Raw genomic sequence first — 72089 nt, forward strand, 5'->3', positions numbered from 1 at the left:
AAGGCGGCTCGTACAGGCTGAGCTACTGAGACCTGGAACAGATCTTAGGAACTTCTGTTCCCACCCGGAGAGGACTTCAGGTCGCAGAGCAGAGCCTGGCCCAACCACCAGCCGGAAAGGCGGCTCCAGCCAGAAAGGCGGCTCGTACAGGCTGAGCTACTGAGACCTGGAACAGATCTTAGGAACTTCTGTTCCCACCCGGAGAGGACTTCAGGTCGCAGAGCAGAGCCTGGCCCAACCACCAGCCGGAAAGGCGGCTCCAGCCAGAAAGGCGGCTCGTACAGGCTGAGCAACTGGTGAGTGGGAGACCTAGGCTGCGGGGGAGCAGAGGGATCTCTGCAGAGTGCACACGGAAAGGGCACCCCCTGCCCTGACCTGCCCTGTCCTCCCCCGATCCAGTAACCGTGAACAGATCTTAGGAACTTCTGTTCCCACCCGGAGACGACTTCAGGTCGCAGAGCAGAGCCTGGCCCAACCACCAGCCGGAAAGGCGGCTCGTACAGGCTGAGCTACTGTGACCAGGAACAAATCTTAGGAACATCTGTTCCCACCCGGAGGTGACTTCAGTACGCAGAGCAGAGCCTGGCCCAGCTGCCACCCGGAACCTGGGCTGCTGGGGAGTAGAGAGATCTCTGAGGAGTGCAACGGAAAGTGTACCAGGGACACAGACCAGATACAAGGGAAAGGCAAGAACATATCACTGACAACAAAATGGCAAGAGGAAAGAGAAAGAGTATATCCCAAGGAAACCAAGACAATCTAGCAACACCAGAACCCAGCTCTCCGATAGTAGCAAACATAGGAATTCCAAACACTCCAGAGAAAGAAGACACAGACCTGAAAACATGCCTCAACAGAAGCAAGCATTTCCAACAGATTACAAGAGATCGAGGAGAGAATCTCGGGGGCAGAAGACAACATTGCAAACATAGACAAAACAGCCAGAGAAGATGCAAAAAACAAAAAGCTCCTAACCCAAAATGTCCAGGAAATACAAGACACAATGAGAAGACCGAACCTAAGGATAATAGGAATAGAAGAGGGAGAAGAGTATCAACTAAGAGGCATAGTAAATATCTTCAACAAAATCATAGAAGAAAACTTCCCTACCCTCAAGAATGAGATGACCTCGAGCATAAAAGAAGCCTTCAGAACTCCAAATAGGTTGGACCAGAAAAGAAATACCTCCCGACACATAATAGTAAAAACATCAAGTGCCCAAAGTAAAGAAAGAATACTAAAAGCAGTAAGGGAAAAAGGTCAGGTAACTTATAAAGGCAGACCAATCAGACTCACACCCGATTTCTCAGCAGAGACTATGAAAGCTAGAAGAGCCTGGACAGACATCATGCACTCCTTAAGAGAGCAAAAGTGCCAGCCCAAGCTGCTATACCCAGCAAAACTATCAATCACCATCGATGGAGAGACAAAGATATTTCAAGACAAATCAAAATTCACACAATATATGACCACAAACCCAGCACTACAACGAATTACAGGTGGAAAACCCAATACAAGGAGGGAAAATACTGCCTAGTAAAAACAAGAAAACTCCTAAACAAGAAAACTAAAAAAAGAAAAAAAAAACACGGACACAACTAAACCCAAAAAAGCAAAAATGGCAGGATACAGAAACAATTATTCCTTGATATCTATTAACATAAATGGGCTCAACTCCCCAATAAAGAGACACAGACTCTCAGACTGGATACATAAACAAAATCCAGCCTTTTGCTGCATACAGGAAACTCATCTCAGAGACAGAGACAGACACTATCTCACAGTAAAAGGGTGGGAAAAAAACTTCCAAGCAAACAGCTCCAAGAAGAAAGCTGGAGTGGCTATTCTAATATCGAATAAAGTAAATTTCCAACCAAAAGTTATCAAAAAAGATAAAGAAGGACACTTTTTACTCATTACCGGGGAAATCTGTCAGGAGGAACTCTCAATCCTTAACATATATGCTCCAAATAAAAAATCACCCACATTCATAAAAGAAACTCTACTAAAGCTCAAAAAATACATTTCACCCCACACAATAATAGTGGGAGACTTTAACACCCCACTCTCACCAATGGACAGATCAGGGAAACAAAAACTGAACAAGGACACTGCAAAACTAGCAGAGACTTTGAACCAACTAGAATTAATAGATATATACAGAACATACTATCCTAAAGTAAAAGAATACACCTTCTTCTCACCACCCCATGGCACCTTCTCGAAAATTGACCACATAATTGGACACAGAACGAGCCTTCATCGATATAAGAAGATTGAAATACTCCCATGCATCCTCTCAGATCACCATGGTCTACGGCTGGTCTTTAACAACAACAAAGACAACAAAATGCCCACATACACATGGAAACTAAACAACACTCTGCTAAAGGATAGCAGGGTCAAAGAAGAAATAAAGAAAGAAATTAAGGATTTTCTAGAATTCAACGAAAACGAAAACACAACATACCCAAACCTATGGGATGCAATGAAAGCAGTATTGAGAGGAAAACGAATTGCTCTAAGTGCTTCCAAGAAGAAACTGGAGAGAGCTCACATTAGCAACCTGACAGCACAGCTAAAAGCAATAGAACAAAAGGAAGCAGATATACCCAAAAAGAGTAGACGGCAAGAAATAATCAAAATTAGGGCAGAAATAGACCAAATAGAAACAAAAAAAAACCATTGAAAAAATCAACAAAACAAAGAGTTGGTTCTTTGAGAAAATCAACAAGACTGATAAACCCCTAGCCAGACTAACTAAAGGGCAAAGAGAGAGTATCCAAATTAACAAAATCAGAAAGGAAAGTGGTGACATAACAACTGAAACTAAGAAAATTCAAGAAATCATCAGATCCTACTACAAAAACTTATACTCCACAAAATTGGAAAATCTGGAGGAAATGGACGAATTCCTAGACAGATACAAGGTACCAAAGTTGAACCAGGACCAAGTAAACCATCTAAATAACCCTATAACACCTAAAGAAATAGAAGAAGTCATCAAAAGCCTCCCAACCAAAAAAAGCCCAGGTCCAGACGGGTTCAGTGCAGAATTTTATCAGACATTTATTGGGGATATAACACCAATATTCACCAAGCTACTCCAAAAGATAGAATCAGATGAAATATTACCCAACTCATTTTTTGAGGCTACAATAACCCTCGTACCTAAGCCACACAAAGACCCTACAAGGAAAGAGAACTTCAGACCAATCTCACTTATGAACATTGATGCAAAAATACTCAACAAAATCCTTGCAAACCGAATCCAAGAACACATCAAAACCATCATTCATCATGACCAAGTAGGCTTCATCCCTGGGATGCAGGGATGGTTTAACATAAGGAAATCCATCAATGTAATCCACCATATAAACAAACTTAAAGACCAAAATCACATGGTCATCTCACTAGACGCTGAGAAAGCATTCGACAAAATCCAACACCCCTTCATGTTAAAAGTCCTGGAAAGAACAGGAATCCAAGGCCCATATTTAAACATAATAAAAGCAATATACAGCAAACCAACAGCCAACATCAAACTTAATGGCGAGAAACTTGAAGCAATCCCACTAAAATCAGGGACTCGACAAGGCTGCCCACTCTCTCCCTACCTATTCAACATAGTACTGGAAGTCCTGGCTGGAGCAATTAGACAGCAAAAGGAGATAAAGGGGATACAAATCGGAAAGGAAGAGATAAAAACATCACTCTTTGCCGATGACATGATAGTGTACTTGAGTGACCCCAAAAATTCCACCAGAGAACTCCTACAGCTGATAAACAAGTTCAGCAAAGTGGCCGGATACAAAATTAACTCAAACAAATCAGTAGCATTCCTATACTCAAAAAACAAACATGTGGAGAAAGAAATTGGGGAAAAGGTACCCTTCACAATAGTTACAAAAACTATGAAATACCTTGGTGTGACTCTAACTAAGGAAGTAAAGGACCTGTATGACAAGAACTTCAAACCTCTGAAGAAAGAAATTGAGGAGGATCTCAGAAAATGGAAAGATCTCCCATGCTCATGGATTGGAAAGATCAACATCTTAAAAATGGCCATCCTACCAAAAGCAATCTACAGATTCAATGCAATCCCCATCAAAATTCCAACCCCGTTCTTCATGGAATTGGAAAGATCAATGTGCAATTTCATCTGGAATAACAAAAGACCTAGAATAGCGAAAACCATCCTCAACAACAAAAAAACATCAGCGGGAATCACTATCCCTGACCTCAAGCTATATTACAAGGCAATTGTGCTGAAAACTGCATGGTACTGGTACAGAAATAGGCAAGTGGATCAATGGAATAGAATAGAAGATTCAGAAATGAGCCCTCATGTATATGGTCACCTGATTTTTGCAAAGGAGCAGTAAACATTCAATGGAAAAAGGACAGCCTATTCAACAAATGGTGCTGGTCCAACTGGCACTCAACATGCAAAAGAATGAAAATAGACCCGTTCTTATCTCCTTGTACAAAGCTCAAGTGTAAGTGGATTAAAGATCTCCACATTAAACCTGATACACTGGAATTATTAGATGAGAAAGTAGGGAAAACCTTAGAACACATAGGCACAGGAGAAAATTTCCTAAACAAAACACCAATGGCTCAAGCTCTAAGGTCAAAGATTAACAAATGGGACTTAATGAGAATGCAAAGTTTCTGTAAGGCTAAGGACATCGTCAAGAAAACAAAACGGCAACCAACAGAATGGGAAAAGATCTTTACCAACACCACATCAGATAGAGGCCTAATATCTAAGGTGTACAAGGAACTCAAAAAGCTCGACACCAGAGAAACAAATAACCCTATTAAAAAATGGGGTACAGAGCTAAACAAATCTTTTTCAGTTGAGGAACTCTGAATGGCCGAAAAACATCTGAGGAAGTGCTCGACATCCTTAGCCATCAGGGAAATGCAAATCAAAACAACCCTAAGATTCCACCTCACTCCAGTCAGATTGGCCAAGATCCAAAACTCAGATGACAGCAGATGCTGGCGAGGCTGCGGAGAAATAGGAACACTTCTCCACTGTTGGTGGAGTTGCAAGCTAATACAACCACTCTGGAAATCGGTCTGGCGATACCTCAGAAAATTGGATATAGTACTACCTGAAGACCCAGCTATTCCACTTCTGGGCATATACCCCAGAGACACTTTAATATACAACAAAGATATATGCACCACAATGTTCATAGCGGCTCTATTTATAATAGCCAGAAGCTGGAAGGAACCCAGATGTCCTTCAGAAGACAAATGGATACAAAAATTGTGGTACATATACACAATGGAATACTACTCAGCCACCAGAAACAATGACTTAACCAAATTCTTAAGAAAATGGCTGCATCTAGAGAAGATCATCCTGAGTGAGATAACCCAGTCACAAAAGAACAGACATAATATGCAGTCACTGATAGTGGGATGCTAACCCCAGAGGCTTGCACTCCCCCAGAAACAACTCACAGACTGTATGAAGTCCAAGAAATAAAGAAAACAAAAACTATACATATATTCACAAAACAAGAAGACTTTGACTATTTCCATGTTGCGTTTTGTTTTGCATGTACTTTACGCTTATTGCAACTAGTACGTTTTCAATGCATACTGTCAAGCCCTTGAAAAAAATCAAGTACCGACTAAAAAACATATTCACATGGTTTTATGTAAAATTTATTTTAATGTCTGAAAAAACAGTACTGACAAAAATGTATAATTTTAAGCAAAAAATGTTTAAAATCTTTACATCTATCTTTGTTTTGAAAAATAAAATCGTTTAAAAAAAAAAAAAAAGAAAGATTCTAAACCAAAACATCCAAGAAATCCAGAACACAAGGAGAAGACCAAAGCTAAGGATAATAGGTATAAAAGAGAGCAAAGACAGACAAAAACAAACTTACACAATATCTGTTCACAAATCCAGCACTACAAAAAAAAAAAAAACGTATAGGTAGATAGATAGATAGATGGAAAACTCCAACACAAAGAGGGAAATTTTACCCCAGGAATATCAAGAAACTAATCTTCTTGCAACAAATAACAAAAAAGAAATAAACACAAACATAATTCTACCTCTAACAACAAAAATAGCAGAAAACACCAATCACTATTACTTAATATCTCATAACATCAGTAGACCCGATTCCCAAATAAAAAGACATAGACTATCAGACTGGATATATAAACAGGATCCAGCATTTTGTTGCATACAGGGAACACATTTCAGCAACAAAGACAGGCACTACCTCAGATAAAAGGTTGGGACAAAACTTTCCAAGCAAATGGTTTAAAGAAACAAGCTGGAGTAGATATCCTAATATTGAATAAAATAGATTTTCAACCAAAAGCCATAAAAAAATACAAGGAGGGATACTTTTTACTCAACAAAGGAAAAATCTGTCAAGATGAAGTCTCAATCCTGAATATCTATGATCCAAATACAAGAGCACCCATATTCATAAAAGCAATTGTCCTAAAGCTCAAACCATATATAGCACCACACATAATAATAGTTGAAGACTTCAACACCTTTATCTCATCAATAGACAGATCATGGAAACAGAAAATGAACAGAGACACAGTGAAACTAACAGAAGTTATGAATCAAATGTATTTAAACAAAATCTATAGAATATTTCATCCTAAAATAAAAGAATATACATTATTCTAAGAACCTCGCTGTACCTTCCCCAAAATTGAACATATAGTCGGTCACAAAACAGGCTCAACAAATACAAGAAAATCAAAACAATCACATGCATCCTACCAGGTCACCATGGTCTTCATAAGGCTGGTCTTCAATAACAACAAAACAACAAAAACCATACATACACATGGAAGCTGATCAATGCTCTACTCAATAACAGCTTGGTCAAGAAAAAATAAAGAAAGAAATCAAAGACTATCTATAATTTAGCAAAAATGAAGGCACTACATATCAATGAAAGCAGTGCTAAGAAAAAAATTCATAGCTCTTAGCGCTGCCAAAAAGAAACTGGAGAAAGCGTACACTAACAGCTTGACAGCAAACCTGAAAGCTCAAAAACAAAAAGAAGCAGATACACCCAAGAGGAGTAGATTACAAAAAATAATCAAACACAGAGCTGAAATAAACCAAATGAAAACAAAAATATACAAAAAATCCACAAAACAAAGAGCTGGTTCTTAAAAAAAATCAACAAAATAGATAAACCTTTAGCCAGGTTTACTAGAGGGCAAAGAGAGAGTATCCAAATTAAGAAAATCAGAAATGAAAGGGGAGACATAACAACAGAAACTGAGGAAATTAAAAAAAAAAATCAGATCCTACTACAAAAGCCTATACTCAACAAAACTGGAAAATCTAGAGGAAATTGAAATTTTTCTAGACAGATACTAGGTACCAAAGTTAAATTAGGATCAGATAAATAATATAAACATCCTATAACCCCTAAAAAAGCAATCATCAAAAGCCTTCCAACCAAAATAAGCTCAGGACCAGATGGATTTACTGCAGAATTCTATCAGACCTTCATAGAAAACCTAATACCAATACTCTCAAAACTATTCCACAAAATAAAAATAGAAGAAACACTACCCAACTCATTTTTAGAAGCCACTATTACACTTATTCCTAAACCACAAAAAGATCCTACAAAGAAAGGGAACTTTAGACCAATTTCCCTCATGAATATTGATGCAGAAATACTCAATAAAAATTTTTGCAAACCAAGTTTAAGAACACATCAAAATGAATATTAACCCTGATCAAGTAGGCTTCATCCCAGGAATGCAAGGATGGTTCAATATACAGAAATACATCAATGCCCTTTATAATCAAACTCAAAGGAAAAAAAAAAAAAAAACACATAACTCTCTAGATTCTGAGAAAGCATTTTACAAAATTCAATACCCTTTCACTTTAAAAGTTTGGGAAAGGTCAGGAATTAAGGCTCATATTTAAACAGAGTAAAAGCAATATACAGCAATCCAGTAGCCAACATCCAACTAAATTGTGAGAAATTTGAAGTAATCCCACTAAAATCAGGGACTAGATGAGGCTGCCTACTTGCTCCTTGACTATTTAATATAGTACTGAAAGTACTAGCCAGAGCAATCAGACAGCAAAAAGAGGTCAAAGAGATACAAATGGAAAAGGAAGAAGTCAAAATATCACTATTTGAAAATGATATAATAGTATCCTTAAGTGACCCCAAACATTCCACCAGAGAACTTTTACAGCTGATAAACAAGTTCAGCAAAGTGTCTGAATATAAAACTAACACAAACAAATCAATAGCCTTCCTCTACTCGAAGGACAACCAGGCTGAGAAAGAAATTAGAGAATCGACACCTTTCACAATAGTCACAAAGAATATAAAATACCTTGGTGTGACCCTAACCAAGCAAGTGTAGGGTTTGTATAACAAGAACTTCAAGTCTCTGAAGAAGGAAATTTAAGAAGACCTCAGAAGATGCAGAGATCTCATAATTTCGTGTATTGGAAGGATTAACATAGTAAAAATGGCCATCTTGCCAAAGGCAATCTACAGATTCAATGCTATCCCCATCACAATTCCAACTCAATTCTTTATAGAGTTAGAAACGACAATTTTCAAATTCATTTGGAATAATGAAAAATCCAGGATAGCAAAATCCATTCTCAACAATAAAAAACTTCCAGGGGAATCACCATCTCTGACCTCAAGCTGTAATACAAATCAATTGTGATAAAAACAAAACCACATGGTATTGGTACAGAGACAGGCAGGTAGATGAATGGAATAGAATTGAAGTGCCAGAAATGAATCCCCCACCTATGGTCATTTGTTCTTTCACTAACGAGCTAAAATATTCAATGGAAAAAGGAAAGCCTCTTCAAGAAGTGGAGCAGGTTCAAATAGCAGTCAGCATTCAGAAGAATGCAAATTGATTCTCTCTTATCTCTTTCTACAGGGCTCAAGTCCAAGTGGATCAAAGACTTCCACATAAAACCAGGTACACTGAAACTAATAGAAGAGAAAATGGGGAATAACCTAGAACACATGGGCACAAGAGAAATTTTCCTGAACAGAACATCAATGGCTTATGCTCTAACATCAAGAATTAACAAAGGCGAACTCATGAAATTGCAAAACTTCTGTAAGCCAAAGGACACTGTCAAAAGTACAAAATGGCAACAAACAGATTGGGAAAAGATATTTACCTATCCTACATCTAATACAGGGCTAGTATCCAATATATACAAAGAACTCAATGAGTTAGATTACAGAGAACCAAATAATCTTATTAAAATGGAGTACAGAGCTAATCAAAGGATTCTCAACTGAGGAAAATCAAATGGCTGAGAAGCACCTAAAGAAATGCTCAACATCCCTAGTTATCAGAGAAATGCAAGTCAAAACAACCCTAAGATTTCACCTCACACCAGTCATAATAGCTATGACCAAAAACTCAGGTGACAGCTGATTCTGTCGATGACTTGGAGAAAGAGAAACACTCCTCTATTGTTGATGGGGTTGTAAACTGGTACAACAACTCTGGAAATCAGTCTGGCGTTTCCTCAGAACATTGGACATAATGCTACCTGAGGACCCAGTTATACCACCCTTGGCCATATATACAAAAGAAGCTCCAATGTGCATCAAAGAAACATGCACAACCATGTTCATAGCAGCTTTATTTATAATAGCCAGAAGCTGGAAAGAACCCAGATGTCCTTCAACAGAGGGATGGATATAGAAATTGTGCTACATGTACACAATGGAGTACTACTCAGCTATCAGAAACAATGGCTTCATGAAATTCCTAGGCAAGTAGATGGAACTTGAAACAGTCATCTTGAGTGAGGTAATGCAGCAACAAAAGAACACTCATGGTATGTACTCACTGATATTTGGATACTAGCCCATAAGCTCGGAATATACCCAAGAAACCATCCATAGAACTCATGAAGCTCAAAGAGAAGAAAGGCCATAAAGTGGATGCTTCAGTCTTTCTTAGAAGGAAGAGCAAAATGTTCATGGGAGGAAATAACGGTAGAAATGGAGGAGCAGGGATTGGAGAAAATTTCATCCAGAAACTGCCTCACCTGGGGATCCACCCCATATGTGGGCAATAAACCCAAGCACTATTGCTGATGCCAAGTTGTGCTGCATGGCAAGAACCTGATATGGATGCCTCCTCAGAGGCTCTGCCAGAGCCATGCTGATACAGAAGAGGATGCTTGCAGCTAACCATGAAATTGAACATGAGGACCCCATTGAAGAAGCTAGAGAAAGGACTGAGGATCTGAAAGGTTCTGTAACCCCATGGGAAGAACAAAATTATCAACAATCTATACCCACTACAGTTTCCAGGGACTAGAACATCAACCAATATGTTCTTGTGGAAAGATCTATGGCCCTAGGCACATATGCAGCAGAGTACAGCATTTTCTGACATTGATGGGAGCAGAAGCCTCTGGTACAGCCTAGGCTCATTTTCCCAGTGTAGGGGAACGTCAAGTTGCTGAGGTGAGAGAGGGTGGTTCGGAGAGGGAGCACCTTCATAGAGGCAATGGGAGGGGTTGAGGGAAGGGATTGTGGGAAAGAGATAACATCTGAAATGTAAATGCAGAGAAATTCCAATTAAAAATTCTTAAAAAAATAAACATTGTTTTCCTTCTCTTTTATTTTACAGATACCATTTTTCAAATGTAATTTTTCATGTGCTTCAGTAGTCTTTGCTAATCCGTATATGTACACAAAGCACTTAGATAATATCTGCTTTGTCCTTTTCAAAGGAAAAATAAGTTTTAATCAGGATTGTGGCCCATAGTAAGTTGCCCCTATTTTAATAGATTGCCCTATACCCATGCATACGGGCTGTGCAAATAAGACCTAATGTCAGAAGGAGAAAAAGGAAGGAAGGGAGAAGAAGATGTCAGTATGAATTATGAGGGGGTGTTGTGCTGTTGTGGAATTTGTAATTCCTTAGCATCTATTTGTAGCAGTAAATACTAGAAAAAAGTCATAGGGTTCCTGACACAATACCATTGCTACCTCCTGCTACTTTCTGTCCCTAGTGGTCTCTCCACCTCCATGGCTAGTCCCACATTGGCACCTGCTACTCTCTGGCCCCAGCAGTTCCCCCCGCTTCGCCCCCACAACTTTTTGCTGTGGACTCTGCTTACATTCCTAGCAACCCAGTAAAAAAATCTCACTCCACAAAATGTCTACAGAATAAACTCAGAGACAGCTGATATTTATACAAACTGCCCACCTAAATAAGACAAATTGCCCTGTACTAATCTGTCCCTTATAAGATATTCATAGCTATCTGTGGCTATTTAAAGCCACACAGGGGTGGGTCATACTTTTCCTCCTCCATCTTCTCTTCTTCTCTCTTCTCCTATTTCTCTGGCCTCTCAAGAACTCTGTGCCCACCTTAATTTTTATTGTCCAATTACAGCCCTTGCCTTATCTTGTGCCTGCCTTCACCTGCATCTAAATATCAATGACATCTTTTATGTGAACTATCAAGGGCTGAAGAGACTGTAAGCTGTGCAGAATCTATACGTGAAACAAATCATTTTATACAGACAATTATACATTCATATCACATTCAATTAAATACCTTGTAAGGGAATTCTGCATATTCAGAACCCAATATGTAAACTTATGAAATTTCATGGTTATTTATACTTTCATTGTTATGAACCACTTAAAAATTTAGTAGCTTGATCATCAGAGAACCTTTTTCCTGTAGCAAATGGGAACAGATACAGAGACCCACAGATAAACATTATACAGAGAAAGGATGTGTAAGAGGAAGAAAGAGAGAGAGAGAGAGAAATAGAAAGAGAGAGAGAGGGGTGGGGGTTGGGGAGAGAGCAAGCTTTTGGAACACTTAGGTCTAAATTGGATGTCATCATCAAATTCCTCTCATAGCTCAGGGAACCCTACAGAAAGTGCGGAAAAAGTGTAAAAACCCAAGGGGATGGATGACACTGGGAGAACAAAACAGTCTAGATCACCTGAACAAAGCTCATATGTACCTACAGAGTCTGAAGCAGCATCACTGGGTCTGTGTAAGTCTACACTAGGTCTTCTGTGTATATGTTAGGGCTTTCAGTTTACAATTTTTATACTCCAGAGTCTGTGAAGAAGTGGGTCTCTGATTCCTGTTCCTGCTCTTGATCTCTCTCCCTTTTGTTTGTTTTCCTTGTCCAACATCTGTGTGATAGTCTTTGTTTCATCCTATAATGTATTTTGTTATATTTTATTGTCTCTTAGATACCTGTTCTTTTCTAATGAGAGACAGGAAAAGAGTGTATATGGTTGAAAAGGGAAGTGGGGAGGAACTTGGAGGTGGAGCGAAAGAGAAATCTGTAATCATGATATATTGTATAAAAAAAAGAACCCATTGGACAATTTAGTGGCTTAAAATAGAAAATATTCCTTTCTAGCACACATCATGAATTTGGACAAGAGGAAGCAGACATGGTATTTTCCTGTTATAAGATTCCCATGGCCTCAGCAATCACTGGAGACTTAAAATGAATGGCATTTCTTTCTGTCTTTTTGTTGTCAGCATTTCTCTGCATGGGGAATGTTGGACAAGTCTGTCATCACAACCTCAAGATTCTTAATTATTATGTGGTCAAGGGGATACAAGCAACCCAGAGAAACTCTAAATGACTTGTGGGTGTGCCTTAAAAGTATGGCTGCATTATTTTCACTGCACTTCATTATTAGCCAAGTCACTAAGGACTGTACATATTCAATGTCGAGGTATCATAATCCACTTATTGGAAGATTGCCAAGGAGGGGGAGTGACAAAATGTAATCTCCCTCAAATTGCAAAGTCCTTATTTCTGGAGGTTTGTAGCCTATAATTCAGGTCTCAGTTCTTATTCATTACTCAGTATCTCTAACCACACTACCTAAGTTGGGCTAAATTCTGATGATGTGAATTGACTTCCTTGAAAATTCTAAGTGATACTTATTTCTTAGATGCCAATGAACCAATGAGAAGTGGGAACATCTCTTTTATTTCCTACTAGACAAGTGGGTGGAATAACTTCCTATAAGTTGTTGTTCCCAAAGACTCTCTAAATAATGCAACACATGAGTAATGTAATATCAGGAAATGACACATTTAAATACTATTGTATAAGTGTATCAATCAACTTAATTTTAATAGTTAAATGTACAAAAGTAAATTCTTACAAATATGATGTCAATGTTATGTAACTCTCAGTTTCTGGAAAATCCAAATAGTTTGCCTTGCAAACAAAGTCAACAGGCATTATGCTCTTTTTCTTGATGTATTAAAATCATATAGTTCGTCTCCAAATCATCTGTTCTCAGAAGAAAGACAGAAAAGATTCTATTCATTCAACTATCTTGCATAGGCATCCCAGGGACTCCTCTGGTTCTCCCCTTCTTAAGGTCCAGACAGCATCTCAATGATGACAAACAATGGTTTGTCCCAAATCATTTTCTGCAACATAGTCAGTTCACATTTTCCTTCTGCTGTATTTTGAACTCTTTTCACTGCTCCTGCATGACCTTGGAAGTTAACGTTTTTGTGCCATGGTTTCCTCATAAAAACAATGATAATTTTGGAGTACATGTCTTTAAAATATGCTTTCTAAAATGACTGGTGCATTATTGTAAACAAAGAGACTTACAAAATGTTGCATCGCCCATATGGTCACAGCAGAAATTCAGAAACACACCTATGCACTTTTGACAATTATTTTTTCATGCCCCTTGTGCCATTTTAAAATTCAGTGTTTATTTCTCATGTTCTTTACTCGAGGTGTGACAATTCCTTTCCTTAGGAACAAAAATAAATAACTTTTTCTTACAACTGTCACAGAGAAATGAACACATTGGGAAGAAACTGTACCTGGGGTAACTTGCCTTCAAATAAATGAATACTAATGTTCAGTGTTTAACAACAAATTTGAGGAAGCAGAAGAGGAAAATTAGCCAGTGTTACATAAATAATTATGCATATGAAAGAATAAAACAAGTGAAAGAAATAGAAGGCAAAGTATTAAGACCTAGGCACTGGAGGTTATTTTTCTTGCTTTGAAATCTCAAAGCAAGAGCACTTTACAGCACTTAGGATATCAAAGTTACTCTGACAGGTTAGGCAAATGTGCTCTGCAACCAGGTTACAGCCATAACTTTTAAAGTGATTATGTCTAATGATAAATAAAAATGGCCAGAAAATAATTTCCTAAAAGACAAAGATTAATTTTCCTTGGCATATGAGCCCAGTTGAGAAAACATTCTCACTAGATTACTCTGTGGAAAAGGCTATGGCACATTCATTGGATTGATAATTGGTGTGAGAGAGCCCATCTCAATGTGGATACTGTCATTCCTGGACTTGTGGTTGTCCGTACTACAAAAGATCAGACTGAGCAAATCATGAGAGCAAACCAGTAAGCAGTACCCCTCTGTGGCTTCTGTACTAGTTTCTGCCAAGACACTCCTGCCTTGAGCTCCTGTCCAGACTTCCTCCAGTGACAGACATTGATGTGAAAGTAGAGGCTTAAGTCATAATGGTTTCTTCAACATTTCTAAGAGGTTCAACTTCTCATGACAAAAGACATTATTCATTGGCTATGGAAACTGGTGCTTTCCCTCCTGAATCAGAGGGAAATCATGTTTCAACTGATCCCAGTGTTTATTTTTATAGCTATCAACACAGGATCAAACTAAAGTGCAGAGGTAAGCATTAAGAACAGATTATGATACAGAGTCCACACTGTAAAGACTTCAAGATACACTCACAATTTTTGAGCCTGACCAAGAGAAACAGGGTATATTGATCACCTTTTGACTATACCAGCTGCCATCTTTCTTGTGGAACATTACCAGACACTAAACTGTTTTCCAAAGCACTAATAGAAAGTGATTACCTTGAACCAAATTTCTTCCCCCCACCCCTGCCTTTATTTATTTATTTGCTTTCCCTTCTGATCACCAACCCCAAACTCACTTTATGTAAACACTAGAGCTTAATACCTCTTTGGAAAATATTTTAGTTGAACAACCCTCTGTCACTGTTGTTGGAGGATATACCACTGTATTGTGCAAAATCTCTAGTAATTTCAATAGTCTGATGCCTTGAGATAGAATGTTTCCTTCTCTGGATTCTCAGTTCATGTCATCTCAGGATTATTTGGCACATTCTTCCTAGGTATTTCCTGGCCTCTGATTTTGGGACAACACTAAGAACAATCACTGATTAGTATTCACTATTATTCTCGTTCTCTCTCTCTCTCTCTCTCTCTCTCTCTCTCTCTCTCTCTCTCTCTCTCTCTCTCTGTGTGTGTGTGTATGTGTGTGTGTGTGTATGTGTGTGTGTGTGTTTGTTTGTGTCTGTCTGTGTGTGTGTGTATGTGTGTGTGTGTGGAGTGGTGCTTACGTACAAGGCCATGTACACTAGTGTGTACATATTGAAGGCCACATGTTAGCAGTAGTTTTCTGTTCCTCCTTTTCAAAGCACTATCTAGTTTATGAAATAAAAGTACTCATAAACCCTTAGTTTATGTTCTAATTTTGAAAAAATATGTTTAAAAATACTCTGAGAAGAATTTTAAAATCAGGCTACTTATAATTTTTTAGCTGTAGTTTACATTACAAACACATGATGGTAACTGTTTAGCTGCATAGTAGCAATGTTAAATTGTTTCAATGTTGAATAGATACTCTATAAAATTGGGTACATAGCTGAAAATTATTATAGAAAATAGAATTTTATGGCATTACTAGAGCTAAAAATGGTCCATAGTGTAAATAATCTTGATACAGAATTTTGATGTAAAAAGGTATTAGGATGCCAACATCATTCTATTTATTACAGGCTGAATTGTGTCCTTCCAGCTCATAAGTTTCATAAGTTGAAACATGAATGTCCAGGATCTCAGAATGTAATTCTATCTGAAAATGTATGGTGTCTGTTTGTCCCCCTCCTCTCTCTTTCTCTCCCTCTCTCCCTCTCTCCCTCCCTCCCTCCCTCCCTCCCTCCCTCCCTCCCTCCCTCCCTCCCTCCTCTCTCTCTCTCTCTCTCTCTCTCTCTCTCTCTCTCTCTCTCTCTCTCTCTCTCTCAGCTTGTCTCTGTGTGTGAATCTCTGTATCTGTTTGCCAGTTCCTTGCTCTGTGTCTGTCTTTCTCTCTCCATCTTTACCTATCCCTGTGTGTGTGTGTTTCTATGTATGTGTGTGGGGTGTGTGTGTGTTTGCTGTTATATTTATTGTTATGTTGCATGGGTTTTGAATGACCTAGAAAGCTCATATCTGGGTGTGTTTATGTGGATGTTTACAAAACAATTTAAATGAGGCATGGGAAGGGAAGACCAACCCTGAATCCCCTGGAACAGGGTCCCAGAATAAAAAGCATAAAAATAAGAAGACAGTTGAGTATCAGGATTCATCCTTTTATATCATGGCTTTTGGCAAAATGTGTTCAAATATATTTTGCTTTTTAAAAAATAACTTATTTATTTTATGTCCATTAGTAATTTCCCTGCATTATGTCTGTGTGAGGGTGTCAAATCATGTGTAGCTGTATTAAAGACCATTGTGATATGCCATGTGGGTGCTGAGATGTCAGCTTTGCTCTTCTAGAAGAACAGCCAGTGCTCTAAACCATTGAGTTGTCTCTTAAAGCCACAGTATTAAAAGTAACTAATACAAAAATTTGGTACCAAAAGATAGATTACTGTTGTCATAAACCTGACAACAGGGCTCTTAAGCTTTTAGAACTGGTTTTCAGGAGAAAAGTTGTGGGCCAAAACCAAAAGAAGGTCTGGTATCAGATCCTAACAGGCCTTTCTAGTGAGGGTGTGGAAAGTTAGATTTTTGACAGAAAGACAAGAAAGATTGTGTTCACAAAGTTTCAGAATAGTATAAGGACTCTTTGATGCTGAATCTAATCTACTTTGGATAGCTGAAGAAATTTCAAGACAGCATAATGTCCAACTGTAGCATGGTGCCCTAGTTAGGATTTTTATTGCTATGATAAAGGGCAATGAGTAGAAGCAAGATGGGGGAGGAACAGGTTTATTTGTTTACATTTCCACAGTGTAGTTCTTCATTATGGGAAGTCATAACAGGAAATTCCATAGAGCAGGAACCTGGAGGCAGGAGCTGATGCAGCAGTAAGAGAGGAGTGCTGCATACTGGTTCGCTCAGCCTGCTTTCTTATAGAACTGAAAACTACTATTTCTGGTGTGGCATTACCCACAATGGTCTGATCTTTCCTCATTAGTCATTAAGAAAATTCCCTACTGGATGTCTACAGCAAGATCTTATACGGGCATTTTCTCCACTTAGGGTCCCTTTTCAGACATCACAAACTAACTTGTGTCAAGTAGACACAAAGTTGTTAGAACAAATGGTATTACTGTGCTTAGTATGATTATGAGAAACTAAAAATGTATGAAAAAATGTAACGTGGTGAGTAAAGTGGCCTAAGCCAGTTCATGTGGAGAAAGCAACTGTGCTTCTTGAGATATGAGTAACATCCAGGGGAAGAAATGGCAACCTGAGGGCAAGACTCTGCTCACCAAAATCTCCAAATTTGAAATTAATTTTTTTTCAAAGATGCAGTGATTTGAGTATGCTTGGCCCAAAGGGAGTGGCACCGTTGGGAGGTGTGTTGCTATGGGGGTGTACTTTGAGACCCTCCTCCTAACTGCTTTTGAGACAGACTTCTTGTGCTTGCTTTTGGGACAAGATGTAGAACTCTCAGCTTCTTCAGCACCATGTCTGCCTGGATGCTGCCATGCTTTCTCCTGAATGGAAAAGGAAGGAACCTCTGAAACCGTAAGCTAGGCACAACTAAATTTTGGCTTTGTAAAAGTTGCCTTAGTCATGATGCCTTTTCACAGCAATGGAAACCCTGTGAGAGGCATGCAAATACATGTCAGGGACAAGCAGACAAGGGACAAGCAGAATCTAGAGATGGGCAGTTATAAGTTAGTATTTTGAAGGACATTTTTAAGGAACTATAGAAGGTAAAGATATTACAGCCACATCAGTTTTTATAGCATGCTCAGGAGACATGTCCTGGCTTTCTAGAAGATGGGATAGTAAATTAGGTTATTTGAGAGAAAGTGGTAGAAAAGCTAAGGGATACTCAGTTGAAGGACAGAGGTATTTATTCTGTGATTATCAGATAAAGCTTGAGTTATTATCCATTATCCTCACACACAGATTAAAACCTACTGAAAAGTATTAACTAAGTGTAACTCTGCCAATCAAAGAGGCTAAGGATGCTCTCAGCTTCCATGGCCTATAGCTGAGATGTCTAAGTTATGTTATAGGAATGTTTTACTAATGTAGCTGAAAAAGGTTTCTACCTATTATTTGTTTGTTTGTTTGTTCTGTCACTACAAAACGTTCATCGAAAGAGAATTGTGGGTTAATCTAAATGTGGTTCCGGAATAAAAATCTCTTTTCTAGACTCTTAAAAGAAGTCACCAGCTAGTGAGGATCCCAGAATGGAGGGAATTTGAGCTGTTTCCCTGTCTGGCAGAACACAGAGGACTTCAAACTTTATGGACTCCGCCTCGGGAGCCCTGGGCTGCATTCTGGGATTAGGCTAAGGGCGTCTCTCCTCTCCAGCGAGCGCAGGACGTGATGAGATTCGCCTAAACCGAGGCCTTCTCAAGGCACTCACTAGCCAACATTAGTATCCCATGGTCCCCGCGGCTCTCCCACCTATAACAATTCGACCCACCGCGTAGACGCGCTGACGTCATAAGCGGCGCGACCGGTAGGCGGCGCGTTTGATTTGCGTCAGCCCTGGTTCTAGCTGTGGGCTCAGGCCTGAGCACGGTCTGAATTATGGAGTCTCGCTGGCCGGCCAGGCCCTGAGCCGCCGAGGCATGTGGGCACTCGCGGGGCGGGCTCTCCCGCCGAGGGCCGCCGGGGCCGTGCGCTTGCTGCCTCCTTGCTCTTGGCACGCGGCTTCCTCGGCGCTCCGGGCCGCCTGCAGGCTCTTCAGCGCGGCCGAGCTCAAGGTGACAGGCTCGTCCCTGGAAGGTGCAGGGCTTCCGTTCGTACATGGTGGGCGAGCCCCTCGACTGCTCACCGGCGTGGGGTGGGCTGTGCTCTACGTGCATCAGCTTCATGCCCGCTAGCTCTTAGGCTTAGTGTTGTGGGTCATGAGAGGGTCGTGTTACTTCTGAAAATCTCCTTTGTAGCATAGATTTTCCTGAAGTTTTAGTTATGTCCCTTGGGCAACTCGCTTGACTTGCATCCGATTTTGCAGCTTCATTGTTGCGTTGAGATAGGTTATGCAGCTTTTACAGTTTTGTTTAACTAATTCCTCCATACCTTTATCTGCTTTACACCGAGTAACAAATAGAAAGCTAAAACAAATGTTACAGTCATTACAGTTTCATCAACTGAAATATCAATGTGGGGAGGAGGATACGTAGGGACCACACACACAACCCTGACTTAAACTTGGACACCAGTTTCCAGCAGCACGTGGTGTAACAGATTTTCCTTGATAAGGCATCCTCAGACTCTTGAGTCATGTATGACTTTCATTCTCCACTCATGAAAGTAAATTTGCAGTTATCTCAATATGTGAGGAAGTATTAAAGGAATTTTTATTTATATTTAGCTTTGTTTATGGAATTGGTGTTTTTGTTAAGTCTTTGTTGTTAGGCATAGTCAGACGTCTTTGTTAGAGAGCTGGGAGCATTAAAAAAAAAAAAAACTGCCGGAAGTGAAGTCCATAGATGAAAAGAATTTTCTTTGAATTTGTAATTTGTTTTATGGAAATTTTATACCCTTAACTGTGATATTCCCTTCTTAGGAGAAACCTGACATGTCTAGATTTCCTGTTGAAGATATTAGAAATTTCAGTATCATTGCACATGTGGATCATGGCAAAAGTACTTTAGCTGACAGGCTCCTGGAGCTAACAGGTATGTTTTTACTGTATATCATCCGCTTGTGATTACCTAAAGTTACTGGGAGTTTAGCTTTACCACGATATCATTTTTAATGTTTTCTGCTAATAGCATGTTCAATGGTTTTTGTTTTAAAGCCCAGGGAAATTAGTAAGTGCTTCTATTTCTAGGAACAATTGATAAGACCAAGAAAAATAAGCAAGTTCTTGATAAATTACAAGTGGAACGAGAAAGAGGGATCACTGTGAAGGCGCAGACAGCATCTCTGTTTTACAGCTTTGGAGGAAAGCAGTATCTCTTAAATCTCATTGATACACCAGTAAGTTTCATATTGGCTCTGCAAAGATTGCTAGTTAATCTTGTAACTATTGCAACAAAATTCTTACATTTGGGGGCTGAATTTTGCAGAAGTGTCTGATTTTCTTCTTGCTGTTTTCTGTATGTTCTAGTATAACTTGTTTCCAATGTTTTCACAAAAAACACATTATATTTTTTTGTCAGTAAACTAGCTATAATATTTGTTCCTTTATATATTCCTTAATACTTAAAGGTACTCATATTTGCTTTTTAGGGCCACGTTGATTTTAGTTATGAAGTGTCTAGGTCACTTTCTGCATGCCAAGGTGTTTTACTGGTAGTTGATGCAAATGAGGTAAGAGCCTGCATTATTTGTGAGCTGAGATGCCCATTTGGTTGTTTCATAAAGTTCTTAAAATGCATGTTGGAAACACAGCCTTTTCATTTGAATAAGAGATTTACTGTACTACTTACTCTAAATCAAAAACTTTAATAATGTTATATTGAGGTGCTGACTCTCTATTTAGTTTGACTATATCTTTACCAGCGGCAATGTTTTGAACTCTAAAACTTAAATGGTACAGAAAAGCAGGAAGTGGTAGGATCCAGATTTCTATAACTATATAGAAATCTCTGATATACCTGCAAAGGGAAATTTATTTTGGCTCACAGTTTCGAAGGTTTAGTCCGTGAATCATTGGCCTCATTGTCTTTGCATTCATTATACCACAGCAGCACAGTGTAGTGGTAATGCTTGCAGATGGGGCTGAGGGCAAAAGTACTGCTTGGGAAGCACAGTAAATAAGGCCTATGTCTAACCGTCCCTGCAAGGCATAACTCTAGGTAGATATATATGGAATATATTGAATTAGTAATGTTGTGGTACATTTAGTGTCAAAATAGTCACCTTGGTCTCTCTTGTCTTGGTGTTTCCAGGGCATTCAAGCTCAAACTGTAGCAAACTTCTTTCTTGCATTCGAAGCACAGTTGTCAGTAATTCCAGTTATAAACAAGGTAATCAAAATGACACACCAATGCCATTACTTATTTTACCTCCTAAAGACAACCAAAGTGTTTCATTGTAAAGTATAGTGCTTTATTTATTTATTTTTTAATATGAGGGACATGTAGTTACTATTCTTTCAGATTATCGGTGGGATTTCATGTGATAGAACTGCAGGTCAAATATTCCTTGCATAGAGTTGAAGAGGTTTGTCTGAACTGCATGGGCCATTTCTGTAGGAAAAGGGTGCAAGGCAGAAAGAGGTGCCAGTCACACTGTTCTGGAGAAGAGGGGCTTAGAGTTAACAGTCAGCAACAGGCCATGAAACAGGTCGAAACTGACGTTTAACACATGTAAGTCCATCTAGTGGTGTAAACTTAAGATCTTCATTTAAAATTTCAAACTGCATCAAGTTGCATTTCTTAATATCACTGACAAGTATAAAGTGACTTGATATCTGACCTTATTTTAAAAATCTGATCTCATGGTCTTAATTGATATATACTCTGTCCTGCTTACATTTTATTGCTTATTTTGTTGCTTGAATTTTTTTCTTTTTTAGTAGTCATGCTTGTTAAAATCATGTTGATGAAATATGGGTTTTTAAAAAAATTTTTTTGGAAAGGTCATGGACAGGTCAGTTAGAGTTAAATTACAGAAGATTATTAATAGTATTACTATGGACTAGTTTTATTTTTGCTATGTTCACTAAATAATATTGTTTACAGATAGATCTGAAGAATGCTGATCCAGACAGGGTCGGAAAGCAGATCGAAAAGGTGTTTGATATCCCTAGTGATGAATGTATTAAGGTAAATAATTGTTCTTAAAGGTGATCGCCTTAGTTGTTCTGTTGCTGTGACGAAACACTACGATCAGAGCAAGGGTTTATTCGGCTTATACTTCCATTAAGCCATCGCTGAAGGAAGTCAGGGCAGGAACCTAGAGGCCGGAGCAGGAGCAGAGGCTGTGGAGAGGTGCTGCATACTGGGTTGCCCCTAATGGCTTCCTCAGCCTGCTTTCTTACATAACCTGTGACCACCAGTCCAGGCTTGGCGTCACCTACAATGGGCAGGGTCCTCTCCCATCAAACACTATTTAAGAAAATGCTGTACGTTCATGTCTACAGCCTGATCTTTTGGAGGCATTTTCTCAGCTAGGGTTACCGTTTCTCCGATGAGTACTCTGTCAAGTTGACCTAAAACCAGAACAATTATTGATTGTTCTGTGGAAAACCTCAGGCGGCTGACCTAACTGAAATTCCGTGGCCTTTTTTCCCTTGCACTCTTAACACTTTTTTGAGTTTTGAGTGCTTATTATTTTATTAGATTCAGGTGAGAAAGCTCCTCTTATGTTGTGAGAATTTACAGATTGTTGCTGTATTTTAAATGAACTAAGGCTTAAATATTTAGTCACATGCCTAAGATCACAGCGTTAGCCTGTGTCAGGACTAAAAGCCTTTGGAACTCATTTTAGCATTCGTTTTTTAAGGCTCTATTTACTTAAATTTACCTATGTATACATGTGTGTGCCAGCACCAAAACTGTGCACCGTATACGGTCCTCAAAGAAGGGCAGATGTGGGAATTGGATTCTATCTCACTGGAGGTTCAGGAGATATGAGATTTCCTGCTGTGGGTGCTGGACTGGAGCCCTGGTGTGCTCTCAACCTCTGGTCTACTTCTGCGCTCAGCGTCACTTCTCACACGCTACTTTGTCTGTGTAGAAACTTTGTCTTTAAAGAACAGGTATTTTGTACTTACTAGTTATTTGGCTAGAGATGTGCATTCTATTAAAATATATTTTACTCACAAAAATGTTTTAATTCTTATTCCATTGGTTTTTGAATACATTACATTAAGAATGCTCTGGAGTGATATTGCCATGAACACCTAATGATAGGAAGAAATCCTTAATCTTTTTCTGTGTTTGTACAAAAGAGTAAGAGAACTCTTCCTGTGATCATAAAGGAGGAGCCCCCAGGAAGGATGAGTGCAGCCTTAAATCTCAGTGCTTTGATTTCTACACACTTTCAGATTTCCGCGAAACTTGGGACGAACGTTGACAGTGTGCTTCGGGCGGTCATTGAACGGATACCTCCGTAAGCAGTTTGCTATTCCACTATTCACTCAGGTTTAATAGTTTAAAGTAGGTTTAGAGTTAATAATTTATGGATAGTTATAATGTACTAGTTTAGATTAATAGGCCATCAACTGATCAGTCAGTTTAAACTAGTGAATAAGGCAAGTAATCCCGCAGTAGGTTGGGATGGTTTCATGTTTAATAATGTAAAAAAGTTAGTCATTGTAATAAGATGGGAAACGGCAAGGTTGGTGGCGCTGCCCAGTAGCCGCGGTGTAGGGCTAAAGTTTGTTGGCATTTGTTTGCGTCATACTCAGTACACATCCATAAATTTCGCGATGTAAAACAGATGGCTGAATTAATATATTTTATAGAAAATTTGGCTTTGGCATTTGAGTAATTTCTTTTACAAAATTAAGTTAAAAATACTTCTTAGGTTGAAATAGGCATTTTCTTATATATACCTAATTTTATCTTTTATAATAGTCCAAAAGTACATCGTGAAAATCCACTGAAAGCTTTGGTCTTTGATTCCACATTTGACCAGTACAGAGGTGTGATAGCCAACATAGCACTGTTCGATGGAGTGGTGTCCAAGGGAGATAAAGTTATATCTGCACACACTAAAAAAACATACGAAGTCAATGAAGTAGGCATTTTGAATCCTAATGAACAGCCAACTCATAAATTGTAAGTAATTTGTTATAGTCTATGTAATAAATATATGTGTGTTTCTCTCAGTGTGTTCATAATATAGAATTAAGAAAACCAATGATCTATGCAAATATATATCCAGATACTTAAAAGGATCTTGTGTTTGATTAGTAGGTAGTTTTATAAATATGAAAATGATCATGTTTTATTAATCAGTAGAAATAACTTAGTGATCTAGTACAGACTTGCTCCTGTTAAATGTATTTGATAGAACAATTAAGTATTAGTTAGGGCTCCTCAACTATTATCCAGTGGATTTTTTTTCCTTTTACATTTATTCTCACCATGACTAAATTTTAACCATTCTTTTCTTCACTGTGGAATTTAGGGTTAAACCTAAACCTAGATTAATTAAAATGTATTTTAATTAATATTTAACTTAAATATCTAAGCCGTATTTGAGCTAGCTGGGAGACAGCTGCTGAGTGGCTACTGCTGACTGAGCAGACATGACATCAGGCACTCGGCTGTGCTGCTCTGGTCATCGCTGAGAGTGCAGGTGTGGCCTGGCTCATACCAGTTTCATGCTGTGTCTGTGAAGCCTCATGTGAACCACATGTTTTCAGTCAGTTCATTTGAGTGTTAGTGGAGTCTTTCTAAATTAAACCCATATGCATGCATATGCATGTATGCTATACACACAAATATATAGCAATACAGGTTTTGAACATTAATTACTGCATCTTCATTGAAGGCTTTCCTTGCAACCTACATGCAAATGAGTTTGTTACTATGACTCTGGCCTATTCATGTGAAAGTCAGATGTGTAATAGACTTGTTACAAATTTACGTTTTTCTGCTTGGTTAAACTTTTCCCCTTCTTAATGAGCCTCCATCACATAATAATAGACGTGACAGTCTCCTGAACTTCTTTCCCGTGGTGCCATCTTTACAGTGTGTAGTTTGCAGAAGGCGTGCACTATCACAGACAGACTTAGGTCTGTGGACGTTGTGGGCAAAGGATAAGATGAGCTGCTGTGTTCTTGCTGAGCTTTAGAGGTTGAAGATTGGTATGTGGCCCTTTCTTGTTTGGGCACTGTGTGAGTTTCCTAGGGAGACAGAACTGTGAGTATGAACATACAACAGAAAAGCAGTAAACATTTGCATATACTAATTTTATTTAGATATGCAGGACAGGTGGGCTTTCTGATTGCTGGGATGAAAGATGTCACTGAAGCACAAATAGGAGACACATTATATTTACATAACCATCCAGTGGAGCCCTTGCCTGGGTTTAAATCAGCGAAACCAATGGTATTTGCAGGTGAGGAGCTCACATATTGAAGACAAGGGGCCAAAATATTTTTTAATTAAAAGTCTATTTTTGTGGTGAAAACAAATGTAGTAGAAGATAACATTTATTTTTACAAACCTGTTTGTAATACATATGTATGTATGTATATATGTATATATTTTATTTGCTCATATATATGTATGTGGTATTTCTGTATATTATGGTGACATTTTATCTAAGAGATCATTTAGGATTCCTTAAGAGTTAAGTAACTAGGAGATCTTAGTAACATAAATTTTCTTTTTTTTGAGAAGTTAGTTGGTTATATTTGAAATTTTTTTCTCTCGTTAGGAAGGACAGTTCTCAGTAGAATTAATGAATTCCTTCCTCGCAGTTGTTTTCCTTAGTTACTGTTCTCCTGTGGATAAAGTAGACCGCCATGTAGCCTCCACTATGTGTAACAGCAGATCATGTATTCCTTTGAGCACTGAACATATTTATATAGTGAGGACTGATTGACGTTCCTCTGCTTACTCTAACCCACTCAGGGTATCTGCCCCACTTTCTCCTCACAGTGTCCTCTCAGCAGAGGTCAGGAACTTTATGACTGTGCTTAGACAGACTCAGTCATCTGGATTTCGGGAGGTTTGTAAATGTAAACTTTATAAGCAGGTGATAAAGACAGTCGGTGTGATCAGGAGTGGCTCCCATGGTTCTAAGGGGCAGATTCACATTTACTTTAGTAATGAATTGGTCTAGAAGCTAAGTCTAATGTCATGTTCATTTCTGGTGCTATTTCCCACCTGCTAACATTTTTACTTACAGTGGTGGAATATTTTGTACTTCTGTTTTTTTAAAATAGCCATACTTTGCTTAATTATTAGTAAATTAATTCCCTTGGTCATTTACAGTTTTTTCTTCTTTTGATATTTCTCTGAAAGCATAACATCACTGTTTGTAGTGTGATCTCAATTGTATATCACTGATGCTAATGGATTCTCAGATAGCCTTGTAGCCAATTATAGAAAAAATAATATGAATGCAAAATAGTTAATTTTGAAAGTGACAATCCTTACTATTACCTTTGTATCCCCAGGAGTGTACCCTATAGACCAGTCTGAGTACAATAACCTCAAGAGTGCTATAGAGAAGCTGACCTTAAATGACTCCAGTGTGACAGTGCATCGGGATAGCAGTCTGGCCCTGGGTGCTGGCTGGAGGTAAGGGACATCACAGCATAGAGTCACACTGGATAGGAAAAGACCTTCTAATTGGTTGCTCATGAACATTTCTGAAGATCAGACTAAAGTTTTTGTTTAATATTTTTGATGGTGGGGTAAAGGGTTAGACAAAAGGTCTTGCTATATTGCCCTAGCTGTCTTGGAATTGGCTGTGTAGACCAGGCTGGCCTTAAACTCACAGAGATCCACCTGTTTCTACAGATATGTTTTTTTGAGTATATGTACACAAGTATGTGTGGGTGTGCACACCATGTGTGCATGCTCACAGACCCAAGATCAACCTTTGTCGCCACTTTATTTTTGAGACAGCATCTATCACTGACTCTTGGAGATTACCCTGGCCCCTTGCTGTCTCCTCGCACACAGGGATCACAGTTGTATCCTGCAGCTCCTGTTTTTTCCTGTAGGTCTTACAGATCCAGATTAGGGGTTTATGCTTATACAGTGAGCACAATATCCACTCAGTTTTCACAGGCTCTACTGTGAAATGGAGTATTTCACATACTCCATTTCTGTGAGTAAACCAAATCAATCTCTTGGTGTCTGTTTATGTCTCAAGTGCATTTACGTTTTTTCGGTAATTTAAAATAGATTGACAGAATATTTTGGTGTTATTTCAAAAAACTATACAAGAAATACAAATTGCTGGAATGATTCTTGATTTCACCCTTTACTACATAGTAGTAATGTGTTCCAACAGCAAACAGCCCAATAAAACAGACATTTAGAGGAGTTTTGGTGTTTTTTTTCCCCCCTTGTCTCCAGGTTAGGATTTCTTGGACTTTTACATATGGAGGTTTTCAACCAGCGACTTGAGCAAGAATATAACGCTTCAGTTATTTTGACAACTCCTACTGTTCCATACAAAGCTGTTCTTTCCTCTGCAAAATTAATAAAGGTACCTCACTATTTACTTTGATTTTGTATCAGCTTGAAAGAGAAAATTCAATAAAGATATGTACATGTATATACTAAATACAAGAGAAGTGTTTTATTTATTTGAAAGTAAGTCACTATTAAGAGTAAAAGTAATAAAAAATTTATTACTTTTCTGAAATTAATTCATGTTTCATGTTTCTTAGCTCAATCTTTTCATTATCAAACTTAGTCTGGTAATGACAGTAAAAAGAACTATTAATGAGAGGACCATTATAATTCAGTTCAGAATTTGAAAGATAATGTTGATCATAATTAATGTCATAAAAAGTAAAACATTTATTCTTACAAGAAATTTTTAAGTTAGTGATAGCAGTACTGTATTCCGCATTAGTGACAATTTATAATTTATTCATTTAAACCACTGCTACCTTAAGCATACATCAACTGATTTTATACACTAATTATATTACCCTAAAAGGTCAAGTTAAAATGTAGTATTTGTCATACTTTTTAAGATGGTTCATGGTATGTTTTATAAATTTAGTAACAAAACTGCTGTATTACATTTAGTATTATCATTACTAACAAAATTAAAAGGTAGTAATTGGAAGACTTTTTTAGTTGTTGTTTCTTAAACAAAACATTGTATTTTTGATCCTGTAATCTTTAGGTGTTTTTGTTGTTACTGTTGCTACTTTGTAGTAAATTCAGTACATTTTAGAGTTATACCTATGTGAAAAGCAAACCATTAAGAAACATAATGGTGTTAGTATTTGTTCTTAAATACTGTTCCCTTTCCTCACTTTTAGGAATATAAAGAAAAGGAAATCACAATCATCAACCCTGCACAATTCCCTGACAAGTCCAAAGTAACAGAATATTTGGAGCCTGTTGTTTTGGGCACTGTTATTACGCCGACTGAATACAGTGGAAAAATAATGGCACTTTGTCAGGTAGGAACACAAGGTTGGATTCTGGACCAGTGCTGACCAGCTTCTGTTTCTTAGGAGTCCTTCTGCTGAGAAAATTCCTTTCACGCACTGGCTTTAAGTTTGATTATCACTGTTAGCTGAACAGTTTAGTCAAAGGAATGAAAAAATTACATACTTATCCCAAAGGGACTTTTATTAGGATTTAGTGTATTTATGTACTCAAAAATGAACAAAATGTGATTTTAAAAATAGAGATTCATTAGTTTAAAATGAATATAAGTGGCATACTAAGTAATGTTGTTTCTTCCCGTGTTAAAACCCTTGCTTCTAAATTTGTGGTAGACTATTAAATAATACTCTTCCATTGTTTACCTTTATTTATGGGAGTTATGCTTTGGAAATTAACATCTTTAATTTATTCATACCAATATTTGTGTGGATTACCATCATACTTGTCTTTCTTTAGGCACGAAGAGCAATTCAGAAAAATATGACTTTTATTGATGAAAACAGAGTTATGCTTAAATATCTCTTCCCTTTGAATGAAATTGTGGTAGATTTTTATGACTCTTTGAAGTCTCTGTCTTCTGGATATGCAAGGTGAGGGGATCGTGGTGATGACAGACATCTCTGAGGTTTGAAAATGCTAATTGTGAGAACTTCTGCTCTTCTACTGACTTCACCCTAAGACAGTCGGGAATCATAAGGTTAGGGAGCTTGCAGCCTTATAGGTATTGTACAAAACCTGACATTTCCTTCTAGGAAGAAAAGCGCTTATGATTTTCAGATTGATACTCTCTAAAGGGGAAGTATGCTCGTCAGTAAGAGGCTATTTATAGCCCTGTGGCTTAAGAGTTGGACATAATTTCAAATATATCTGTGACTGAATAACCCTTAAATATATATGTATGTAGATTGATCCACAGAGCATGTACTTATAATTGAAAATGAATATAAGTATTGAGTATGAGGGATGCTAAATACATACTGCACTTAACCTTGTTATAGTCAGGAACAGGTCCTCAAAGGAATATGTGGTCCATCAAATAAAAATCTGCGTATCTTAAAGGAATACAGAAAACCTAGCCAAATAAAAATACAAGAGCTGAGTGTTAAATAGCCAGAACCCTTTTATCCTGCCTTTTGGCTCCAGTGGTGTTATGAGTTAAACATTTGACTAGCACTGGTAGCTTGCACCACCCTGGAAACAGCAACTAACATGAGTGTTTGTCTGTGCCTGGTTAAACTTTGCTGTAACTATTCAGTGTTACATGTCTTTTGGTCCTGACAAAAACTTATGTTCAAACTGTAGATCTGGGTAGGAAACTGTAGTGTGCCCTTTCTTAATGCCATGATCAGTACATTACCTAATATGTTATCAATAGAAACCTCATAGCCACCCACTAAGATAGTGTTAGCTGAAGACCACCAACTGCTGGCAACATTAGAAAGGAGCTGACATTTGGTTTTGGTGGTTGATTTTCCTAGTTTATCTCAACAAATTTCTTTTCCTTCTCTATGGATTCATAGTTTCTGTACTTAACCCTAATTTTATAAATGAAGGTTGGTGCATTTTGTTCTTTACTATGGACATAAACATCCATTAAATGAAACCTTATGTGTGGTAATACTTTTATCAAGTTTCTTCAGGGGAGAGCAGGTAATGGAGGTTGTAGGGGAAAAGGAGTTTATTGAGTGTAATCTGACAGTATCACGCTTGCCAATGTTCTTTTGTCCTTGTTAGTTTTGACTATGAAGATGCTGGTTACCAAGCTGCAGAACTAATAAAAATGGATATTCTGCTGAATGGAAATATCGTGGAAGAGCTAGTAACTGTGGTCCATAGGTGAGAAGAGTAAGAGATCGCCAGCTGGGTGGTTTGCTGTAGTTGATGGTCCCTCACTTAGTGCAGCAGAGACACTTTGTAAAATGTTAAGATAATTAAAATGAATTTTAGTCTGCTCCTTTTTCCTTCTGTTTTTACGTCAGAAAAATATGACTTATTGATGAAAATAAAGTTATGCTTAAATATCTCTTCTCTTTTAATGAAATTATGGTAGATTTTTATGACTCTTCGAAGTCTCTGATTCTGGATATGCAGGGTGAGGTAATTATGGTGACCAAAAGCATCTCTGTTACTAAATATAAAATATAGAATTACCAGAGCCAAAGGAGTAGTATCATGAAAATAATTTTTCCTTTACTGTGTTAAAGTACAAGACTTTTTAAAATTTTATAATAATCTAGGTTTACTATGACAAAAATATTTTCATAGTCATGAAAATCACTTATGATAATGAAAAATTCAAGTATATGTGTTCATGAACTGGCAGACTGATATTATGCTGTACTCATGTAATTGTAGATTATAAAATAGACTAATACATAGTTACAAAAAATGCCTGTTAGGTACAAAGTGTTGAGTTTGATTTGAACCTCTTAAAATTCACAGATTAATTACTGCAATGGACTATGAAGATAATTTCAATCTTTCTATTTAAGATAGCCGTGTTTTTTCTTTCTCAGAGAGAAAGCATACACTGTTGGCAAAAGCATATGTGAACGTCTGAAGGACTCTCTTCCCAGGCAGCTGTTTGAGATAGCAATTCAAGCTGCAGTGGGAAGCAAAGTAATTGCACGAGAAACGTGAGTTGAAATTCATTGTTCTTTGAGGCCAGCTTTAGAAATAATATGCTCAGAAAACAAAACTAAACTTTTAATTAATGGTGGTATATGCCTTTATTCATGTAGATCTTGAAATGATACTCTTATTACTTTGGATTGTTTATTAAGTGATGATACTTAAAATTGTATAATTTATGAAATTAGTGAATTTCTAGGTTAAGGGATTTCTGTAGGGTTTCATTCAATGAATTATAATATCTGAATTATTATAATAATTTAGTTAGATTGTGATAGAACAGAACCTAAAAGTTGTCATCGGGGGCCAGCCCCAGTGTGGGGTTCTCTCTTGTCCATTCTTGAGGCAGCGGAGGGGAAAGAGCGTCTGCAGAGGGTAAGACTTGGTCTTACAAGATACATGGATAAGACTCATATTACGAGATATTTAGGGTTGGTTTCTATATAATAAGAGTTTACTAAGTCTGAGTGACTATGGTACTGTAGCTGACCTGTCTTCTCTGTTCTTCTGAGGCCAGAAACTGCAGTCTCTGGCACTTAGCACCTCTTCCTAAAATAGCAAAGGATTAAGTAAATAACCTTTTTGCTATATCAGCTGAAACTGCTGGGCTCTAACTTTTTTATTCTACTAGTTGAAAGTCACAGAAATTAAAAGGACACATAGAAAAGTGATTGTAATGTTTATAACTAAGTAGTTTAAAAGTGTCCTATGAAAGCTATTTAAAGGGAAGGAAGAAAGATACTAAGTGGGAAAAGGGAAAAAGATTCCTAAAGGAAAAAAGTTCCTAAGGGGAAAAAGTTCTCTCTCCCTCTCAGTTTTTAAAGATCTTTCAGAATTCATGATCACATGTTACAAAGTTCAACACAATTTCACACAAAAAAATCAATTTATAAATTGAAATAGAAGTTTACAACAGAATGTTTACATGCATATCCATTAGGAGTAATTACCTGGCTAAACATCCACCACCTGTCTCAGCTCCACAGGTTCACTGAAGGTTTAAAACCATAACTAAGTTATTAGTGAAATTTTGTATAGAAAAACCCAGTCAATATTTTATCTTGTCCTAGCACCTATAGTAAATCATTAGTTCTTTTTTTATGACCTTTGGTTAATTATTTAACATCCTCTTGGAATGTGCTCGGAGTAGGAGAAAGTCTGGTTACCATCTAAGAGCAATTAACTGATGACACTTGGGAGACTGGCAGAGTTCTCACTGCAGTTTTGACTATAAGAAATGACCTAATAGCAGTCCCACTGTACGAGAGCTTAATAATCATTGATATAAATTTAGGAATTCTTATAGGATCATCATTAAGACTTAAGTCATTTATATGTCTATATAACATCACTACAAAGATCTACAACTTTATAGATCTACAGATATCTGCTCTTACTTAATGATTGTTATATATGTTTAATAATAACAGGAAAAGTATTTTAGTAGCAGGAAATTTTCCTAACATGAATGTCTTATAGCCTTGCTTAATAAGGGTGAACCGGTCTCAGATTATATAATAATCCAAGGTTGGCCATTTCAGAATGATCACCTGTTAGTTATTAATTTGTCCTGTTATGGCTCCTGACAAAAAGTAATCAAATGTTTTCTCTGAAGCAGCAAATCAGAAAAGATCATAAATATCATGTTAGGTTTTGTTTCCTAGGTGAGGTCCCTCGTGTGGTTTATAGTGGATATGGAAAGTAAGGTAATTTTTGAAGAAAGCTAGCATAAAATCAGGCACCTGTAGCAGCAAGTATAGTCTCTGGTGGCACGTCCCCTGCCCAGCTGTTAGGAATGTCATGACCCTGGATATTTTGACTCCTTAGTTATGACAAATTGGGGATTGTTATTTAGTTATAACTTAACCTCAGCCTAATACTAGTTAAATACCATATGTGTGTTTGTACTTGTGTGTGTGTGCGTGTGCACGCGTGACTACTGCCATTATAAGAATAATTTCATTTTGAACACTATTCTGTTTCAGTTACCTAGTGTCCAAAAACATCCAGAAATTAGGCAGAATTCCAGGGAACATCCTAGAAAGTAGAGCAGTGAACATTAGCACATGGTCATTTTTACATAAATTACATTGGAAGTACATTAAGAAAAGCAAAGTAGACATAAAAACAATTATGAAAAGAATCCCTTAAAAAGGAGATAACCTTTCAAAGTTAGTGATCTGAAAAATGCCATAGTAATATAGTAGTGTAATTGATAGTTGGATATATTAACAGTAGTTTGTCTTGAGAATGGTAGGTTTTATAAAATCCTAAATTTAATAGTAAATCCTTTAGTAGTCACTATGTTTAGTTATGTCAGAATATGATGATTTCATTTTATTAAATACTGCTGTTCAGAGTATTTCTAGTTTGAGCTTGGAATAATATATTTTTTATTAAAGTCATGAATACTCATATTCCTACTTAAGCATTCCACCAGCAATGACCTTTCTTACTAAAGTGACATTAAAATGAATGTTTTTGTGTGTCTTACATTAAGTATATGGGAATAAATGCACAAACATTTAAACTAGTTGTATAAGGCAATTTGGTCTAAACACTATCACTAAATATTTTATCTGTGTATTTTATCTGTAACTATTTATCTGTAAATATTTTATCTGTGTAAAGCTGTGTATACAAATAATGCTTCTAAACTGTATTTCTTCTTTTACAGTGTGAAAGCCTATAGGAAAAATGTGTTGGCAAAATGTGTATGTATTTTTCTCCTTTACGATATTTAATGACTTTAAGATCAAAGGTGTTATAAATTGGTTTCTATTTTAGTTTCATGTACCATGCATTTCATCTCCAAGTTTTATTTTAAATGGGTAAATTTCTACTGAACCATATTAGAGTCTTCATTTTAATACATTTAAAATGTTTCTTTTCTTATGTAATACCATCTAAAAGAGAATTTTATGTTAAACTTACATAATTTTATACCTAAGGAAAGATGTATAGTGACAGTTTCTTACAGTTGGTAGAGAGTGGGAATTGAAATCTTCCTTATGACATTGACTTTTGAATAGCCTATTTGTGTGTATGTGGAAACAAAATGCTTTTTCTAAGTGCCTGGTACAGTTTCTGGCACAGGTCTCTAAGAGTGTGTATTAAGCTATAGCTATACAATGCTTATTCTCAATGAAAACTGATTGTTGAGACTGGATAGGGAGGGCCTGGGGGTCATAATGATAAGTTTATGGTTTTGGTGTTTTCTTGGTGTAATTATGTAATCATTTCCTTTGAACGAATTTGGATTTCTTATTTTTCAGTATGGTGGTGATATTACCCGAAAAATGAAACTTTTGAAGAGACAAGCAGAAGGGAAAAAAAAACTGAGGAAGATTGGCAACATTGAGATTCCAAAAGATGCTTTTATAAAAGTCCTGAAAACCCAGCCTAATAAATGAGTCCGGGAAAGCAGGGGTTCTCTGTGTCTTCTCATTTACATTGGCAACAGAATGAAACTCAAAAATGCTTAACACTTTCAGGGTCTTCAGCTTTGACCTGTTCCGTGCTTCTCAGACCCCCAGGGCTGCCACTCTGTAGCTCAGGTCCTCACGCTGTGCTGGCACAGCCATGACTTTACTGCTTTGCTGCCATTCATAACTGTTATTTTGCTACTTTTATGGATCATAATTAATTATTTGAAATGAGGATGGCTGGTATGTGGCCTTGGGGAGAGTGTTGTTTGGCCTCAGGTTGAGAAGTGCTGACCTGACGAGAGAGAAGACGTTAAATGTATGCCACATTGCTTATTCTCTCTTTTATGTTCTACTCCTCACTAGGAATCCCCACAAAATTTCTTAAACTTCTTTAAAACTGAGATTATGTTACTACATTACCCCACAGGCTGCTTTGGAGGATTTGGAAGTTTGGTAGCCTTAGTTGATCCTATTACATAAACTATCTCACTTCTCCCAGCCTGACATGCTAGGTACAAAATAACAAATTCCCACTGCAGTATTTTTTTTTTTTTTTAATGACAATATAAAAACTAAGACAATGCAGTTGTTAAAATGTTTGGTTCTTATATCATTGCTAAGGGAAGGTCAAAAACTGGTACATGTATCCTAATATACAATATCTGCAACGTAACACTTGGGGCCTTTTTAGATTTGGGCTATTCCTCATTAACCAATGACTCCTTAGACATTATTGTACTAACATTAGAAAACTTATTAAACATGGTATGGGTTGGCCAGTGTGAGTTTTATATACTTTTTCAGTCTCTAATAGCAGAGGTAAGATGTTGCAACTTAGATCCCGGAAACAGACAGAATCCAATAAGTGGGGTTTTGCTTCAAAGACAAAGATTACTGCTTCATATGACCTCTGTGTCAAGTACCTTTATTGCTGAGCCAGCTCTCCAGCCTCCATTCTTTCCCTTATGTACCGTCTTCAATTTCCTAACTACGTGATGGCAACAAATTAGGAGCAAATGTAGTATCATGGGTACCATTAACAATCTTTCACATGAATGTAATTTCACTTTTAGAAAGAAAATTAGACAATTGTTTTATTGTAAACTTTATTTGAGTTAAAGATAGAAAACAATATTTTACCTGCAACTTAATTATGCAAGTTATTGCAATTTAAACATTTACAGTAATTATTTTAGTACATACTTAATATCTCCTTTAGACATATATAAGGATGATTTACAAAATTTAACAATAATCAGAAAATGTTTTTCAAAAGGATTTCCTTAAGTTTGTAACTAAGTATAAAGCTCATAATTGCCAATATATGTATTAAGAGCATTAATCCAGGTCATTAAATAAAAATAAGCACATCTGTAGAAAAGGACTACATAAGAAGGTGCACAGAAGCATGCACTTACACACTTTCTGAAAGAGTATGAACTACTTTAGGGCTCTGTCATCTCTTCAGATTTCCTTAATTAATGGTCAGGACTCGTGATGTCCAGATGCTACTGCAGAAAAATGACTAAGGCAACTACAGGCAGAAAGCATGTGTGTGGTGCACAAACATCCATTCCAGAGGCGGAGGTCTGGATGGTACTGGAAAGGCTTGGAGTGTCTTCAAATAAGTCAGAGATTAAGTCACTGACAGGACCTGCAAGTGCAGAATCTCTTACAATGCAAATGTTTCACTGCTAGACTCTATAGGCAGCTATGTAGCTTCTATACTTTATAACAGCCAAATAACTTTGGGATCCAGCTGCTTCTAGGACCTAGTATAAGACAGACACATTCTAAATACGGAGTATTTAGCACACGCTGGTCTTTTCTTTGTAAATGACTCTCCCTGTTTCCCCACTTTTGTCATATTGCATAAGCTGGGATGGTATCAATATGGAAAGGTGCTTTGTGTCCACACAGAGCTCAGTCTCCTTCAGTTTCCTTCTTTCATACTGTATAGTGGCTCCACAAGTTTATTGTGCACATGCATTAAACCTTAGGGAAAAAAAAATGCATAATTCTAGTTGTAATTTTGTTGATTTATAAGGCAGCATATTTCATTCTTATAGGACTATAAGGTCTACTGAAACTAAACTACAATTTATGCATTGTCAGTGTGGACGGGGAACAAGCAGATGTTCTGGGAGCCCCGATGCAGCCTCAGTGTTTGTCTTGAGGAGCACTGGAGGGGCTGGCTGGCAAAGCTGAATATGACTGGTCAATACATTTTTCTAGAAATGTAGATTCTGATTTTTTTTGCCAGTTCTAGTTGGTAACAAGGGACCCACACTGTCATGATAAGATAGATGTCTTCCAATATACTACCTATGCATCTTTTGGGGGAATGTATATAGTATTATGTTTGTGCATACATGTGTAAGTCCCAAAAGTCAATGTCAAGTGTCTCCCTTTACCACTGCACCTCACTGTTAGAGGTTTCTCACTGATTACAGAGACATGAACTAGGAGTAAATGGCTGGTCAGCATATTCCAGAGATCGTTGTGTCTGACTCCCAGCCCTAGGTTAGAAGGTATATACCACCATGTTCTGCCTGTTAATGTAGAATCTGTACTTGGACCCTCATGATTGGAAAGCAGGCTCTTTTTCCACTGATCCATGTCGTTAGCCTCTTTACTGATTTTGGAATGCATAGCTACAAACCAGGTTGATTAGAAGCTTACCCATAGCATACTGAGAATATTTGCCAAAGCAATGCAGACATTTGTTTTAAATAATTTGGTATGGAAACATATTTTAAATTTGAGTAGCATAACCATTTTATAATATGTATACTTTAGAGTGGAAGTTTTATGATGAGGATGTATGCTTGTGAATCATATTAAATCATTAAAGCCTCTTTTCCAGATACACGTCTGAAGTAGTATGTGTCTTTTAAAAAGAAAAAAAAAAAAGATCTTACAAGATTGTCTTTGACAGAATCAATGAACTAAGTAAAATTTTATAGTTTGGAAAGCAAAGTAATCAGTTAAATTTTCCAGGCCATTAAAAACTAATAAAAGGCTGTCGGTATTTAGTTTCTTCAGAAAATTGGGTATTGGACTTGGGAGAAAGGTGACAGAAATGCATGTTCCCTTTAAGAAGGCTTCAGAAGGCACTGTAAAATCCACACACTTAAGAAGACCATGTTCGAGACTAGCAAAGAGGTATGGGAAGTGCTCCCACAGGAGAAAAACCCCAGGGAAGGAAGAAGAGTTCCACTGTGTGGAGCAACTGGAACATGAGAACTGTGCTCTCCCACAGCAGCTTCAAGTCAGCACTTCAACCATCACAGGGCCCGACAGACTGGGCATCCAAGGTAAAAGTACTTTCAGAACATGGATTTCCACTTTTTGAGGAAGCTCATCTAGATCAGTGGTTCTAGAACTCTTTAATATAGTTCTCCATGCTGTGGGGTCCCTCAACCATAAGATTATTCTCACTGCTACTTCATAAATACTGTAGGCAAAAGGAAAATCGACACACAGTCGTCTAAGCAACCAAACTCATCTACTTATTTTATCCTGTGTCAAGTCTGCCCACTGCAGTATCTACTGAACTGGATTCGTCTGACATCAGGAAGCTTAGATGGAATAATGGGTGAAAGTTGGAAGGATGAGCCAGACAGAACTTCCAAATGTTACCAAAAGAAAAAGAAGACAAAACCAAACCCCAAAGACCTAGAAAGAATAATACTGAGTTATTTAATCTTGTATATGCAATAGAAAACTAAAATACTTCATAAGATTTCAAAGAAATTTGTCATGAAAACCCTGAAAAGTACATCTGAGAAACTGTAGTTCTTGAAAATCCTGGTTATTTTGTTAGCATGACAGTTTTTAGCAAACTCCACTAAAAGAATAAAGTCCACAGTTATTAAGTTTTATCCACTAGAAGTATCTTATTTAAAATTCAGTGATTACCTTTAAAGTATTTCACAGTTTTAACTCTTAATTCTAAAGTAGCATCTTCATCACATACAAAAATAGTTCGGGGATGCTGCTGGAAAGCTGAAACAGTCCACATGTGATTGACTCCTTCCTCGATGGCTTTGTACAGTGCAAAGGCCTTGTGTGCACCTGTTATGAGGATCATCACCTGCAGAATCATGGGTATCACTTGTTAATAGTGAGTAGGAAGCTCTATACCATGTAAGTGATGACCAGAGTTAATACTTTGCCACTGACGTATAAAATACCTGCCTGGGAAAGTAAAAAGAAGAGCTTCCTCTAGGGGGGAAAAAAGAGCTTATGTGTCTTCAATGAATAATACATAATATGGGCTAACATCCCAAATCTCTCTAGTCCAGCTAAGCAATATGTCCTACATTAGACAATCAAGTGCTGTAAAACAACAGAGATACAGAGATTTGAATAACAGCTAGAGGAGCCTTAACTTCATTTCACCCAATGGGCACAATTATCTTAATGTTGTTCCAAACACACACTGCACTTAAGAATTTCAAATCTCCTGAACACAGGACTGCCTCCGAAACACAGGGGTGAGGAGACTCTTGGAAATAACAGAAACTGAAAATTTTGTGGTTTTAAATGCCTAAACACCAGTAAAATAATTCAAGAAACATGCAAATGTGTGTCAGAAGGGACCTTACAATTTTCAGCTACAGTTCCTTCAAGGACTGAAAAAAAAACACACCTATGTTTACATATTTTAATCAGTGTTAACCATAAGCCATAATGGGTTTTCATTATGGCATTTTCACAAATACACATACTTAAATAATTTCCTGTTTTTTCTTTTTTCTTTTCTTTTAGAGATAAGGTTTCTTTGTGTAGTCGTGGCTGTCCTAGAACTAGCTTCAACAGACCTGGCTCACCTCTAACTCAAAGAGATGAGCCTGCCTCTGCTTCCCAAGTACCAGGATTGAAGACATGCACCACCACCACCTGGATCATTTCTACTCTTTTTTTCTTTAATTTAAGTTATTCACTTTATATCCTGCTCACTGCTCCCCCGACCCCAGCCAACCCTCCCATAGGTCTTCCTCCCTTTGAGTCACTGCTTGGCTAGGCACTTCCTCTCCCACTGAGGCCAGATAAGGCAATGCCTTCCTCTTCCCTAACTGACTCCCTTCCTCTATCCAAATAGTTTCCTTCTTTAAATTCTGATCATATGAGAACATGAATAGCTTATCTTGCTGAGTTTAGATTAGTTTACTTATTTTTTCTCATTACAATTATTAAAGAAATTAAAATGCTTATGGCTCTAAAATATTTCAAATAAATATGTTATATTCAAATAAAAATTTATATTTATGTATATGTTATGATTTAGTATTAATAGTATAGGAAATGAAACATGAATGGATCAAAGTATCTTTATAAAATCATAATTCAAATTAATATGCACTGGGAAAATGAACCTTAATTAACATTCAATGAATCACCTTAAAACCATTTGCCTTCTTAAAGCAAAAATTAACTTGATATAAGGCAAGCAAAAAATTAATGATTTCTAAATTAATTCTCCTTGTTGAATGTTATTACCCACAGTGGTATCATAAGAATAAAATATTTGCTACAAAAACGGAAATGGAATGTGTAAGTCTGTACCACATGCACAAAGCTATACATCACTAGCAGAGTCAGGTCTTCTCTAATGATTCATGTTTGGAGCTTTGGCACAGGAATGAGTCCCTTAGGTCATTAGCATGCCAAAATCTCATAGGAAGTCCTCAGCAGGCAGCTGAATCTAATGCTTCTTTTAAAAATATTAAATGGCCTTTTATGCGCATGTGTGACGTGTGTGTGTGTGTGTGTGTGTGTGTGTGTGTGTGTGTGTGTATGCATGTATATATGTAGCCATCAGCTTTCTCCTTCCAGCATGTGGGTCTCAGGGATTAAACTATGGGAATCAGTATAGTTATCCTCCTAATTGGAGTCAAAAAGCACATGTGCTCCAAAACTATGTAGGACATCTCTGTGTCCCTTTCCCACCTGTCCTTTAACAAGACGATTCAAATGACAACAGAACCACACTGTTACTGTAGTGGTTTGTATATGCTTGGCCCAGGGAATGGACTATCAGGAGGTGTGACCTTGTTGGAGAAAGTGTGTCAGTGTGGTGGTGGGCTTTGAGACCCTTCTCCTAGCCATATGGGAGCCAGTCTGCTCCTGTTTGCCTTTGGAACAAGATGCAGAACTCTCAGGTCCTCCAGCACCATGTCTGCCTTGATGCTGCCATGCTTCCCGCCATGATGGTAAAAGACTGAACCTCTGAACCTATAAGGCAGCCCTAATTAACGTTGTCCTTTATGAGTTGCCTTGGTCATGGTTTCCGTTCACAGCAGTAAAACCCTACGTAAGAAAGTAAACCTGTAGTAGCTCAAACTGTGAAGTATGAATAGGCAGATGAAGCTGTAGCTGAACTGAAGGCTCCTGGAGCCTGGTTTACAAATGAAGATTTATGTCTACTTGATTCTTAACAAAGAGAATGGCGAACGTTAGTGACAGGAAATTAAGTATTTTTATTGAAAACTAGATGAATCTAAAATATTAAGCACCATAATTACTCAACATCAAAGAAAAATAATCCAAAAAAAAAAACATTTCTTACCTCCCTAGCATCCATCACTGTCCCCACACCAACAGTCAAAGCCATGGTTGGCACTTTTGATAAATCTCCATCAAAATATTTAGCATTTGCCAAAATGGTGTCCATTGCTAGTGTCTTTAATCTTGTTCTTGATACTAAACTGGATCCTGGCTCATTGAAAGCAATATGACCATCTGGACCTATTCCTTTCAAAAACAGATATACACACTCATATCATCATGAAATAAACAAGGATTCAAACATATAGTATATCATATTTTCTCAAATTTCCAGTTATAAAGGCAAAGAAATAACCATCAATACACTTACCTTATTTTAAAACTGAATTTGTAATACTGGATTAAGATATTTATGTCTGTGTTTCATTTGGTATTTTCATATATGCTGAGTACACAGCATGGAATGACATGTATGTAATCCTAGCAAGAGCAGGGAAGAAGCACATTCATAGAGAACTACAGGCTTAGAAAGCATTTTCACAACAGATAGTATTTGGTAATTTTGTGGCTACTTCCCTCATGGCCACCTTTTCGGGAACACAAAAAGAACCTGATGTGAAAGACCAGAGCCCTTGCTGATGTTCAGGAGCGCAGTATAGTAAACACCGAGATACACTCAAACTGCAGGCTTCTGACTCCGGGGTTTTTATATCCTCACTGTGCTTTGCTTTAGTCCAGTTTAGGTGAGGCAATTAACTACAGTTCCCTTTTAGTTTTGTTTCCCCTTAAAATACTGACTTGCATCAGACAATACCTAAGATACCAGTTTTATATTTCAAACGTTCTGATTTTTCACTACAAACACACACACACACACACACACACACACACACATCTAAAATAAAATCAAACAAACAAAATGCATAAAATTACACTTGGCTTTACTGGGATCTCTGCAAGGTCTTTTCTGTTACACTTCATTTGCTTAGCCGTGCAAGAAGGGAATACATGACATATAGGTATCAACCACAGTGACCTATACACACCTACTATATCCTATGATGGCTTCTAAAATATAAAAAAGAATATAATATTTTTTATTAAAGGACTCTTAAAGGTAATTCCCTTTATAAAATCAAAACCTCTAAAAGTCAAAATTTACACAATTTTATCCTGGTTGTCACACTTAGAGCAACTTCCATAAAAAACTAAAACCGCCAATTCTCTAAATAATTAAAATATTTTACATTTATACTCCACATGTTTACTTTGAGGAGACAACAAGTATATTTCACTGATTCTTGCTGTATAAGTTTCTCAAGTCATAATAAAATATGGCAAGCTATAATCTAGTCTTGAAGGATTAGGAAAAATACAGTATAAAGCACAGCAATATAGCAGTGATTAATGTGGGAATGCACATTTTTAAGAAGGACTCACAAATGTTTAATATTCAAGGATTGTTTCCATTCCCAAGTATAGACCTGTTTCTAGTATGTTTTAATTACACTAAATGCATTTTCCTATGTATTTGTTTACTCTTGGATATACAAATATACTATTTATATTGTCTTTAGATGCACATGAAAGAAAGGTTAGAGCTAGAAATATAAAAACTTCAGAAAATAAATCAAAGGTCCCCTAAATACCTTATTAGTGTTTTTAGTGGTGACCTGGGACACAGAAAGCACATGGCTGGCCTGAGGTCAAGTGTCTTGTTAGAGGAACGCCACCAACCACATACACTTTCTGCCACTAATGGCACAGAGACTGATTCCTGATAATGATTTATGTTCTGCTAACACTATTGCCTTTACATCTACTTAGGGTCTCAACATCATCTCAAGAACTCACTGGTGGGACTATGATATTGATACATATTATATATCCTTTGTTCAGTTCTTGTGGGCAGTTTGTAAACTTCCTTTGAGTAAGTCTACACTACTCAGAAGTAAACATTACACACAAGAGACATTCAGTAAGTCAGAGCTGAATGAACTAATGCATATTACTTCTCTTTGGTTGCCTCCGCAGTTTCTTTTGCTATATCCCTTCTGCTCCATTCCTCACTACAGGTTGCAGGGGTCAGGGGGTGAGGATGTCACAGCTAATTAATTCCTGTGTCCCTGTCATTCTGAATGAGAGTGGCAAGAGAAAAGGACTCCAAGCTGAAGCAATGGCAAACTCTTTAGAGCTGATCTTTATCTGATGAACAGAGACACAGGAAACACAAACACGGAACTAAATGACAGTAGCTGGTTAATGAGCCACTGCTTCTGGGAGCCGAGGCTCTGGTTCTTTTCTGATTGATCCCTTCTCTAGGTTTTGTGAACTATACCAGAATCATTTCAATGAAGACGCTACTAGTCCTCCTCTACTAGTCACCCCATTATTGCCAAAAAAAGGCTTCAAAATTTAAAACTATGAAAGTTTTCCTGAGTCTTTTTAAAATTTTATATAAATGAAATACCAAAGTTTAAGTTATTACACTTAAGTTTCTTTATGCATACCTTACTGCTGGGTCATCCTTAGATACTTAGGATATACCTTACCTTTCTTAACATGTCTGTCATCAAAGAAAGAATGAAAGCTCTAGGAGTATTTGTTTCCTCTTTTCTACCAAAAGAAAGGGACTCACGTTCTAATTCCCTGGATGAACAGCAGCAAATTTATTTTCTTAGACTCTTCTAGTCCTAGGCCAATTCTCAGTGGAGGGGAAAACCAATACTGGCTTCAAGCCCAACCTACAGTCTCTATTCCAACTTTACCTTTAATAAAGCTGATATTTTGATCCCATTTGGCACAGTTCTTAGTGTTTTTATTAACCAAACCCTGGAACAAAAGAAGGGTAAGTGGTAAGACCCAGATACCAAGCCTCATCTTAAAAATTCCAAAGACAATAAATAACCTACATCAAGAAATGCAAAGAGTCAAATGAGATTCTTTCATGAACAATCACGTACAACAACCAGTACCGCAAAGTGGAAGACAGGTCATCAGCTAACTCATCTCTCCACACACAGAAGTCACATTTTCTACATGGTACACATAAAATGTCAGGCCATGGATCATCAGCCTCCAATAAAAGACATAAAGAATTTTCTTAAACATGTTTTCTGGTTTGGGGGTAGTAATAAAATAACTATAGAAAGCTTAAGATAAAGGTGGCTACAAAAGCATCAGTAAGAGTCAGTGAGATATGTAATTATAACTAGGAGGTATGATTTACTTAGAAGGTAGACATGGTGTTTCAGGAATCAGACCAAAAACATACGTGAAAGCAAAAGAGGAGAGAGAGACATAACATAAGCAATGGGAAATGATGAGTCACCAGGAAGACTGGATAAGAGAGTTGTAGTCCAGAAGAGTCAGAATGCTTTCTACACAAGGCCATGAAAGTCGTCATCAGCCATTCTCTTACCCACTAAGTTAATTTTTCTTGCACTGAATCTATGAGGGCTTTGTCACATGGACCCTTCCATAAAGTCAGCAGAATAACGGGAAAAATAAATGTCCACAAATGAAAAACAGTTTTCAAACAGTCATTTTAATCATTAATCTCTAAAATCTAGTATGTGTTTTCACTATAACAGTAGATTAGTGAAAACCTTTCTTGGAAAAATAAAACTAAGATAGGCTGTTTAGGAACAGTATAGTTTAGTAATTTTATTTTGACATGGAAATTACATTTTCATAAATGTTTATACATTTCCAAACATCTGGTGTCTGAGCCTTAATACTGGCAGGTAAGATGGAACCATATTTACAAAGCTTGATTATGAAAGGGCTCTATAGGATTACTAAAGTGATACTAGCAAGATTTAATTAAAATGGATGACATTCGATTTAAAACAAAAATAGTAAACAAATATTCTTGCTCAGACAAATAATTCTAAACAAATCAAATCTACACAAGAAAATGAACAGCACTGGCTCTCTACACATAGGTAAGAATTCCCTCAAAGAGATCAGCCACACTTGGTCATTCATATAAATAAAATAAAAATCATTCAGTAAGAACCACAGGGAATCCACGGACAATGACATCAGTCTCTATGGCTTATGGAAGACAGCACTGAGGTGGCCATGAGTCAGCTGTATGCCATGTACCATTCTAAGGCATTTTAAACATGCTATAAAACACTGAACTTTCAATGGTGGGAAAGTAAAAATTAATCCTGTCATACACATGATGTAGTTACACTGAACTTTAGTAAACTGAACAGGCGTACACAGAGACTGAAGATGTGAATGCAAGTCTTACTGTAAAACCCACCAGCATCCAACCACCTCAATCATACTCAGCCATTCCAACCATGGACCCACCTCAGTATAACCCTAGTGCATACAGTGCTGGGAGATAGTCTCATAAATTCAATACAAAATAAATGCAGGTAGTTTGGAGCACTAGTATGTTCGTTAAATACTAAAGACCGATAAAGATGGTTTGGGCTTTAACGTACTTGATTTATATTTTACTGATGGCGACAACCTTCTCAAGATGTTTCATATGGGTAGAGAGAGCCATGCTATTACAAAGGGACAAACTCCTATTTTTGGTACGTTTAGTCACACACATACATACACATAAATATAGAATTTTCATTTATAACATTTGGTTAACCAAGCATTCATTCTCTTTGGAACTTATTAAGGCACTCACAGAAGCGAACTGGTCTAAAGGCTGGTGATAAAAAGTCTTAGGTCACTCATAACTGATTTGAATGATCTTAGCGTAACTGGAATTACCTGTTAAAAGTCCACCCATTTCTCATACATTTTTAGCTCTGTTAAGTAGCCTGTGCTAGAACAAAGTAATCAAACACTCAGGACAATGGCCTGGCAGAGGATTTTCAGTCTATGGTAAACCCTTAATTTTAAGAGGTAATCAGAATACTTTAACAGGGATGGGAACTTACTTCTTAAGACATAATGTAAACAATGTGTTAGCTATACAAAGTTAAGTTTATTTTTACCTTATCTGTACTTTTAAAATTAAAATAAAGTAAAACTGGAATCCTTCTATTTCTGTAGTTGGATATCAATAGTCACTAACCAATGTCCTTTGCATTACGTAATGGTGGAATTTTTGTTCTTTTTAAAACACTCTTTCAAACATTAGCAGACAAATGGTTGATGTCAAGGTCTTCTTACATACCTCCAACAAAAAGATCTATTCCTCCGGCTTCTTTTATTTTCTCCTCAAATGCATCACACTCTGCCTGCAAATCTGCAGCGTTCCCATCAAGGATGTGAGCATTATTAGGATCTATATCAATATGCTTAAAGAAGTTATTCCACATATAAGAATGGTAGCTTTCAGGATGGTTTCTTGGAAGTCCTAAATATGAGATTAATAACAAAAACTATAACTTTCCCCAAAAAAACTTTTTTTTAGAATACATTAAATTTGGTTTGGTTTAAAACATGCTTCAGTATTTATGTGTCACTTTAAATTTCTACACTAACAATTTTAAACATAGATGAAAATACTCCTATCATTCTCATGGTTCTTATCATAGGCAGCCCGGAACTTCCCCCAAATCAAACAGCTGATACAGGGTTTGCAGCTCAAACACTGGGAGTCTAGTTTTACTCACTTGTCACTGCATACTTCTAAACAAGTACAAATACCTGTCACCTTTGGTAAGTTTTACTTTGTTTTTGGTGTTACAATACAAACACATCAATTCCCTTTGCTCCCTCCAGAATCTTTCGTGTACCGTCTCCTGCCTCACTCTTTAAAATTCATGGCCTCATGTTTTTCAATTATTGTTACATATGTGTGTGTGCACATGTATATATTCCTAAATATTTCAATGACAACATGCTTTGTCTATATAAAATGTTACTTGTATGTATAAGTCTTATTGAATGGAGGCCTTTTCCTCCTCCTTTCAGCATGCCTTAGTTCCTGTAACCGTGCGTGTAGCGTTGAGGCCTCTTGTGATTTCACTTCCCACATTAGCATGTAAAGCCATGTTTAGGCAGACAAGAGTGAGACTTCATGGGTAGAAGCCACACCCACAATGTCTATATTTCTAAATAACTAACTGCTGGCCACATCCCTCTCCTATGCATTCTACAAGTCTGCAAAGTATGTGGAGTCATAGTAGTTATCTGGCTGTGACTTATACAGACGTCGAACATGAATTCTGATCTTTAGGCTTTAACAGAGAATTTCTAAGCAACATTACAGAGCCTTCCAGTTAAGCAAGTTAACAGATTTCACAAGTTTTGTGGGTGCTAACACAAGTAACAATTTGAAAACAAAATCTGTGTGAACTACCTTTGCATATGTACGTATCATTGATTCTCTACCATTTGGATTATCCCTGAAGGAAAGAGGAGCAAGGCAGAAGGGGAGAAAAGGAGAAAGAGAAGGAGAGAGAATGTGAAGGCCTGTGGACGGAGGGATGCACAGGCAGCAACACAGCTCGGCAGCCAATGAATGCATATGTCCAATGCATGACCATTACACGGCTACAATCAGTTTCACCACAAAGCAGGACACAAAGGGTCTCGAAATTCTAATGATGTAATACAGTATATTCAAATGTATCTTACCAACATATTCGTCCATGTTAAAAGTCTTCACATATTTAAAGGAAAGGTTCCCACTCTTGTGGTATTCTATTAGTTTCTTATAACATCCTAAAGGCGTACTCCCTACAAAAGATAAAGTCACCATTTTCTGTTACTTGAAAATTTATATAATTAAAATGTTCAGGAGTAACAAACATTCTACATTTCAAAGTAGGCAAGCAACTCAAATACAGACGATGTTCATGACAGACTGAGGTAATTTCTTTCCACGATGCCTTGGAACTGCATTAAACCATGATTTGGTTAGTGAAGCTGCAAGCCATCAACATAAACGGCAGTTCTAAAGCTGCTCTGACCTGTTCTCAGGATTCTGAATTGCTTCTGCAGATTATAAAACCAGAATCTTTTAGATTAGACACTTGCTGAAAGAACTGAGTTGTAGCAAGTGTGACAGAAGCTAGGATACGAGGGAATCTTTGCAGCTCGGCCTCCGGGTTTTCTTTCTCATTTATTTCCCATGTGTTTCCCTTAAAAGGCTTAGGTGAGAAAGAAAAGGTTTGCACCTTTAAAACAGAGAGTGCTGCCTGGAGATCCTCAGGACACACGCCAAGCTTAGTGCAGTCAGTGTTTTATTTTACATGCTCTAGAACATTATTTGATTAATTTAGCAATCCCAGTTTTGGTTTTTTTTCTTCATGGTATAACACAATAAAGATAAGCTTAACAGCTTATGGAGGGCCTCCCCCATTGTTTATTAAACTTGTTTTATTTATAGTTTTCATTATAACCACAAGAAGAGAGGCACCTTTATTATCGAGTGACCTGACTTTTCCAGTCCTGGATGGAATGGATTTCTTGTCCACTAATTATCACAAAACAAAAGCACCACAGAAATAAATATTTTGTGGAGTAGTAGTTAGACTTAGGCAGTATTTAGCGATCAGCAAGATTAAAGAAAAAAACAGTCTCTGGCCAAAACAACAAAGGGACTAAGGACTTTCAGAGTAGTAGAGGGCCCCTCACTTAAGGAGACAGAGTGACAAGTGGCTATAAATAAGAAACACCTCATAGGTGGAGAAAGGGGATGATTAATGGATTCTGAGGTAAAGCATATGTTACCTTATAAGTTATGGATAAACAGATGGATAAAACACTTCTGTTTTATTTCTAGAAGCACAGGAATCTTCCACTGTGAGAAAACCAAGAGGCACCTGATTTAAGGTTATCTGAATTTCAGTCCAGTGGGAAGTGGCCACAATGGCAGTTATAAAGAACACATTCACTTTCTGACATTTAACCAGTGTAGTTGAAGGAAAGGAATGAAAGGGATGATAAAAGTGACCCTGTTCCAGAAACTTCATTTTATTATTGGCATCATTGTGGTCACTTGAAACCTACACACATGACCCAGAAACCGTGCTTGGTGGGAGACTAATTTATTACAGGATGTTGTTTTCTTTAGCCTAGAACTTCGTGTTTCAGTTTCAGAAGCAGAAGAAAACAATCAACAGAGAGCATGGGACAAAATGCCAGTGCGGGTGTCTCAGATCGCCCTGGACAGGTACGCTACTTATACATCTAAATACATGCGGAACATGTCTGGTCCCCACTGCTAACATGCAGCACTCTGAAGTCTTTCTGTCTCAACTTACATTATTATTTCTGTGTCATAGCTGAGACAAAATGGTTACCGTGGGCAGCCTGAGAATGAGCCAATCCTAGTGTGCAAAGGGATGCAGAGGGTTGAGTCACCAGGACCTACGTGAGGGTGCTGATGCGGATGGTCTCCATCAGTATGCCCAGGTAACAGAAATGTCCCTTTGTCATTCTCGCCAGGACCCTCTGTCCTAGACAAAACGTGAGACAACAAAATAGCCAGCCAAATTATCCAGAAAAGGATAATTCCTAAAAACCACCTAAGTAAAATGAGTCACGGCAATAGGTTTTATATATTTAGATCTGTGGGGAGGATTGGGGAAACAGTCTATTTAAATAAAACACTCATGGGAGATGAAAGCGACATAGCACTTAACCGCATTCAAAAGATCTGCACACACACACTGTTTTAGCTGAGCTTCAAAACAACATTTCAGCTACAATAATTATGACTATTTTATCTTTTGTGCATGTAAGGAATCCAGAGCTCAAGGGACATAGAGTAAATAAACTGCAGCCATTAAAATTCAGTTCTGAGTCTAGGCCTCTCAAAACCTATCAATACAAAAGTACCCGACGGTCAAGTGATACCACCTGATCATTTTCAAAAGGCAACTCTGGACGGAGAAGTGAAGCCAATACATGTAATTGGTATGTGAGTTTATCTCTGTGATAAAGCAACAGGAGGTTTTACAATTTTCACTTGAGACACTTCTATGACGGAAGAATAAAAATTAAACGCCTAGGAAGGTAAGAGGTCACGTTAAAGGTAACGCGGAGTCAAAAAGTAGCAGTGTGCTACGTCGTCATCACCTGTCAGTAATAAACAAGCGAAGCTGTAAGAAATCACGAGTGATGAAAACGCTGACCTGGAAACCCAAGAGTACTAGGAAAAGGTACGGAAATACCCCGATCAGCAGTTAAGTTGGGGCACTCTGGGGAACGGCAGTTTCTGGAGTAGTAGGTAAAACAGAATCTTAACAAATAGAATCCATAGGTAGGCAGTACAGCAGACTGCATGTACTTCTGGCTTTATATGCTAATATGTTCAGGGCTGTAACAAATAATGAAAAGCACCTCACTAAGAAAGGCCCTATTTCTTCCACGATCGTCCATAATGTGAGTGTATAAAAATAAAAAGGACGGCTGTTACCTGTTGGTAAGCCCAGTGAAAAGTATCTGTCCTGTCCTGGTTTAAATTTTATGATCCGATTGCAGATGTACTTGGCTGCCCACTCACTGGCCAAGTCATAGTTATCAAGGATGACGAGCCTCATTATTGGTGGCGTGCAGCTGAGTCCAAGAGGTTGACACCTGTGGAGATTCCAGTAAAGAGTACTTTAGACATTTTTCAGACCCCCAGTGTATGATATGTTGATTATTTTAAAGAAGGGCACGAGTTAAGGAGAGCACGCACATATAAAACACAATCCATGCTTATGACACAGCAGCAATCTCACTCTCTTTTGTAAAACAGGTGCTGAGCTTCTGGCACTGGGTTAGGCCATTTAGATGCATATATTATTAACCCACATAGCAATCTTGTGAAATAAACTGGTTTCAGAGGAGAAAATGCACTCACAGGATTCGTCTGTGGTCACATGGGTAAGTGACACATCAGATTTCGAATTCAAACGAAGCCATCACACTACAATATGTAAGTACAATTCATTCTCTCTCACCCAAGCAGCCGTCCCTGAACCAAAAAAAAAAAAAAAATCATTTCTTAACTACAAGTCAAGTACTGTAAGGATTTAATGCCTCTGAATTACCAAAATCCAGAATGGTTGCTAAAAATACCATGATAATCAAATCTCTGTTCTGTTAAACACGTTTAAATCCCATCTGAAATAATTTTCAGTATCATCTTTATATACATGTCAGAGAAAAGATTTTAATAAGACCATACTTGACAAAAGTGCTGGCCTCTTGTTCTTCACAAACAAGCAAAATTAGTACCTAAGTGTTTACTCTTTTACTTAAAAAGAAATATTACTAAAAACAAGTTGTATGTACTATATGCAGTAACCACAAGTCTAAGATTTAAATTTCTAGGTTCACATTTAAAAATGTCAATCACCAACACTGACCCTTCAATGACATGGTAGCTTCAGCCTTCCTGCTCAGTAACAGGGACCTACACACAGAATACTAAACCAAACTGTTGAAGTCAACAGGAACCAAACATCTAATAACAGATACATAGAATCTGAATGATATTCTTAAGTACAGGACTTAGGATTCTAAAACAACAAAAGGCAATCATCACTGTAGTCTAGAATTCTGGGGCAATAATAATAAGAGGTGACCAGCATTTATAGAAAAGAAGTTAGGGTTTTTAAAACGCAGCCTCACAAGGGAACTCTGTCTCTATTTATGCCCCTCAATAATCTAACATCAAAAATAACTTCAGAGTTACACCAAAACCTCCCAAACTACTTCTGGCTCTCACAGATAAGTACTTCTAATATTCAGTGAGCAACCAGAAGAACAAGGAACTATAAGGAGCAGCAATAGAACCCGATAGATCTCAGTTTTTCACACGTGCCAGGGTTTACTCCATGTTAAAACACTTTGCTAGCCTCCACAGACACAAATTCGCTGAGTTGGACCCTGTGGCTTTAAGGTATTCGATTAACTTAACATTTTCTAAATCTGTGATGATTCCCCACTTTCGAGGTAGAAACTGTAACTCAAATACTGTATATGTTACAAAAGCTGTTACGTTTTGGTGGGAGCAGGACAGAAAAAAAGTCTCAAATGTTTTACCTATATGCAATCACTAATAATACTTGTTAAAAAAAAAAAAGAGAGAGAGAGAGAGAGAGACAGAGAAGAAAATAACAAAACTCTGGGCCCCTCTCCTTAGCTCCAACAGATCTTAAAAGAAGTATGAGAACCTGTTACATATCACAGGGGATTCTTGGACTTGAGGTAAAGTGAGAAAAGTTTCAAGGTAGCAACCAAAGCTCAGGCAAGTTGGTTTTTTACTCTTAAGAGACCTGAGTTCACCTCCAAAATTTCTCAGTGAATCCCTCTCACTTAACATAAATTATCTGTATTTACTCAGATGTTCAATACGCTCCTTTCCCATGTTTTGTGGTCATCGGAAACCAAAACTGCCCATGCATCGCAACTAGGTAGCATTAAAATCTGCCATTAAGGGCTTACAGCAGGTGCTGATTCATTGGGGCAGGGCATCCCTGGGAAACTGGCTGAACCGAAGTCCCCGAACTCACTATGGGGGTGGTAACTTCCCCACCGCCGGACTTTCACGGGTTTTCGACGAGTGGGGCAGCCCAAGAATCCACGCACTGGGTGTGCTGAGTTTCTGCAGCACCCTCCCCTGATCCGATGTGTGAAGCCCCAACGCTGCAGGCGTCCAGGCTGCCTGCGCAGGGCAGACCTAGCTGGGCCACGACTGCTCTACCCTAGGCAGCCCGGGCTAGTGAGGGCAGGGAGCGGACAGGCGCTGGAAACCTCCGGTTCCAGCCACCGACTGAGGCCGATGGCTCCCAGGGGCTCCAGGCAAGGGCGCCCAAGCCTTGCTAGACTTCGCGCCGGGGCCCGGGAATCTGCGACAACGAGCCGCGACAAAGCCCCGCATCGGAGCCGAGTCCCCCTGAACTCACCCGCGGACCTACAGCCTCATCCAACGGCCGAAGAGCAGGAGCTCACACGCCCTGCAGCCCGCCAGCGACTCCAGCCGGTGAGGACTGAGGAAGCCTGAGAACCCGGATACAAACACAAAAGCAGGAAGGGGCTCCGGGAGGACGCTGCGCATGCGCACTGCGGAAGGTGGTGCGGAGGGGGCGTGGAGCAGTCTTACCCATGGCCCGCCTTTCCCCATAGGGTTGTGCTGGGGAGTCTACAGTTCTTGGGTTATTCCCTTTTTTTCGTTAAGTCCTCCAGAGGCTGAACTGTGGGAGATTCCTTGTAGGACTGTAATACCCAGAAATGATAATATGAGCTTCTAGGTCACTTTACCCCAGTAATTTAATATTTAGTTTTCTCAACATCATAAACTGGTTCTCAACTTAAAAAGGAATAAGAAAGAATTGATTCGGGAGTCAAGCAGTCTCACTGAGTATTTTTAGTAACAACAAAAGCAAACTCGTAACTCAATATGCTTTTCAAATACATTGAAGTATTAGATAGAAAGTTCCAACAAAATGAGAAACCTCTGTTGTATACCTCAGAGGTTGCTTGATGATGTCTCTGGCGTCTGTTCCTGTCCATTTGTTCCAAGAGCATTTCCCTACTAGAGGACACACACACACACACACACACACACACACACAGTAGGCAATAAGTGATCATATAAAGCATTGAGGCACAGCAGGGTAATTGTCTCTGGACCTGCAACATTGAAGCATTCCACAAACAATAAGTTACAACCACCTCTGAAGGTTTAAAATAGGTACAGTGTTCATTTCTCAGAACTTAGTTCACGTTTTTGCAAGCACAGTGACTGCTCATAATCCCAATACACCCTGCACCCCCATCAAAGTTAAGTTTGCAGAGAAGAAAAACTAAAACCGGGACACTCTCAGAAGGTTTAAAGTAGGAGATTATAGCATTGTGTGGCTTGTATTTAGGGGATAGAGAAAGCCGACATAAACTTTGAATGTGTGTTTCAGTTCATAGTAAAGGAAAAACGTAAGTAAGCAGCAGCTACTTGCAGCCAACCATTAGATTGAGGTCGAGGATCCCAGTGGAAGAGTTAGGGGAAAGACTGAAGGAGCTGAAGCGGATAGCAACCCCAAAGGAAGACCAACAGAGCTCCCAGAGATTAAGCCACCAACCAAAGGCATACAATAATAGTTCTGACTACATATGTAGAAGAGGATGTCCTTGTCTGGGAGGGGGTGCACTTGGTCCTGTGGAGACTTGATGCCCCAGAGAAGGGGGAAGTTAGTGGCGTGATGTGAGAGTGAGTGGGTGGATGGGAGACTACCCTCTTAGAGGCTAAGAAGAGAGGGGATGGGGTGGGAAACTCCTGGAGGGGGAAAGGGTCAACATTTGGAATGTAAATAAGTAAAACAAGTAATAAAACCGAAAAGACAACAAAACGGTTGTTCTCAGTGACAAGCTGATTCAGGATCCTGTTTCCCTAGACAGTATAAAATTAAGATAAATAAAGCTTATTATTTATTCAGACTTCTGAAATTAGGTACCCTCCCTATTATAAATCTAAACTGGGTCAAATATCAGTCTTGGTAATCCTTCAGGAAAATCAAGACATAAGTTATGAAGTCTCATGGAACAGTTAATACATTAAAAAGAAATAATGTTTCTTATGATCATTGATTTAACTAATTTTAAGAAGCAGCTGTTAGCTTTTCTCAGTACCATTGGCTTCAATTAAAAGAGTATTAATTGTGCATTATTGCAATATCATTTTTAATCAGATTTTCTTTCTCACTGTTTTTACCTAAGTGCTTTGCATATTCTAACATTAAGCTAATTTCATTCATGCTGTAAATACAGACAATGGAAATCTTTGTCTTGATTCTAAAATGCTATAGGCTTGCTTCTCATTGCTCTAATTTGCATCCCAACCACAATCTTCTTTGCTGTTTAAGGGGATTGTTTTTTCATACTAGATGGAGAAATTGTTTTGGGACAAGGACAAGGGCATGAACGTTGGGTCATTATTTGTTCATTCTATATTGTCTGAGAGAACTTTGATGTTGGTAAATATTGACTGAGCACCAACAAAGGTAAAACAGCTACAGTCCCTGTCATCAGAGAAGGCAAAGACTTACAGAAATGCAGGTATAAGTCACCACCAGCACCTCATAAATTAGGACATCATGATATTCAAAGTGATCTTGGCCAAGACATTTCATTTTTCATGTCTTTGTGTTTGGAGATAAACTTTACAGAGGAAAAAAAAAATGTGTCTTCTCCAAATAAAGTCTTGAGTACGTGATGAAAAAGTAGAAATGTTCTAAGGATAGAGTTTTAGGGAAAGGAATCTGGTAGAGCAGTTTTAACCAATGATGTTCATAAAGAGTAAAAACATTCCAGCAGCAGAGGGATTATCTAGTGTAGGTGTCTATGAATGTGGCAGGAAAAAAATGAGTTTAGACTCTCTCTTCCTTAGTACATGGTAAACTGCCTGAAGTTATCTGGGCAAGCAGCTCGGGGCAGAGCCTAAAGTATGTTTCAATCAATATTCATAATGAAAATGGAAGCTGCCTCCTTGGATACCAATAGGAATACATACTGAGAATGAAAACCACACAGTAAGAGATCCTATGCAATTATAGCTGATGTAAAAGGAAAGAGAATGAACTCAGTGAAGATACATTGACTCATTCAGCATGACATCAATAGCAGGTATTTAGAGTTCACAGACTTTGTAGAGTAGAAATGTGTAGTCGAGTAAACTACCAAGACAGTTAAGCTAATCAGAAGATAATTTACTTAAGTGCTTTTATGTTTTTGTGTGGCAGTGTTCTAAGATTAAAACATTCTATCCTTCAGGAATCTCCTTAAGAAACATAACAACTATTTGAAGAGTTGTATCTTGATGGAGATTGCATGAAGTCTGTAGGTTGCTTTTGGTAGGATGGCCATTTTTACTATGTTGATTCTACTAATCTATGAGCATGGGAGAGCTCTCTATTTTCTGAGGCCTTCAGTTTCTTTCTTGAGAGACTTGAAGTTATTGTCATACAGATCTTTTACTTGCTTGGTTAGAGTTACCCCAAGGTATTTTGTATTACTTGTGACTGTTGTGAAGGGTGTTATTTCCCTTATTTCTTCCTCAGCCCATTTATCATGTATATGAAGGAAGGCTACTGATTTATTAGATTTAATTTTATATCCAGCCAGTTTGCTGAAGTTGTTTATAAACTGTAGAAGTTCTCTGGCAGAATTTTTTGGGTTGCTTATGTATACTATCATGTCATCTGCAAATAGTGATACTTTGACTTCTTTATTGCCAATTTTGATCCCCTTGATCTCCTTTTGTTGTCTTATTCCTTTAGCTAGACATTCAAGTACTACACTGAATAGATAGGGAGAGAGTAGGCATCCTTGACTTCTCCTTGACAGCGTTAGGAAGCTCCTGAAACTGACCAAATTCACCAAGCACCTCCCTCTTGAGAATAACTGTTGAAGACCACTGAGAGTCACTTTCAGACAAACCCAATGGGAAGAAGACTTTCAGAAGAGCACAACTGAAAAGACTCGGAGAAAAGATCGAAAGCGTGAAAGAAGCAGGAACTGGTCAAGCTGCCTTGAATCTATTTAAAACAACACTTGGAAAAGATATCCTTCAATAGGTTGAGCAGATCGTGCAAACTGCTCCAATTTCCCAGCATCTGTGAGCTGTCATCCATTCTGGGGTGAGGTTGATGATAAAGCTGCCTTTGAGTCATTTCTGATTCTGTAAATTACCCTCCCCCATATTACTGTAACTATCACCAATATAACTCATTGGCTTCTCTGAGTTGTACTCTGATGGAATCTGTACTTTGTTTCCATGGGCTTTCTATCTGCCTTGAATACATTATTTTGAGTCTCCCTAGGTTAATTCTTGTCATTCAACATTTAGGAATAAAACTTCAGCCACAGATCATGATATGTGGTTGTATTGACCCAAGTTTTCCTAAAGACTTCTGATGTTTGAGCATCTTTTACTGCCATTATTGGGTCTTTCTACATCTGCTTTGAAGGACTATCAGCTGAAATCTCATATGACTTTAAAAATTATAGTATATTCTTTAGTTGGAGGGTTGTTACAGGGTTTTGATTTTTGAGACAGGGCCTTACTATGTATTCCTGGATGGTTGGAATCTACTTCATAGAAGAGACTGGCTTCAAACTTATAAAGATACTTCTCTTTTCCAAGTGCTGAGATTCCAATTTCATGCCACCACAGTGCACCATACCAAGTAGGGTTTAATTTTTTTGGTTGTTTGTTTGTTTGTTTGCTTGTTTGTTTTAAACAATACACCATAAGTGCTAGATCTTTATCAGATACTGAATATGTAAACATTTTTTCTCACTCTACAATTTGTCTTTTCACCTTCCTGGCATTGTTCTATGTAGCAGGAAGCATTTTAAAATTAGATGTAATAAAGTTTATCTTTTTTTCATTGTCTGGTGATCTTGATATACTGCCTTTGGAAATTAGCTAATTCATGTGCATGGAGATTTAGATTTCTGTTTTATTCCGAAGTGATAGTTTTAGTTGTTCATATTTAGATCTTCAATCTAATTGCTAACTGTAATATGTGGCAAGGGCACAACTAGCTCCATCTTTTTGTGTGCTTGGTTGTCATATGCTTAGTTGCACACTTGCATTGTAAAGGTGGTTCTGTCTTGATAGCCTTGATGACTGCTTGAAAGTCTTTTGATCATAGAGGCACGGACTCACAGTGCTATTTTATTGAGCTGTGTGCGTCTGTCCTTACAACAGAATGACAATATGTTGTTTATGCTAGTTTCCTAGTAAGGATTAAAATATGGAAATGTGAATCTTCCATGCTTGTTCTTTCTGAAGATTGTTTTGACTAGACTATCTAGGATGACTTGTATTTCCATATGTATTTCAGGAGCAGCTGTGGGTCTTTCTGAAAAACAAATGTCATAGGGAATTTTCAGCAATTGCTTTGAATGTGCAGATCAATATAGACAGCAGAGCCATCTCAATATGTCATTTGTGTTTATGGCTTAGATATGAAGTATCTCTCAAGCTGGTAGAACTTGTGAGGTTCTGGAAGTTTAGGAGGCTGGATTTCACTGGGTGAAGTATGTCACTGGGGCAGTTCCTTAGTTGTATCTTGTCTGTTTCTCATTCCTGCCCTTCTTGTCTACAATGAAATAAACAGCCTTACTCCACGTTCCTGCCATCATGATGTCAGATACCATGAGCTAAAACCAATCTTTTGTCACTATGTTTATTCTTTCAGATGTTTTGGTCTTGGCAATTGAAAAAAATTAGCTAACACATCCTTAAACCACGAACACAAGACATACATTCTGCATAACTTCTCTTAAAATTTTAGCGATCTCATGTCTTGTCAGTACAGAAGTTGTAAACCTCCATGGTCAAATGTACTCCTGATTCTATTTTAATGCTATTATTATGAATGGAATTATTTATTTAATCTGATATTTTAATTTTTATTTACTTTTTTCCCTTTTTTATTGGATATTCTCTGCATTTACATTTCAGATGCTATTTGCTTCTCCCAATCACATCCCCCTCCCCCTCCCATTGCTTCCATGAAGGTGCTCCCTTTCCCAACCTCCCTCTCCCACCTCAGCACATTGGCATTGCCCTACACTGAGAAAACAAGCCTTCACTGGGCCAAAGGTTACTTGCTTTTTTCAAGTGTATACAAATGTAACAGATTTTTACATAATTGAATGTGTAACTGCAACTTGGCTGAATTAGTTTATTATGTCTAATGTCCAATAGTGTTTTGTGCGTGACTTTGTTATGTGTATGTGAATATAGGTTCCTTTTAGAAATTTTCATGTGTAGAAGACAGCATCTTCAAATTTCTATCTGTCTTATCTACCTTCTATCTGTCCTTTCTGTCTCTGTCTCTCTGTTTCTCTGTTTTTGTCTCTTTCTCTGTGTGTGTGAGAGAGAGTATGTGTGTAATTTTTCTTCTCAGTCTGAATGATATTTATTTTTCTTCCCTTACTTATTGTTCCAAAATATTTGTGATCATGTTACATAATAGTGAGAGGAACTGACCTTATTCGGTTCCTACTCTTGAAAGTAAACTCTCAGCCTTTCACAGATAAGTATGATGTTAGTTATGAACCACACATGCCTATATCAGCTTGAGAAGCTAACCCTCAAGTCTTAGTTTTTCATATCTTTCTCTCATGAAGGGTTCTGGCATTTGTTTGGTACTTTTTCTAGGTCTATTTGATCAACTGTATGATGTTTTGTTCTGTTCTATGAATTGTAGTTTAATTATATCTTGGGATAAATTCTGTTTGGCAATTAAGAGCTTTTTAAACATGCAAATGAATTTATTATTTATGTAGAATATTTTGTAATTATTTTATAATCATTAACATGTTCTTTTATTGAAGAACTTTATTTAAAAAACAAAGATAAATGTGCAAATTTTAAGCATTTTTGCAAAAATGTATATGAATACATTTTTGCCATTGCTTGGCTTTTTTTTTTTTTTTTTTAAGGTTTGATAGTGTGCATTAAGATCATACTAGTTACAATGAGCCTAAAGTACATGTAAAACAGGATGTAGCCTGGAATTAGTCAAAGTTTTCTTGGCGTGTAAGGAGTAAACATAATGGTTTTTTCTTTTCTTTTCTTTTTCTTGAACTTCACACAGTCTGTGAGTTGTTTCTGGAGTGTTCAGAGCTTTCTGGGGTTAGTATCCAATTATCAGTGACTGCATATTATGTCTATTCTTTTGTGACTGGGTTATCTCGCTCAGGATGATATTCTCTAGATGCATCCATTTTCTTAAGAATTTCATAAGGTCATTGTTTTTGATAGCTGAGTAGTACTCCATTGTGTAAATGTACCACAATTTTTGTATCCATTCATCTACTAAAGAACATCTGGGTTCTTTCCAGCTTCTGGCTATTATAAATAGAGCTGCTATGAACATTGTGGTACATGTGTCTTTGTTGTATGTTGGAGCATCTCTGGGGTAAATGCCCAGAAGTGGAATAACTGGGTCTTCAGGTAATATTATGTCCAATTTTCTGAGGAATCGCCAGACTGATTTCCAAAGTGGTTGGTTGTACCAGTTTACAACCCCACCAACAGTGGAGAAGTGTTCCTCTTTCTCCACATCCTCACCAGCATATGATGTCATCTGAATTTTTGATCTTGGCCAATCTGACTGGTGTGAGGTGGAATGTCAGGGTTGTTTTGATTTGCATTTCCCTGAGGATGTTGAACATTATAATCATTAACATATTCTAATTGTTTTATATTTGGCTTGCTGTACATCCTAGTGGTATTGGCTTTAAAGAATTAGATAAGAAGCATGCTCTCCTCTTCAAATTTTTTAAAAATTTGAAAGGGACTATACTTTATTCTTTGTAAAATATAGTCATCTTTATAAGTTTTGGATGACTAGCTAAATCTCTGTATTATTCTATATTATTTAGGCTTTATAATGTACAGACTTCCAAGGCTTTGGTAGGTTTCGTGATGCCTATTCTTGGTTGTTCTCTTGACTATATCTGGAATGAACTACAATCCAGAAACGGGGAGCAACCCTGTGATCATCATCTTAAGGTGGGAAGACATATATTTAGTCCAGGCAATACCTCCTGCTGGAAGCTTATATGAGAATAATGGAAGAAGGAAGGTTTTCTGCAAATAAATTTATATGCATCATTACTAGCTATCTTGTGGTTTACCAATTAAAGAATAGAATTAATTGTTTCCTGATATCCATTCTCTTTCTAATGCAACTGAACTTTTAAGAGAATGATTTTGTAAAACTTCTACAGCAATTACACATCTTCTGTAATGCACTAGAAAAAAGAATATAATCATATATGGCTTTATAAACACTTAACAGTTTGACCAGGAGGATGAGGTTCGCAGAGATGTTTTATGCATCCAATGGGATGGTTAACCTTTTTATTTTTTATATCATCACATCCAATGGGATGATTATCACTTTTTACATCACTAAACAGCAGGACCATTGACTCCATATGCAAGGTAGCCAGTATATGTTTCCTAATTAAGGGTTTGACAAATTTTCAGATAAATGAAAATACATGTGTAGGTTGATGTCAGGGTGATACATGATTGGACAGTAGAGAGTGGGGTGGGGACAAAGTTTCATAAGGTGGGATAGAGGAGGAAAGAAGAGGAATAAAGATGGAGGCTACAGAGGAGGAATTTTCAAATTTAGGTGAACTAGATTGATTTTATCATGTCTAGGTGGGCAATTTATATCTTTATTAATTGGCAGTGAATTTATTGTTTGGATGTATTATGGATTCAGAGTTTAACTGTACTGGCTGGTTTTGTGTCAACTTGAGTTAATCATAGAGAAAGGAGTCTCAGTTGGTAAAATGCCTCTATGAGATCCAGGTGTAAGGCATTTTCTTAACTAGTGATCAAAGGGGGAGGGCCCAGCCCATTGTGGGTGGAGCCATCCCTGGGCTGGTAGACTTGGGTTCTATAAGAAAGCAGTCTGGGTAAGCCAGGGGAAGCAAGCCAGTAAGTAACATCCCCCCATGGCCTCTGCATCAGCTCCTGACATGCTTGAGTGCCAGTCCTGACTTCCTCTGGTGATGAACAGCGATATGGAAGTGTAAGTTGAAAAAACCATTTCCTCCCCAACTCCTTTCTTGGTCATGATATTTTGTGTAGGAATAGAAACCCTGACTAAGACGTTAATATGTAAGTCTAATTGTTAAATTGCAAATTTCTGGAACTTTGATTTTACCAGGCTAAAGAGGACAGTGTGTGAAAACAATGGCTGAGAGGCAGCTGGAGTATTTTGATCTGTCTCTGTTGCCGGTGCAGAGTAAGAACAGGTGGGGCCAGCAAAACATGATGTGTGTGTGCCAGACACAGTAACTACCTGCCTAGGAAAAGTGTGGAGAGGGCTGTTGAAAGAGAGACAGCAGAGACAGGATGGTTTGTGGACCTTATGGGTCTGAGAGAACTTGAGGGCAGCATGGAGTCGCTGAGACAATGATACCCGCAGTGTGACATGTGGCACTAATGGTGCTGACACTAGCATGGGATAAAAGGTTAGTCTGTTTAATTTTTACTGCAACATGTATGTATACAACCAACACACACACACACACACACACACACACACACACACACAATTTGCCAGTGACTTGAATGGACAGGCAAATAAGAGAAAATCAATCCCATGATGAAGTATAGTATGCTTATATTTCTTTAAAATATACAGGCCAGACATAGTAGCTCACATCAAGCACACCATGACTTGACAGGCTGAAGTAGGCAGACTGCCATGACTTAAGGACAGCATGGGATACATAGGGTTCCAGGCTCTCCTTGAACAGAAAAATATCCTATCTAAATAAACAAAACAAAACAAAACGAAAAACAGAAAAAAAAGCTTATTGACAATAGCAAAATTCATCAATTTGTGCCCAAATTGTATTTAGCCATATGTGTGTGTGTGTGTGTGTGTGTGTGTGTGTGTGTGTGTGTGTGTAATGAGAAATTAGGCTACTTAATATGAATTATCATTTGTATGACTGTGTTTGTAAGGAGAGATCACCTTTAACCCCCCCCCCCATGAATACACACATGCACGTGTAATGAGAGACTAGACTATCTAATATGAATTATCATCGGTATGGATGTGTTTGTAATGAGAGACTATCTTACCCCCAAGAATATATATGCATGTGTTTGTAATGAGAGATTATACAATCTAATATGATTTATCATTTGCATGCATGAGTCATTGTTTTAAACTAAATTTTAGATTTTGGGGGGTCATTTATAGCTTAGCACAATTGCAGGAGGCCTTAAGGTACCACTTATGGCACTATCTTAAGCATATATTTCTTGTTAAGATGAAGTTTGACTTTATATCTTAAAGGTGTCTGGAAATTTTGGCTCTATTATGATTGGTGGAACTTTTGAAAGGTAGAGTCTAGTGAAGAAGGAGGTCACTGAGAATTCTACTACGAGAAGGAACCAGTGTTGTTCTCCTGAAGTGAGTTATATCCTTGAGAAAAAAATGATTTTTATTAGATATTTTATGTAATTACATTTCTAATGTTAAAACCCTTTCCAGAACCCCCCTATCCCATTTCTCTTCCCCTGCTTCTATGAGGGTACTCTCCCTCCCAACCATTCCCTTCCAGCTTACAACCCTGCCATTCCCCTATACTGGGTAATTGAGCCTTCATAGGACCAAGGATATCTCCTCCTATTGATACCAGATAATGCCATTCCCTGCTATATATGAAGCTAGAGCCATAGGTCCCTCCATGTGTGCTTTTTGGTTGGTGGTTTAGTTCCTGGGAGTTCTGGGGGGTCTGGTTGGTTGATAATGTTATTTTTCCTATGGGGTTGCAAACGCCTTCAGCTCCTTCAGTCTTTTCTCTAACTCCTCCATTGAGATCAGTGTGCTCAGTCCAATGGTTGGCTGTGAGCATCAACCTCTATATCTGTTAGGCTCTAGCACAGCCTCTCAGGAGACAGCTATAACAGGTTCCTATCAGCAAGCACTTCTTGGCATCCACAGTAGTTTCTGGGTTTAGTGTCTGTATATGAGATAGATCCCCAGGTACGGCAGTTTCTGGATGGCATTTTCTTTAGTCTTTGTTCCACATTTTGTCCCCATATTTCCATTAAACAGGAGCCATTCCGGATTTAAAATTTGGAGATGAGTGGCGACATGTAGGCCTTACCTAACCTCTGTGATATGATCTCTACAGATTCTCCCTCCCCTTTGTTGGACATTGCAGCTAATCTCATCCCTGTTGGGTCCTGGAAGCCTCTTGTTTTCCTAGCATTTGGGACTTGGTAGCTACCCTCAGTTTCCCATCGCCTATTGCTACACACCTCTTTTCAAATTTCTGTCCCTCAGAATATCATCCCTCTCTCTTCCCATAGTTGATCCTTCTCCCCCTTTCCCCAACCCTCCTTCTCTTCCTCTAAAGACCCTCCTACACTCTACCTCCCATGAACAATTTGTTTTCCCTTCTAAGAAGGACTGAAGCATCCACTCTTGGTCTCCCTTCTTCATGAGCTTCATATTGTCTGTGAATTGTACCTTGGGTATTCTGAGCTTTTGGGCTAATATCCACTTCTCAGTTAGTGCATACAATGTATGTCCTTTTGTGACTGGGTTACCTCACTCAGGATGATATATTTTAGTTTCAATCATTTGCCTAAGAATTTCATAAAGTCATTCTTTTTAATAGCAAAGTAGTACTTCACTGTGTAAATATACCACTTTTCTGTATCTATTCATATATTGAAGGACATATAGGTTCTTTCCAGTTTCTGGTTATTATAAATAAGGCAGCTATGAAAACAGTCCTTGTTATATGGTAGGGCATCTTTTGGTATATGCCTGGGAGTGGTGTATCTGGGTCCTCGGGTAGAAATATTTCCAATTTTTTGAAGAACCATAAGACTGATTTCCAGCATGGTTGTACCAGCTTACAACCCCACCAACTGTGGAGGAGTGTTCTTCTTTCTCCAAGTCCTTGCCAGCATCTGCTATCACCCGAGTTTTGATCTTAGCCAATCTGACTGGTGTGAGTTGGAATCTCAGGTTTGTTTTGATTTGCATTTCCCTGATGACTAAGGCTGTTGAACATTTCTTTAGGTGCTTCTCAGCCATTCAGTATTCCTCAGTTGAGAATTTTTTGTTTACCCATTTTTTAATACAGTTATTTGATTCTTTGGAGTCTAACTTCTTGAGTTCTTTGTATATGTTGGATAATAGGCCTCTATCAAATGTAGGATTGGTAAAGATCTTTTCCCAATTTGTTGGTTTCCGTTTTGACTTCTTGACAGTGTCCTTAGCCTTACAGAAACTTTGCAGTTTTATGAGGTCCCATTTGTAAATTCTTGATCTCAGAGCATAAGCCATTGGTGTTCTGCTCAGAAAAATTTCTCCTGTGCCTATGTGGTCTAAGCTCTTCCCCACTTTCACTTTTATTAGTTTCAGAGTATCTGGTTTTATGTGGAGGTCCTAATTCTACTTGGACTTGAGTACAGGTGATAAGAATGGATCAATTCCCATTCTTCTACATGACCCCCAGTTGAACTAGCACTTGTTGAAAATGCTGTCTTTTTTCTACATGATGGTTTTAGCTTTTTTGTCAAAGATCAAGTGACCATAGGTGTGTGGTTTCATTTTTGTGTCTTCAATTCTATTCTATTGCTCTAAGAACATGTATATGTACCAATACCATGCAGTTTTTAATCACTATTACTCTGTAGTATAGCTTGAGGTTAGGAATGGTGATTCCCCCTGAAATTCTTTTATTGTTGAGAATAATTTTTACTATCCTGGGATTTTGGTTATTCCAAATAAAATTTCAAATTGCTCTTTCTAACTTTACAAAGAATAGAGTAGGAACGTGGATGGGGATTGCATAGAATCTGTAGATTGCTTTTGCAAGATGGCCATTTTTACTATTTTAAACCTGCCCATCAATGAGCATAAAAGATTCTTTTTTTATCTTCTGAGATCTTCGAGAGTAAAATGATTGATGTAAAAGGGAAACAAGGGCTCCTGCTCTCTGGCCTCATTCTCATCTGGTAGTCCTTCTGCACTGGCTTTTCTCATGATATTTTCTGTCATGAGTCTCCACCAGAGTAGAGGACATTTAGAGCCTCCTAATTTTAGACCTTCAGCCTCCAAAACCATAAATTACCTGACATAAGGTAATTTTTATAGCAATAGAAAAGAAAATAGTGTGGTCTCTCCCTGAAAACACTGAAATATAATAAAGCCTTCTCAGATTAAGACTCAGAAGAAACAATCATTGAATAAATGAGAAATGCACACTATTCTCCAAACTCATAAATGTGAGGACAGTGCCCCATTTCATAGATATGATGACTTAACTTTCAATAGAGAAGCATCAGTTGTTTTATAAGCCTAGGCTACATTAAGTTTCTATTGATTTAAGTGTTTCATTAAAATCTAATTCTACCAAATATTCTTAATGTGGCTTACATTTTATTGTATCCATATGCATAATGGGAAGGCCCATTCTGACCCAAGCGATAAGCATTTATTCTTGGGTGTCATGATTGAGTCCGTGTTTATTTAAATGAAGACAAGAACCTTTGTTCTCAAAAGCCACACAGTCAGATAGTAAAGTCTGTAAAATTTATATCAGAGCTGAGACTTCAACATGGAAATGTCTTTAGACAACAATCATAAAAATGCAGATGGTGAGAATATATAATGAGATTTGGGGAATTTCAATTTTAATAACAGAACAAAGCACTGTCTCTTGTCTGTAATTTAATAAGAAGAGTCTTCCTGAGGTTATAAAACGTGAAATTACAGCCTGAGATTTCTCAGTGACAACTAAGATTAAATAAGAGCTTTGGAAGGAAACATCACAGGGTTTTATGGCGAAGAATGTACCTTTGTAAATACTGTTCATAAATATAAGTCAGTGTATCCTAAATATTTTACCACTAGATGCTAAGGAGAAGCTGGAGGCAGGCAAATAGAATCAATACTTGGATATTTTTCACAAAAGAAATTATTGATGATATTTATTTTTCATTGATGCAACTATTTGTACTTTAAAATGAATGTGTTGGTCTTTCTACAGGGGTGTTTTAAAATTGAATTTAAACTTTTAGAATTGAGTAAGAAAAGTCTTAAGTAATTTTCATGGTGATAAGGGTCTTTAAATGTTGTCATTGGCATCCAGAATTAAAACCAGCATTATAAATGGGCTCTGCTTGCAAATATTTCCATTTAAAATGAGAGTTGCTATGCTACACTTTCACACAAGAGGGCAGGATTGGCACAGACACAAGACTGGCCTGACAGCTCTGTTCTTTTCTTTTGGAACTAGGCGCTTTGTACATAGAAGCAGCAAGAAACACACTCAGCAAGATGCATTCATATATTTTGAATATGTACATATAATGTACTGGTACACAACATATGTACATATATGTATTCATACATCTGTTAACATTCTAGCACTCTGTATGTCATCTGTGTATCTGTCCATTTATCTACTTACATGTCTATCTAAAGCAATCCAAAACAAATGGCCCCAAATTTAGTAGTGAATAAGGATGGGAAATGCACGGGAGAGATCAGAGAAAGAAAGAGAAGTGGGAAATGATGGAATTTTATTTTAATTAAAATAGAAAAGCATTTGGAAAAGGAAAAAGCATGAGCTTGTTTTTCTTCATAGTTATGGACAGCATGTTACCTGGGAAGAACCCACACACAACAGTACTACCAGTCAACAAAACTATACAAAAAAACTATGAAATGTCGTGACAGTAGAAAATGTTAGATCTGTTTCCATTTTCTGAAGCATTTGCTGGGGCTAGGGGATGAAGAGAAAATATAAAATTCAACATTTTCCCTTTCCTGAGGTATGTAGTTTTGAGTTTCCTTTTGATCCAAGTCTCATGTATCCCAGACTAGTCTCAAACTCACTGAGTAGACAAAGATTAGCTTGGTCTTCGTATTCTGCTGTGTTTAAAGGATCTTGTCAGGGTTAGATTACAGACACCACCCCCAAGGCTAGATGTATGCAGTGCTGAGAATCTAACCCAGATCTCCTGCCAGGAGAATACGTTTCTTTAACAGCAAATGTCCTCGTAAATTGATCCTCCATGTAAGATCATTTTGTTCTGTAGTTGTATTTCTTGTTAGATGTACATTTTTATTTGTTCTCTGTTTCCTATTTTGATGAATAGTAGACAAATTAATATCAAAAAGTTAACTTTGATACAGAAAATGCATTCTTCACAGAGTGTCCGATAATAAATAAGGATAAGATAGGTGTGAATAAGTGTCCTCTACAGCTTTCTAGTTGGGGAGACTGTGAGAGCTTGTCTGACTAGACTATAGGCAGGTGGTTGTTCTGCCTCTTTAAGGCTCATGGATAGCAGAGCTGCATCTTGACAGCCTCAAGATAAAATCTGTAGCAACTTAGACTACCTGTATTGCCCTGCCTTCCAACTCCTTCCCTGGGAACTCAGATCATCTTCCATAAAAATCGAGTAGTATAATAACTAAGTAACAAAGACATTTCTAGAACAAGTAGAAGTTTTCTTCACTAGCCTTTGTAACTATGATATTTTGTCGCTGAAATTTTAGAAAATTTGTTGTCTTTTTATTTGATCTCTGTGAAGCATTTAGTGCTACTGACCTCTTTTTCATTTAGAAATGTTATCTTGGGCTGGGAAAGATGACTCAGTGGATAAAGCACTTGCAAAAAATCACAACAAACAGAATTTGCACCCTGAAGTCCTGTGTGAAAACCAGGTGAGGTGACCAGCTGTAATACACCAATTGAGAACAACCTCACAAATGTGTGTGGGCACTATCTGATCCACTGTGGATCTGGACAGAAGAAAAGGACAGACAGAATACTATTTTGCCTCCAGGTCTGAGCTGGGTCCACCATTTCTGCACCTGTCTCTTGAGCCTTTAGGCATAGGCTGAGACTTACATCCTTCATTTTTGTGATTCTGAGTACATTACTTATGGATTAAAACTGCACTATTATCATCCCCAGATTCAAAATGGACTTGACCCTTTCACCTTCTTTCGTCTGTACTAAGCCTTTTTTCTCATTGTAGTGAAGTGTGGATTTCATTACTTTTCAGACTCCCCTATATGAACGAACCTCTTTCCTAACTCAATGTGCCTGCCTGGCACTTGTATCAAGACATTTTAAATATCTTGATTAAAAAGTAAGATACATCTTCACTTTCCCCACTATCATTAATATATTTGTTATTGGGATGTCAAATATTTCCTCATTTCTTGACATAGTCTGTTTTTAAAGCAGAGACACATCATGGCAATTAACAGGTCTGTCTCCTTAATATCTAAAAGAATAATAATCATCTACAAATCTCAAATGTTATCTGAAGATTTCAAAATACATTTGGCTTCTCAATTGGTGTATAAATTGACATTAATTAAAAAACTGTATTAAGTATTCATTAAGCTTAGTAATATCTCTTAGTAATTGTTTTGACAAATAAGTCTATTAATAAGTTTCTCTTATATGAAATTACAATGTTTATCTTACAAATGAATATTGTTTAGAAGTCAGAGTCATGACTCAAACAGAATAATTTGCTGCTATAGTTAGAGGGCGCAGTATCTGGGCTGCAGTGGAAAGTTAGATTAATTTTAGTGAATGGATTAATTTCCTACTTCTACTGTGAGACATAATTTCCAAGAAGCTGGTAGATTAAAATAAAACCGTAAAAACATTACTTTAAAACGTTTATTACCTTATTACCCTAAAACATTTGGGAGTGTCAGAAGTCTAAGTTCATCTCATTGGGCTACAGTCAAGGTGTTTACTGAGCTTCATCCTGCCAAGAGACTGGAAGAAACCCATGTGTGTGTCCTTGCCATCCTCTCAAATTTTCCTGGTGTTTCTGGCTCATTATTGAATCTTTCTCACAACAAACATCTCAGGTTTGACTCTTTTTTTTTTTTTACAACCTTTCATTTTTATTCTTTTTTTTTTTAACAACTTTAGTTTACAAAACAAAGATCAATGTACAGATTTTAAGCATTTTTTGCATAAAATTATACAATACATTTTTGTCAGTACTTTTTTTTTTTAAGGTTTGATAGTGTGATAAAGATCCCACCAGTAACAATGAGCATAAAGTACATGTAAAACAAGATGCATCAGGTTTGACTCTTATTCTTTCTTTCACATTAAAGGACCTTTAGATTATACTGAGCTACCTGGATAAGCCAACATAAAATATTTATTTTAGCTTCTGTTGGTTAGAATACTTAATTTAATCTACAATCTTAATTCTTGATTTTTTCTTCTAATATAACATTTTTAAAAGGCATAGGGATTAAGATGTGACATCTTGAGGCGGCTCCAGCCAGAAAGGCGGCTCGTACAGGCTGAGCAACTAACTGGTGAGTGGGAGACCTAGGCTGCGGGGGAGCAGAGGGACCTCTGCGGAGTGCACACGAAAGGGCACCCCCTGCCCTGATCTGCCCTGTCCTCCCCGATCCAGTAACCGGGAACAGATCTTAGGAACTTCTGTTCCCACCCGGAGAGGACTTCAGGTCGCAGAGCAGAGCCTGGCCCAACCACCAGCCGGAAAGGGGGCTCCAGCCAGAAAGGCGGCTCGTACAGGCTGAGCTACTGAGACCTGGAACAGATCTTAGGAACTTCTGTTCCCACCCGGAGAGGACTTCAGGTCGCAGAGCAGAGCCTGGCCCAACCACCAGCTGGAAAGGCGGCTCCAGCCAGAAAGGCGGCTCGTACAGGCTGAGCAACTGGTGAGTGGGAGACCTAGGCTGCGGGGGAGCAGAGGGATCTCTGCGGAGTGCACACGGAAAGGGCACCCCCTGCCCTGACCTGCCCTGTCCTCCCCGATCCAGTAACCGTGAACAGATCTTAGGAACTTCTGTTCCCACCCGGAGACGACTTCAGGTCGCAGAGCAGAGCCTGGCCCAACCACCAGCCGGAAAGGCGGCTCGTACAGGCTGAGCTACTGTGACCAGGAACAAATCTTAGGAACATCTGTTCCCACCCGGAGGTGACTTCAGTACGCAGAGCAGAGCCTGGCCCAGCTGCCACCCGGAACCTGGGCTGCTGGGGAGTAGAGAGATCTCTGAGGAGTGCACACGGAAAGTGTACCAGGGACACAGACCAGATACAAGGGAAAGGCAAGAACATATCACTGACAACAAAATGGCAAGAGGAAAGAGAAAGAGTATATCCCAAGGAAACCAAGACAATCTAGCAACACCAGAACCCAGCTCTCCGATAGTAGCAAACATAGGAATTCCAAACACTCCAGAGAAAGAAGACACAGACCTGAAAACATGCCTCAAGACGCTGATAGAGTTACTTAAACAAGAAAGGGAGGAAAAGCAAAAAGATTCAGAAGCTTTTAAAGAAGAAACAAGAAAAACACTCAAAGAACTCAAAGAACGAGAAGAAAACAGAACCAAGGAAATAAAGGAATGGAAGAGGGAAATTAAAACAGAAATTGACACAATAAAAAAAGCGCTAAAAGAGATAACCCTAGAGTCAGAACACCAAAAAAAGAAATCAGGAGTCACAGAAGCAAGCATTTCCAACAGATTACAAGAGATCGAGGAGAGAATCTCGGGGGCAGAAGACAACATTGCAAACATAGACAAAACAGCCAGAGAAGATGCAAAAAACAAAAAGCTCCTAACCCAAAATGTCCAGGAAATACAAGACACAATGAGAAGACCGAACCTAAGGATAATAGGAATAGAAGAGGGAGAAGAGTATCAACTAAGAGGCACAGTAAATATCTTCAACAAAATCATAGAAGAAAACTTCCCTACCCTCAAGAATGAGATGACCACGAGCATAAAAGAAGCCTTCAGAACTCCAAATAGGTTAGACCAGAAAAGAAATACCTCCCGACACATAATAGTAAAAACATCAAGTGCCCAAAGTAAAGAAAGAATACTAAAAGCAGTAAGGGAAAAAGGTCAGGTAACTTATAAAGGCAGACCAATCAGACTCACACCCGATTTCTCAGCAGAAACTATGAAAGCTAGAAGAGCCTGGACAGACATCATGCACTCCTTAAGAGAGCTCAAGTGCCAGCCCAAGCTGCTATACCCAGCAAAACTATCAGTCACCATCAATGGAGAGACAAAGATATTTCAAGACAAATCAAAATTTACACAATATATGACCACAAACCCAGCACTACAACGAATTACAGGTGGAAAACCCAATACAAGGAGGGAAAATACAGCCTAGTAAAAACAAGAAAACTCCTAAACAAGAAAACTTAAAAAAGAAAAAAAAAAACATGGACACAACTCAACCCAAAAAAGCAAAAATGGCAGGATACAGAAACAATTATTCCTTGATATCTATTAACATAAATGGGCTCAACTCCCCAAGAAAGAGACACAGACTATCAGACTGGATACATAAACAAAATCCAGCCTTTTGCTGCATACAGGAAACTCATCTCAGAGACAGAGACAGACACTATCTCACAGTAAAAGGGTGGGAAAAAAACTTCCAAGCAAACAGCTCCAAGAAGAAAGCTGGAGTGGCTATTCTAATATCGAATAAAGTAAATTTCCAACCAAAAGTTATCAAAAAAGATAAAGAAGGACACTTTTTACTCATTACCGGGGAAATCTGCCAGGAGGAACTCTCAATCCTTAACATATATGCTCCAAATAAAAAATCACCCACATTCATAAAAGAAACTCTACTAAAGCTCAAAAAATACATTTCACCCCACACAATAATAGTGGGAGACTTTAACACCCCACTTTCACCAATGGACAGATC

General features: G+C 37.9%; 2 protein-coding genes across 3 annotated transcripts; one reads left to right on the forward strand and one right to left on the reverse strand.

Annotated features, from left to right (window-relative positions):
- The first annotated feature begins 18807 nt into the window (after nucleotides 1–18807).
- Nucleotides 18808–34360, forward strand: GUF1 (GTP binding elongation factor GUF1). The gene is made up of 17 exons (XM_080936489.1): nucleotides 18808–19020; nucleotides 19827–19938; nucleotides 20094–20242; nucleotides 20495–20575; nucleotides 21157–21234; nucleotides 21952–22035; nucleotides 23259–23323; nucleotides 23791–23994; nucleotides 25143–25282; nucleotides 26349–26472; nucleotides 27259–27391; nucleotides 28182–28325; nucleotides 28771–28904; nucleotides 30049–30150; nucleotides 30831–30950; nucleotides 33623–33659; nucleotides 34221–34360. The coding sequence occupies exons 1-17, from the start codon at nucleotides 18886–18888 to the stop codon at nucleotides 34356–34358; spliced, it is 1980 nt and encodes a 659-aa protein (XP_080792615.1). The 5' UTR covers nucleotides 18808–18885; the 3' UTR covers nucleotides 34359–34360.
- A 1234-nt stretch (nucleotides 34361–35594) lies between these two features.
- GNPDA2 (glucosamine-6-phosphate deaminase 2) lies at nucleotides 35595–52795 on the reverse strand. 2 transcript variants are annotated; one of them, XM_080909982.1, is made up of 8 exons: nucleotides 52721–52782; nucleotides 50671–50784; nucleotides 50242–50402; nucleotides 47454–47555; nucleotides 46045–46227; nucleotides 40948–41132; nucleotides 38295–38469; nucleotides 35595–36368 (listed from the first exon to the last, which is right to left on the reverse strand). In XM_080909982.1, exons 3-8 carry the CDS (start codon nucleotides 50363–50365, stop codon nucleotides 36307–36309), a joined length of 831 nt encoding a protein of 276 aa, XP_080766108.1. In that variant the 5' UTR covers nucleotides 50366–50402; nucleotides 50671–50784; nucleotides 52721–52782; the 3' UTR covers nucleotides 35595–36306. The 2 variants fall into 2 exon arrangements, with proteins under 2 accessions (XP_080766108.1, XP_080766107.1); XM_080909981.1 differs by lacking the exon at nucleotides 50671–50784 and having other exon boundaries at nucleotides 52721–52795.
- Nucleotides 52796–72089: the final 19294 nt, after the last annotated feature.

This window comes from Micromys minutus, assembly GCF_963924665.1.
Source record: "Micromys minutus genome assembly, chromosome: 1".
In the NCBI taxonomy this organism is placed as follows: Eukaryota; Metazoa; Chordata; class Mammalia; order Rodentia; family Muridae; genus Micromys; species Micromys minutus.

Excerpts from the sequence above, each read along its gene's own strand:
- GNPDA2 (XM_080909981.1), bottom strand. The coding sequence starts at position 50,365 with ATGAGGCTCGTCATCCTTGATAACTATGACTTGGCCAGTGAGTGGGCA. Across the intron at positions 47,556-50,241 it reads TTCACTGGGCTTACCAACAG|GGAGTACGCCTTTAGGATGT; the intron begins GTAACAGCCGTC and ends TATCTTTTGTAG. Across the intron at positions 38,470-40,947 it reads CAGTGATGGATGCTAGGGAG|GTGATGATCCTCATAACAGG; the intron begins GTAAGAAATGTT and ends ATGATTCTGCAG.
- GUF1 (XM_080936489.1), top strand. The coding sequence starts at position 18,886 with ATGTGGGCACTCGCGGGGCGGGCTCTCCCGCCGAGGGCCGCCGGGGCC. Across the intron at positions 23,995-25,142 it reads GAACAGCCAACTCATAAATT|ATATGCAGGACAGGTGGGCT; the intron begins GTAAGTAATTTG and ends AATTTTATTTAG. Across the intron at positions 26,473-27,258 it reads GCCCTGGGTGCTGGCTGGAG|GTTAGGATTTCTTGGACTTT; the intron begins GTAAGGGACATC and ends CCTTGTCTCCAG.